The sequence below is a fragment of the Strigops habroptila genome, chromosome Z (assembly GCF_004027225.2).
Source record: "Strigops habroptila isolate Jane chromosome Z, bStrHab1.2.pri, whole genome shotgun sequence".
NCBI classification, from domain to species: Eukaryota; Metazoa; Chordata; class Aves; order Psittaciformes; family Psittacidae; genus Strigops; species Strigops habroptila.
Window position 1 is genome coordinate 23,675,745 of NC_044302.2, and position 63,568 is coordinate 23,739,312.

Here is a 63,568-nt window from a genome sequence, read left to right on the forward strand (position 1 = left end):
CTTTCCACCACTGAAACCGCTCCCAGGAAATACAAGTCACATGTAAAAAGGTTTTCAGGATTAAGGATAAATTAATTATTGTATGGCAAAAGAATACAATTAGCCTTATTCTCCAGTTTAGCTTTGTAGTAAGGCAGATATATTACAGTCATTATATTTTTACCTGCAAAGGTAGGTAAACCAGAATTATGGGCCAAGTTAATTACTTTCTTGCAAGTCACTGCCAGGAGCAGGAACAAAGCCCCACTCCTTTTGTTATTACATACTTGTACAATTCTAGAATCTAACAACTCCCAATCATAAGCCAGTTTTCCTTTACGGTAAGTATCACTGAAAACCTCATCCCAAATTTAGTATTTTGATTTTGTTTGCTTTTGTCATGAAACTAAATTGCCTTTGTTTCTGCTGCTGTCTGAGCCAGAAAACATTTTTTCAGTGGGTCAGGGGCAGAAGGAGAAAGGATGGGAGCTGTGTTTATTTCCTTTGCCATGCACGATGGTCCCTGGGGTGAAACCTGTGTCCCTGTTCAGTCAGCGGCAGCTTTCCCAACAGTTTAAGTGGGATCAGAATTTCAGCCCAAAAGCAAATGATAGCGGTTGGTATATGGCACCTTTTTCCTTCCTTTCTTGTTTTTGAGTGAGGACATGTATTTAATTATTTTTGTTTATACAGCACATTGTAATCAACTGCCTAATGCAGTGGATCACATGGAGTACCTGCTTTTTCCACCAAAATTCATGTCTTCCTTTTGAATGCATGATAGAAATTTAAAGACTGGAAACTAATGTGGAAGGCAAATATTCCAAGTCGTACTTAACTGTTCTGGATGAATGAATGAATAAGCTTTACAGAGCAAATGTAAACCAAAACCAACTGAACATAAATAAGCTGGTTTCAGCAGTCACAGCCTATGTCTAAATTTAAACTTCCCTTCAACGAAGTAGAAAAAACTTCAAGCTCACAATTAAAAGATGATAAAAAAAAAAAAGCATAAAAAGCAAAAAGAAAAAAAAGGAAAAAAAGCTAGCTTAAAATACAATAAAGAAAAAAAAACGACCCCAAAACCCAAACAAACAAACAAAAAAACCAAACACATTTTAAACAGTGCAATGTAAAACAGGAAGGGGTGACTACCTAACAATTACCTGATAGTAACAGCAAAGTTGGGATGCACAATTCTAATTGTCAAAATTACGGTAACTGTAGTATTTTGACAGAGCTGAAGATGTCTGAATGGTGACTGTGACTATTTCTAGCAAATAAGGTAAACAAATCTTGTTACTACAGCAGTTAGGGCTATTTTGTAAAGAAATCCAGTGTTGCATGTCCCTATTTGAAGAGCTGTTACATCTGGGACAATTTTAGTTTTAAGAATGGTGCAGAGAAAGGGAAGAAAAAACCAAATGTCTTGCTGTGTACTAAGTTACATATAAATTACAGATTGCAAGTCTCAAAGAAATTATAGTCAGGAAAAACATGTCTCTAATTGGTTTAATGATTCTCCAGCATAACAGAGGCATGTAAGACATGTATTATATTGCAAAGATGCTGTATTTCTATTTATAGAGTAAAATTACAATAAGAACTAAAACTACAATAAGGACTCAACCATATGTTTTAACAAGGTGCAAGTTCAGCAGCTGAACTCTTCCATAAGAAAGCACATCAAGGGTGGTATGTTTCCAACTATGCAAAAGTAGTGCCGAGTAAAAGAATCCTTCATAATGGTCTATATTTTATTCAAGCAATGAAACAAAAGATACTTGATACACAGTATGATAAAAAGTGATATGAAAAGAAACTTCAAGAAATCTGGAAGCTTTTACTGATTCTATAACCTCAAAATCAAGAGAAAAATATAGAAATCACATGTCATTCTCATAAAGAAAACAGTAAGTAGAACTTAAAGTTCACCATCACAGCCCTATTTTCCCCATTTTGGGAAAATTATGCAATTATAACTTCTTTTCATCTCTAAAAAAAAGCCAAAAAGCAAGGAGAGAAAGCAAAAGTCATGTTTATTTTCTTCTAATAACATTTGCGTTATACTTGGCTATTTACAGAAAGTATAATCACAGAAAGCTCATTCATGAGAGAAACCAAGAATATTACAGATTATTACTCATTTTTAAAACGAATGGAAGTCAAAGTTTCGGTCTGTCCTCTTTGCTGCTTTTCATGAAAAAACAAGACTGCTTCTGATTTAATTTTATGACTATTTTTAAGTCTAGAAATACTAGACAGGATCCAGAGACACTGGTCTGATGACTGGAGCTCTTTCTTCGGAAGACAGGGGATGTGAAGAGGCTGTAGGGTGAACTCTTCTCCATTCCCTGGGACAATATGCAGTGGGTAAACCCATGCCTCCGCAACACGTGTAGCCATGTTGCTGAGTTTGAGCACAAGCTGACCCTACGAACCTGGCCTGGGCCAAGCAGACATACAGCCAAGAAAACACAAATACAGTATTTGCAGCATTCTCACTGCTCAGCCTGGAGCAGTGCTATTCCAGTGCTACCCCTTCCATCTAGTATTAAGCAATAATCTAGTTAAAAGCCTCTAGACAATTTCAGAGCGCAAGCCAGCTTGTGCTAAATAATTTGTATTGTTCATTTCTCCCCATGGAAGTGCCAGGGTGCTGGCATCACCATATGGACACATGGCCAGCAGACACTGCACCACGCTGGCGCTGGCTCTGCACTGGCTGCTGGACACCCGAGACAACTGTCTGACAGAAAGAAAACACAGTTTTCCTGCACGGTTTCCAAATTTGATTTCCCTCAAATCATCACAGTGATTTTATGCTTAGTTTTAGCACATCTCACCAGGGAGACAAAGCAGTTTTGGTCCAGCTGAGGCTTCCTAGGACTGGATGTAGTATTATATGGAGGATGAAATCAGCTGAATTGGTGCAAACCTCTAGGACCAGCATATGCCAGTTTAAATTATATTTATTTCAACAGCAATTAATATACTAAATGAGATGAATTTTCATTGCAAATGCACAAGGTTTCTAAACCACGAAGTGTGGCATATGAGCTCTTCTTCCTATTGCAGCTGTGCCGAGGGAGAGCCACCTCCCAGATGGCCATCTGCTCCCAAGCGATGCTCCAGACCTCCTCAAAGAGCACCATGCACAGAAAGCAAGGAGGGATGCGGAAGACTGACCTCCTTCTCTTTGAGAAACAGGGAAAAATGACCCCAGTCCAGGAAGGCTTGTTTTAAAAATTGAAATCTGGGCAAAACTCATGCTTTCCAGAGAGGAACAAAGGGCCAAAAGACAGTGCTTTGCAACCTGTGGTTAATAAGCCAGGTAAAATTAGGTGTGGCAATACGGCCTGGCAACAGCTTTGGTTTCAGATGCCAGCCTGCTGATGCCGGTGTTACAGCTATGCACAGCCCCTTGTGCCACAGGCAGCTCCCTCTGCTCCTTCAGGAGTGGGAGCTGAAGCAGGGGGTCCCAGATGGGCTCTGCATGGGGACAAGACATTCAGACTACAGCATGAAGAGCCGGGGTCTCCTGTGATAGCATCCAAACATCTGCTGTGGCTTTGGACCATTTCTTTGACCATGAAGAAAAAAACACCCACTAAAATCACCTTAACTGACAGGGGAACAAATTTCATGCCTTGATAATGGATCAAGAAAATTATTCAGATTTGCAAAAAAAACAGCATGTTAACATTACAAACACAGGACTACTTAAACTAAATTCTCATGGCAGAGAGCAAGTACTTGATAGCTCTTCTGCTTTAGACATACATGACTTTAGTTTACTTTTCATCCTGCAACACTTGTGTGCATACTGAACTACCAGCAGAAATTGTCTTTTGGAATATCATGGACTAAAATACATGAACTTATATAAAACAGAGCAGCAACAACAACAACAAAACTTACAAAACTTCTTGTGAACTACTCTGTCATTCTATTCACATCTTTCAAACATTAGTATTAATGTAAAGTCAAATCATACTTTCTTCCTGTCTCAGCCCAGTGTTACCCCTTCTATCTAATAAGCAATAATTTAGTTAAAAAATACTAGATGATTTCAGAGGAGCATACAGACTCATCCTTGTGCATCTGAAGCTACTCTGACAGAAGTACAGCATTTGCTTCAGAAATGCCAGATTGTCATGAAACGATTATGTTTGTGTATAATTGATTACAGAAGTGGATAACGTCCTTTGGCCAGATGAATTACTGATCGGTTCTCCTGCTTCTTTGTCCCAGTCTCGGTTACCTTAGCAACTTCCTGTTACCCAGGGGAATTTAAAAAGCACCGCAGCTATCCAACTTGTGCTAAAACCAATGCAGTGGTGTGCTGTGCTGTATGCAGTGGGTGCTCCCCAACAGCGACCACACCTGCAAGGCATGTCGCCAGTACACAGGCAGTCTATGTTTAACTTAGTCTTTGCCTTACAATATTTTTTTTTATTTTAAGCAGGATAAAGAAAGGATTGCATTTCATGGCAGGAGAGTCAATAATACCTGCAGCAGACACTGTGGAGGAGCATTTGTTTCACAATTCTGCTGAATTTCAGGTGAAAAAGTAATGGTGATGATTAGATTTAAAATATCACAAAACATTTTTCCTTTCCTGTGTACTTTCAACAGCCTTTCTTTAACAGAAATCTTGCCTATGTCTTGTTATATGTGCCACAGAAATAAACACCATATATATATATACACAAACATCCATAGGCACAAGTTTTAGGACTGATGGAAAACAGCCATTAGCTTAAAACTCCATACAGGTTAAATAAAATAATTCTTCTTTCTAAATGCTTCCTGATCTTTCCTGTGCCTCATATGGACAAGGGCCTAATATGGGCCTAAATAAGCTGTTTGGACAACCTGAAAATGATATGACTCTCAGTCTCACACAGCCAGTGAATACAGCCAGTGAATAGTAGCAAAAATAATCTACAAACCAGAAATTATGCAAGCTCAAGCCTGGCAGTATGCAGATGTAGAAGGCAGCTCTACCAAGGACTAGAACTGCAGAGGAACTACGCATCTGACCCTATATGATACCTGTCATGGAGTTCACAAGAAGGGATGGAAGATCTTACTTTTTGCCACAGTGATGAACGATCTCATGTAGAACAAGGATCAGGGATTACAGTGATAGCTATAAAAAGAGAAACAACACATAATTCTGTATCACTTGTATGATGGACAGTATTTCACTAACACTATTTTATGAATGCAGTGAAGAACCATGTAAGCGGTTAAATACATTAAAAAGTCAATACTGCACTGGATTTTAAAGCAACATTTTGACAGTCTTGGAATTAATTTACTGTTGAAGACTACCAAAAACTATGTACAATCATTTCTCAGGTACACTTAAAGATTTTGTTTTAGTTCTCTGTGGAAGTGTATTTTTAAGCTGTATAAGGGGGAAATGGACATTTTTCTTGGCAGACCACAAAATATGCCCACATCATTTACCACGGCTCTTCCAGCAGCATGAATTATCACTGCAGTCTCCCTTGTTCCATGAGCAAAGAGCTTGGAGTGCATTAAAGGAGGAACAAACAATGCATATGGCTGTTTTGCAACAGTAAGTGGCCATTTCTCCACAAATGCTGGCTACTTCATATTTTTTTAAGTACCTTTGTTAGAGAAAGTGCTAGCCATTAAGACCTTGAGGGGTCCTGGTTATTCAAGCTGTCCACATTTCAGTGGTTTCAATGCAGCACCACAATAACAGTGAGCAGGACTGGAGCCATCTGAACTTTGATTGTAGTACCAAGCACAAAAAATAGAAAAACCCCAAATTCCACAGGCTGGGTCATGGCAGCCACCTGTGAGATCTGATCCTACTCAACAGGAGTGGGGGGACATCCTGCCATTGACATTAGCAAGAGGAAGATCACACCAAACCTGAAGTTGTGAAAATCCTTTGCAGGTAGTTGCCTTCATCAGGCACCTACCAGCTCACCCTGCGTTACCAGTACTCCACGCTCTTGTGGTAGCAGCACTTCAGGGGTGCTGAGCTGCCACGTGCTCACCAGCGCAGGGCTCCAGAGAAACCCTTGCCAGAAATGAAGGGTTTCCAAAGCATCGCTATCTCCTTCCTCCCTACCTGAACACAGAGCAGAGCAATGCTGATTTTCAGCTGTGGCGTCATAGAAATGACGCCATTCCTACCACCTGCTAGCTAAACCTTGCACGACAGTAACGTACAAGCCAAAACACCATATGCCTTAAAAAATCGTTGCTAAAGCTTGCTCTTTAATTTCGTGTGTGTGTGCATATAAATGCCCTACAGTGTTGAAAAACTGCAAAGCAATTTTGCTCATTTCAGTATGGAATGAAATACAGGAGAAGCAGAGGAAAGAATGAAAATAGTCTGCTTTTATCTGTCATTTCCCTTTGGCTGTGGTATTTGCTACAAGCCTAATTGCACACCTCTGAATCACATCTGTTTTTTTATATATGCACCCCCTGCCTCCTTTCGCACAAACACTGCTCTGTCACACCTCAATAGCCAAAGGAGGAATGATGCTGTTGCCCAGCTACCGAGCTGCTTCTTTTACAGCTCTTTTCTTCAAGAAGCTCATCTAGGGCAAAGTAGATTATGGAAGAGAAAATAGTATACAAAACTAGCAGTATAGTCAGTTCCTTTCCTTCATAAGCTCTCCTTTTTCACTTCAAACAACTAAAACCTCCCAAACCTTACATAGAGATACTAGCCTCTGCTTTTAGAAAGCAACTATCAGGAAGGAGCAAAAGGTTAAGCTTTTAAAGATGAAATTAGATTTCTGAACTTGACACTTGCAGAATGCTGTTTGAAACCCCTTTCTATGAGAAGATCTAGAAACTGCACAAATGTTAAAACTCATTTGGAATTTGCATTTTAAACAATCGAAGAAAAAAAAACAACCCACAAAACAAAAAGCCTTCTTCCATGCCTATCTGTGTTCATGAAGAAATTATTTCACTTATCACTTGCCATTAAAGCAGTTTGTGTCAATGTTTCTTAACTTACTTTTGCAAGATAAGCTTACACAATTTACTGTGAAAGAGACCTCTGTCAACTAGCCTAAAGGTGTCCACTTCCAAAGCTGCACCAGTTTAAGTAGCTCAGCATGCAATCACACCTTTAGTTATAAAGGTGAAACTTCATACATTGGCAAGACCACAGGCTCCTCTCTATATAAGCAAGCCCTTAAGACTCAAAAATCCACAGCACAGCAGACACATGGCTGTCAGCTCCAGCGGGATGCATACCGGATTTTTTTCTGGGGGCTGTTTGCAAGAAGAAGGCCTACGGAAGTGCTTAGTAAAACCACAGAGCTGTGGTACTGCCATCTACCTGGTAAGTTATTATTTTTCTTGTGAGTCTCATATTGCATCCTTGTTCACTGTGATCCTGATAATAACAGAAGCTGCACCAGATCCTAAATTAACTGCATGACCAGAAATGTTTCATTTCCCACATAACATTATTTGCACTCTGCATGTTCTCACATAGGAAAACTAGCAGCAGAAAGAAAATCTGCAAGCCAGCGAACTGAGCACAAATTAGGCTTTGCTTTTGCCATTGCTGAAGTTGTTTATTTTTCCACTATAAACCTTTGCCTTGTTTTACCAAAGCTCCTGGCTATGTGTCTCACAGATGAGGTTCTCTCTGCCTTTCCTAGGACTGTTGGTGGGGGAGAGGCTTTGCCACCTTCTTCCTGCGGTGATCTGTCTGGGAACTTACTGGAGGGGAAATGGGTGGAAAAGTCCCAAAGTCAAGAGCTAAAGGACACTGCTCTATTCTCAGTTTTTCATTCATCTGATATCTGAAAATACAGAAAAAAATTACGATATACATCGCACACTCCCAAAACAAGCAAATGGAAGCAAAACCCAAAAAACTCTCTAAAGGGCTGAGCAATGGTAGAATGTGTTAAGGGAACAGAGAATGTGCAAGAGAAATGCACAAGCTTACTAAAAGCATCAACTGTCTTCAAAGTGCTCACACAAACATTTTTCCTTCTACTTTCTTGTCCGTATTTTTGTACAGATTCTGCATTACCACTTGCTGCATATATTATGACCTGGTGAAAACTCCAAGACCTACGCAGTGAGGTATTTTGAAGAAGTACTAATGTCTGCTCTCCATACCCTACTGGTTCCCAAGATGTTACTTATATAAGAAAGCAGTCATGTTAAGAAAGATCCACATTCCAGAGAACCAGTCTTGCAAAGAAACAGGCAATCTTGATTGCAACAGAACACTGCATAGGCACACCTACAAGTATAACATTTATAGGTCTTACTTAAGCCATCCCTAAATAAAAAATGACACAGTATGGATAGAATTAAGCATATAATGGTGAAGAGACTGTTATCACAAGCTTCCTTTTTTTTTTAATTATTTTTGATTAGCTTAGCCAAAAAAGTGAAGCTAAACAGGTATACATCAAGAAGTTACCTGAAGAAAGGGAGTTATATGAGGGTGCATATATATTTATCTATGTGTCTATACATATATGCACATAAATGAAGGTGTGTGCATATATATCAGAAAGATAATTTGGTCTAAGGCAGTATAAAAGAAACAGCAACTATTATTGCTTAAACCACGACAGAGGAGGAGAACAAAACTGGCGGAGATGAAAACCTAAACAGTAAATTATAATCTGAGCATGTCAGCCAGGAGACCAGAGCAGGGCAGATATGGATGTGGTCTTGGAGGTAAAGATAAGAGTTTAATTCATTACATGAAAAATGTGCTTTGGATGATAATAGCGAACACATTTTAAACAGTATGCTTTTAAATGCCAACTCTGTGAAGACTGGACATGGGTTTTTTGGTGCCAGTTGACGGAGATGGATTGTAGAGAAGATGGGATAGGGGGAAAATGAAAGTAAAATTATTTTAAACTGCCTGTATTTTCCATGCATGTAAGTAGCTTAAAAGGCAACCCGCAGTCAGCAGGACTGTAATTTTGGTCAAGGGCTAAAGCAATCACTCTTTCATGCCAGCTCCTCCTGCAGAGAACGTGGGAGCCTTTGGATGCTGCTGGCTTGCCTCTTTTTAGGAAACTGTGGGGTGGGAAAGGAGGAAATCTCAGGGCGATTTTGTTATATAGATGAAATGAATGATCACATGCCTTTGCTCAGGTATTGGAACAGGCTGCCCAGCCTGTTCCAAAGCCTGTTCCAAGGCCAGGGACACAGTGTCACTGAAGTGTTCACAAACCGTGTAGCCAACGCCCTTAGTGACATGGTTTAGCTGTAGCCTTGGCAGTGCTGGGGGAACGGTTGGACTTGATGATCTTAAAGATCTTTTCCAACCTGGCTGATTCTGTGCTATCATTCTGAGTTAGGTCCAGCCTACGCTAGAAGGGTACATGTGTGCAGTGCTATGAAACTGCTCCTTTTCCTATGAGACAATGAAACAGCAGTTTCCTACAGAAACACTTGATCCACACTAGAAAGCTGCTTCAAAATGCCCAGTGCACTCACTATTTACAAAATAAAACAATAATTAGCAATAGCAGTGCAGTGGGTGAAGCTGGCAACCCCCGAGGTACCATCATCCCTCTCTACAGGTAGCATGCCTGAAACACGTGGGGCAGTTTCCTGACATTTCATAGAATCGACCAGGTTGGAAAAGATCATCCTTTAAGATCACCCTTTAAGATCATCAAGTCCAACCACTCTCCACCACTGCCAAGGCCACCACCAACCCATGTCACTAAGGCCCTCATCTACACGGTTTGTGAACACTTCCAGGGACAGTGACTCCACCACTGCCCTGGGCAGCCTATTCCAATGCCTGACCGCCTTTTTGGAGACAAAATTTTTCCTTTCGAACCTAAACCTCCCCTGGCACAGCTTGAGGCCATTTCCTCCTGAACTATCCCTTGTTACTTGGGAGAAGAGACCAACTCCCACCTCACTATAACCTCGTTTCAGGTAGTTGTAGAGAGCAAGAAGGTCCTCCCTGAGCCTTCTCTTCTCCAGACTAAACCCCCCCAGGTCCCTTAGCCGTTCCTCATCACGCTTGTGCTCCAGGCCCTTCACCAGCTCCACTGCCCTTCTCTGGACCCACTCCAGCACCTCAATGTCTTCCTTGTAGAGAGCGGCCCAGAACCGGCTCACCTTCCTAAGGCCGGGTTAGCTTGGCCCGGGCGCTCTGTCCTCCACCTCAAGACCCGGCGTGAAGGGCGCTGGTGCCTCCTCAGGCACCGTGCCGAACCCCCACACCTCACCCCGAAGCCGATCCCAATACCACCGCCGCCGCCCTGTGGAAGAACGGCGGCGGCGTGGAACGTCCCCTCAGTGACGCCACGCGCCCGCCCCTTCCTGGCCTTTATAAGGAGGCCCCGCCCTGCCGGGCTGGTGCGCGCTACGCGGCTACGCGCAGAGGGTCCGGTGGCACCGAGATGGACGGTGCGCGCGGTGGCAGCAACAGCAACAGCAGTAGCGGTGGCGGCGGCAGCGGCGGCAGCAGCAGCAGCAGCAGCAGCAGCAGCAGTTGTTGAGGGGCGCGTTAAAGATGGCGGAGCTGCGGGAAGGGGTGAAGTACACCATGTCCCGCGAGCAGAAGGCACCCAATATCTCGGTGCTGCCCATCAAGATGACCGAATGCGCGATGCGGGCGCTGGAGCAGTACCAGAGCGGCAAGGTGAGGGGGTGTGTGCTCGGCGAGTTCGCACCGCGGAGAGAGGTGTCACCTCGGTTTCGATGTGTGCATCCCCTGTCCCGTGGGGTCCCTCCCGCAGGACCCGCGGTGGCGGGCGGGCAGGTGCCGTGCCCCCGCCTCTGGGCAGCGCTCGGTCCCCGCTCTTGCTGCGTGGGCTCCCCCGGACGCAGCGCCCCGGGGGACGGGTCCCAGGCGCCCAGGTGTAAGGCGGCGGTTGTTGCGCTTTCCATGGCATTTGACGAACTTCCAGCCCCACTCCGCCGCGCTTCCCGGCCAAAAATAAGGACTCCATCGTTATGCGGTCCTTGGTACAAGCGCTGCTGCGCTGTCACAGCGGGTTGCTCGCACCTCTCTGGGGCTGCTGCAGGCTCGAAGCCAGCGCCGTGTCCAAAAGTGACTCAGGTACCTGGTTCTTGGAGTCGCCGCCGCGTTCCGTGGTGCCGGCATCCCCACCACTCACCGAAAGCCTTTAATTGAGGACGAGCGAGTTCCGCGCTCCGGAGAGGGGATGCGCGTCCCTGGCGACGGGCGCTGAGCTCCTCGTTTCGGGTGTTTCGGCGCTGTTATGGGGAGAGGTGAATCCTGGAAGGTCGCGCACACCTTATAGATGTCGCGGTTTGACACCGGGCGATTTTGCATGTTCGAACGTGCTCACTGTAAAAAACCTGCTTTTCTCGCGGCAGGTAGATAGATACAGTTTGGAAGATGTTTATTTCTGATTTACGAAAAAAAAATTACCTGTGTTCTTTTCTTTTTCTTTTTTTTTTTTTTTCCCCCTTTATCTAAACCAGGATGAATTTCCCAGTTAAATGTAATTTTCCATGGAAAAAGCATAATACCTGCCCAATTATCTGGATATTGCAAACTGGCTAACAAGCTATTTGTGGTCATTATGATCAAGAAAATAATTTGAGATTCTTTGCCCTGTTTCACTGTTTTTTCTTCTCTCTAACTGTAAATGAGTCTCCCAACTCTTCCTGACAGGTCTGCTTTCCCTAATCTGCTCACGCTGGAGTTTGAATGTGCCATGTGGAAGAATGTGGCAAGTGGAAGAATAATGGAACATAAAAACTTTGAACTTTGTTATTTTAGCCTCCAGAATTTCTGGGTTTAGGAAGGGTGATCTTTAAAACTGTTTATCCAAATCACACATTTCTGACTTTTGCACTGGCAGAAAATCCTTCTATGGCACTACTCAGGAAGTGATCTCAGAGTTATCTTGTTGAAGATTTGCGATTTGTTTTATTAGTATTTGACAATATCAGCATCAGGCAGAAGAATCAGGGAGGGAGAGGAAACTCTTTCTCTCTGTTGCCTCCATTTTGAATAGGTCCAGTTGTGATCTGCTAGCTCACACCTCTGCCTGGTGCAAGAGGAGGACAGGGTTGATGGTCTGTAGCTGGTGATACCTTCCTTCTGTCTAGCTTAATGCTCAGCTACTGGCGCATTTCAGTTCTGACTGTGCAACTGAAAAATTAGCAATGAAGGCTAAAAATCAGCCTTGCTGAGAACTGAGGAATGTGATAAAGGGAATACGGCGAAGGTAGCCGACAGCTCTACTGCTGCCTCTGTCCTGGGCTGGAAGATCTTATTTGTGTAATGTTGGTAATCATATCACAAAAAGCATGTGGGGGTGAGAAATCAGGATAACCCTCCCATGACCTACTTGTCACCATCACCTGTAGAACCTAGGCAGCTTATAATCAGTCTCTGCATACTTAATTGCTTAATGTTCAAATTTGAACAGTCTGCATAAAGAATGAAGCACTCACTCCTTGTTACCCCTGCTCAGGATTTTCTTAGCTGACATGACAGTTAAAGAAAATTTGAAAGACTCTTGAATTCTTACATTAAAAACATCCAGCTTCACCTCCACCTTCACAGATACAGAATAGAGGTCATATCTCTTGGGCAGGCCTGATCTCTGCAGCTTTGCATAGGTGAGGAGAAATTCTGATCCCCTACTCCCTTTATGCGCTCCATCATCATAGCCTGGGGCTGACTGGATTCAGGTGATGGAGAACATTTCTTGCCTAGATTTCCTTTGGCTGTATTGAGCAGCATGCTTTAAGATCCTTGCACATCATCTGTGGCAGTATTAATTTAAAGCATGGCTAATCTTCTTTTTATGTTCCATGTAGTAGGGAGTAATACTTTGGCTTTAGTTTGGTTAAGTGCCGTGTGTTGCCCTTGAAGGGCAGAGTTGCAGCCACACCTCTGGAGAGAGCGGCGACAAGTGTGGGATGACTTACCCTTGTGCAGCATCTGTGTCCTGCAGGCAGGATGTCCGGGGTCCTGCTCTAAAACCAAGGCCAAGCAGTCCGTGCCCACCTTGGGGTAAGTGCTGGCGGGAATGGGTAGAGAAAGGAGCCAGACTTAAGTCTTTCAAGCACCGTGGGCTGTTAAGCAGTTGATGGCCAGGCAACAAGAATACAACTTCATTTTCCAGTACAGCTACGTAGTTCTGCTTGTCAGCTTCCTTAGGAAGGGCAGTCCCATCTTCTGAGCCAGCACACCACCTCTTTCCCTCTCCCAGGACTGATCCTGTCTGGCCCCAGAGCTGCAACATCAGTACTGTGGCTCCAGGAGATGGGGTGAGCAGCTGAGATGTGCCAGGGAAGCTTATTGTGCTCTGCATCTGCATGCTGCTTCTGCTTATGTTGTGCCAGTGCTGTCAGTCTGGTTTTGGTGGTCGAGTGCTCTCTTTGGCAGCATCCCTTGTGTAGACTGCCACTGCTGTGCACTAGTCATGGGTACAGTGAAGATAACCAGGAGCTACAGGTAAGCATATTGGGTGCCAAAGAGTCTCAGTGAAAATCATAACTTGGCTTTTTCACATCTGACACCTAGAACTGCCAGGTAATGCAAATCGTTATCATCTCTTGCTGCTTGTAAAATGGTACTTAAGCCTGCTTATGGTGAATAGGATAAACGCACTGCTTTTTGTGAAGTGCTGCTAAGGTCTTTTCAATGTTTTGGGTTTTCCTGCTTACTGAGTACTGTGCAGAAGGCATTGCATGTTTAAAAAAAAAAAGGCCACAAAACAAAAAAAATAAAACCAACAAAACACTGAACTCCAACACTCAAAAAATCAGAATGGATACACCAAAGGAGGCTAAATTCCTGTTGCACCTCTGTATCCATGTGTTGAAATGGCTCTGCCACCCCACAGCATGGTTTTTTCAATGTATTACACATTGGGAAGTCAGAGTTAGCTATCGGAACTTCAGTAAGTGCAGCTTGGCTCATTGCTTTGGTACCTCAGTCTTTGCAGCCATTGGGAAGCATGATGCAACAGATGCACTTGCTGGAGTGTGTACATAAGGAGAGATGCTCTGTGGAAGCGATACACTCTGTAGTAATTTAATGGATTTTTGTCAGTGCAGGTAGTCTTTCCATCCAAATGCTTTTTAATTCTCCTTGCGAGACCTCTGTAATAAATTGTGTAGATACACAGCATGCTCTGAATTGATTAATAACATTTTTTGGCTCACTGGGCAGCTGTAAACCCTGGAAGGGAAGAGGAGCTGCTGAAAGAAGGAGGAGGGAAAGTGGGGAAATCCTTAGGATGGCATTCCGGTATCTTGTTCTAGCCTCCTCCTGCATAATACATGGCTCTTTAAAAATTAAAAAAGCATATGAAGAGTTTTATTATACATCACAATCTTTAATGTGCTGATACAAAGACATCTTCTGCTCACTCTGAGTCAACATGCCTGAAAAACAGTAGGTAGTTAGCTTCGTGTACAAGGGTGTTGCCTTATAAATATCTGAGTTATTTACAGTGTGCCATGTGTGTGCACAGATCTCAAGTCCTGCAAGCAGATGCAGTCCCTGCACAGAGACTTAAGCAAAACACTGGGCCTGGAGAAGCTCTTGAGTTTTTGGCCCCCGAATTAAGGGGAGATATAAGACCTGACTGTTGCACCTCTAGCTAATATTTTTAACCAGGCCTGTGTAGGAGAACTTATTCCTTATCCAAAGAAAGAGTAATTATGTAAGGGTGATGGACAGGGTCACTTTGGTGCTCTGCAAAGCTGTTGGGTACCCACATTTTGAGTCCCCTGTGCAATATGAGTTTGTGAGGGATGCGAGGAAGGAGAACTGTCCTCAGCTTGCTCTTTTCAGCTGTAGCAGCTGCCTTGCAAGGAGAGACCACGGAGGCTGAGGTGTGAAGGATATGGGACTGTGGCTCAGGGAATTGTAGGTGAGGTGATGGTAGAAACTGATACTGCCCACATCTTCAGTATTGGAGTGAGAGGGCAGCTAGTGAAGCTGGTAGAAAAAAGTAAAGCAAGTGGGTCTGTTCACCTGTTGGATGGTGGACTAGTGCACCTTGCTGTCATAGGAGGCCGGGAGTGGGCTGTATCAGAAGGTCTGAACAGGGACTTGACTAATTAGTGGACAGCTAGTGTATAAATGGATGCAGTACAGGACTAATGAGGCTTGCACCCTCTAAAACACCTAACGAGGGTGGATGGTAAGGAAGTACGAGGGGAATGGGCATGGGAAAGTGGTGGGACTTCTGGTCTCTAGTTTCTCCAAAATTTCATACTCTTCACTGTGAGAAAACAAACGCAGAAAACCTGGGTGATCTTGGGAGCAGAGGGAATGGGGGTTTGGAGAAGCGCTTCCTGCGTCTGTGCTGAAACCTGAGATCCACCTCCTCAGGTCCACAACCTGTGGTGGTTGTCAGCTTGTCAGACACAGAGGTGACAGAAGGTTTGGCTGCCCCACTCCCTGCCACAGCAGCCTGCTGCTCCAGGTCACCTCCCAGTGCATAAGTGAGACCTTTCTGCTTGATGCCCTGCTAAATTCAGATTATTTTTAATGGCATTTTCTCACACTGAAGCAGGGGAAGTGGCTGGTTACACCAGCATGGTTACTCCGGCTCAAAAACCAGTTTGTGTCAAATTCTGTGAGTCACGGCTTCGGTGGTGGCTGCTGCGTGGTCCTACGCTATCATTGCACTGTCTGGCTTGGTGTTCTGTGAATTGCCTTCATAGGTTAATTTATGTGTGGAGCATTAAACTTCATTCTGGAAAATGTCAGACAAGGGTTAGGATTCATAGCTGTGAGCCAGACTTTGGTATGTAACACTAATTTTTAAAATTAGTTTACTTGGATGTGCTGGTTAAGCAGACATGTACATTAGTAGTCTCAAACTCATCTCACTTCTAAAACTTTCTGCCTTTAAGTTGGAAGGTTTGTGGAGCAGATAAATTTTCAGCAAGCCATTTTGGTGTTTAAGGTTGTACTTGTTGGCTGCTGTGTATCTTGAGATAATGTATAAGCCTCCAATTGTGGAAAAACAAGCGTAGTCATTTTTAAAGACCCTACCACCAATTCATGTGGGAACTCCAGCTCTCCAGTGGTATTACTTCTGCCTGAGCCCCTCTCCGGGGTTTTGTGGCACTAGGTGATGCTCATAGGCAGTGTTGAGACTTGGCTTAGTCGTACATTCCTGCTGCCTGCCCTCCACCGGCTCCAGCACTCACTGGCACCTGTGTGAGCAGCATCAGCTCATTGCCAAGATCAGTGTGGGGAGTTTTCTGCTGGATGAGTGAGACAGATTTTATTGCAAAAGGGTGAGAGAAGTGCAAGTGAAGGAGGAATCTGTGGATGGAGGGAAGAGAGGACAAGGGTTGCATCTAACTTGACTTTCCAGTCCTGAATGTTTCTGAATGGCCCCGAAATTTTAAATCCATAAACACTTGCTTTTGCTGGAGTAAAGTCTTTATTCATTAAGGTTTCATCCTTTGGTGCAACTTGTTTACGTTAAGTGTTTGCAGTGGGTTGGCAAACTCCCTGTAACATGCTGTGGACAAAGCCTAGCAAATTGAGCTTGTCAGCATAGCTGACCTATGGTTTTGTGTCTAGCAGCATAATTTCAGGATTCAGTAGTGCTGAGCAAAGTCAGCATTGCTGCTAGAACGGGATATTCTTATCAGCGGGTTCCTGCTGGCACTGGTGGTGTTGCTGTTTGGGCTGTGTCAAGGAGCAGACCTGATCAGAAGCTAGCTTGTGATAGAGAAAAGCAATTTCCAACTAGCAAGCTCCTTGATTTTTTTTTTTTTGTTTTTCCTTTAACATTTGCACATCTTCACAGACAGTGGTGTCAGCACAGTAGTAGTACAGGACACTTCCATCTTTGCAGGTCAGGAGCAGGCTGAGAGACATCATAGAGGCAAAGTGCAACTGTATTTTGTTATTTTTGGCCATGTATATTTCACTTGACACATAGGCAGCTGAAGAAGTGAGGATTGTTTGGGTGAGCTCAGGATTTTTTGGGAGCCACTTTGATTTTTTGACTTAAAGACATGTGCTTGTTGGGGTTAATCAGCAAGTTAAGAGTGTGAGGGAGAAGAGGCTACTCCTTGCCTTCCTGAGGACAGCTGGGCTGACTGCACTGCTGGGAGATGGTAGGGTGCTTGGTTTCTAGCGTTGCAAGTGCTCCTGGCATTACTGGTCTATGCTTGGGCATCTGGGCAAAGAGCAGATCATCCGTGACAGTGGGAAGCGACGGGGCCCTGAGCATTGTCCTGACAAGGAAAGCTATTGTTATCAAGACCTTTTGAGTAGACAGGTTGCCTGTGTAATCTGAGCTGATACCTAGAACTCAAGTACATGTGAAAATGGTGTCATCGAATAGTCTCTTCAGAAATTAAGCCATCCCAGTCCATAAGCAACTGGAACAGCAGGGCAGGGTTTGAGAGTGGGGGGAAAGCACATAATTTTGGACTCCCACATTAGTGGTACTTCAGGCAGAGGGGGGGGTGTTTTTCGCTTCAGTGCTAGCGGATACCATTGTACAGCATTTTCTTGGACTCCCCATGGTGCTCCAGTGATGATAAAGTACCAGCTCTTGTGCTCCTCCGTGCCAAATGAAGGAAGCCCTGCATGCTGTGAGGAGCCTGGAGCCGCTGCTGCAGCCCTGGCCCCTGGGGTCTGCATCATGGTATGAGCATGAGGAGTCTGCTACAGGCGCATCCACCTTCTCTCTCTCTAGGCAAAGTACCTTCTGCTGGAGTGTGGAGGTTTGTCAGTTTGCTTACATTCTACTTATTTTTCCTCTCGTAGGATGGTGTTTCTTCTCAGCCTTCAATTCAGTTTCAAGGATCCCAAGGGGTAAGTATTTTGTACTCTTATTGTACTGGAAAATAAATGCACTATAGATTAACCACTTCCACTTTTTTTTTAATAATCTACATTTGTAAAATCTGCTTAATGCCTGATGTTTTTCATCGTATATTTACTTTGGAGTTGTAGTTGAAAGAGAATCGTGTTTTAGATATGCTTCTTTTTTATCTTGCTTTTGTCACTTTTTAGCCTAAATTTGAAAGCAACGGGAGTACCTTGTAAGTCATCAACTAAGCAGTGCAAACTTAATATTTTAAAATCGACTTTCAGTGGTTGGTTTCAAGGTGTAAAGCAGAACTGCAGTTCTGAGGGGTGGTTTGTATACCACACACTACCAATTGTTCTTGGCCCTATCCTGAAACTCTAATAAAACAGTATTTCAAGCCTGTTGAAAAGTTGAAGGAAAACATGAGGAAATGGGGCCTCCTAAAGGCCGCAGGTCCTGTTAGACAATCAGTTTTGCAGTGGTGCAAGTTGGAGAACTGGAGCGGAAGGTAAAATTAAATAGAGACTGCTTTCCAAGTAGAATGATTTAAGATTTTGGGGTTAATGTTTAAATTTTAAGGGATGGTCAAAGACTCATTTCTAAAGACTGCCCACAGATGTGAAACTACAGCCCTAGTCCAGCTCAATCTGGCTGAAGGGTACTCAGATATTGGGAGAATTGTATCTATAACAAAGCTACTTGTGCAGACAAAAGTCTCTTAAGACTGCACTTGTAAGAAGATCCTTTCTCATTGTAGCTTATTTGCAATTTAAATTATACTGGCAAATATTTATACTAGTAAAAGAATTTCTTTGCTAGACTGGATAATCATCTTAGTTAAGAGAATCAGCCAAAATAGCAGTACCAGCAGAGAGTGGATGGGAGCACAGATCAATCTGAATTCATGCTGCCATCAAGAGGAAAGCTGTGTTGTACTTGCTAATTTGGCTGGGAAGTAATCCAGTGAAATGGACTGTCTGGCTCTGCTGATCAGCTTCCTGACCCGCTGCCTGTGGCAGCAGGTTCCTGAGGGCTGCAAGGGATAGAGCAGGAGATGAGTCCAAAATAAGCTCTCAGAGTAGAAATAATTAACCTATCTGTTAGCCTGATGTCCTGCAAGTGAAGGAAAAATTACCAGTATGCTTTATCTGCCCTGCACCCACTCCTTCTATGCAAAAGTTCATGTGCTGCTTTCTTCTATGGTCTCTGGTAGCAGCTTCAAGGCAGTAGTATGTGAAGTTTGAGATGTTACTAGGCTGGGGGAGGCTTTGTTTCTCAGCTGTAAAAATCTTGGCTTTTTATCAAAAAATGTCAAAATCTGAGGGCCACAAGACTGCTGAAGAGCCAACTGTTAACTTACAGTGGTGTCACCCTTGTTTCTACTAAAAAGTTAATCCAGGTCTGTGCTATTTCATCATGTAACTCAGCAGTAAGGTTTGCTCTGTTGCTCTTTAAGGGGGAAACATCTGCAGGGACTTTGCTGCTTGCTGCAGAAGTAATAAGCTCTTATAGAATCATAGAATAGTTAGGGTTAGAAAGGACCTTAAGATCATCTAGTTCCAACCCCTCTGCCTTGAGCAGGGATACCTCACGCTAGACCAAAAGTACCTTTCAAATCTATCTATATTTAAAGAAATGCAAACTAGCGAAGTTATTGCAGGCGATTCCTAGAGTCTAAGACTCAGCAATAAGGAGAGAAATTTAAGGATATTAGGGCAGATGGTAAGTTAAAACAGGACATTTACTACTGTACTTACAGCAGGAGGGAAATGGTTAGCTCATCTCCGTGTATTGTGCAGCCATGTCCTTAGTATTTCCAGAGTACACAAGTTGCATGACAGAGGACTGACCTGGCCCTTTGACTGGGGCCAGGACTGGTTTCCATTTGCAGGTTTCCAGAGTGAAGAGTGTTCAAGGTGCATTCATGCCAAGGTGTTGCAGGTCACCTATGATGGCAAAGAGTTTCCCTAAATGCTACTAAAAACAGACAGTGATTTTTGCCTCTTGAGAGTATTTCCTCTGCAATTCATGCAACTGTCTTAACTTCCAGATGAGGAGAAAATACTAATATTAAAAAAGACTTTTTTTTTCTTTTTTTTTCTTTTTTTTTTTTTTAAATATTCCATCTCTAGTTACACATATTCTAGTGCCAGTCCTCCGTGGATGATGGTAAAGGCTGGAGTGGAGAAATACAGGTGCCTTCTGGCTTGGGGTGGTCTAGAGTTGCGTTAGATGTGGGAATTGAGGAAAGGAGGCTTACGTGAGAAGAGGCAAGGGAGGAGCTTTTATTTCATGTTTAACAAGAAGCCAATATTCATGTCAGAGGTTCTGCAGTCATGTTGCCAGGAAGAAAAAAAACCCAAAAAAACCCCCAGCAAGCTTAATTTTTTTCTGTTGCATGGTAGAGTTGCTCTGAAGGGATCTGGAGCTTAGTTGAAGTATGTAGATGGTCTCTGAAGGCACAATAGCAAATCTGCTAATGCAGTAAGATGGTTTGCATTCTTTAGGATAATAAATCAATTGTCTGTAGTGCATAGATAGCCTCTAGATGCTCTTCAGTTCAAGAACCACTGAAACCGTCCATTTCAGTGGACCGAACAGTTTGCACAAAACATAGATAAGAACCCTGTGATTTGTGAATTACTAAAATAGCTGGTGATTGTTAAAATAAACTTTTGCACCAGATCACAGGTCAGTACTTGGGAGGCAGAACTTTTCCTTTGTGTGGGAACATCTCACTCCTAAACAGTCTGGATGACAATGTCTGCTGATAGCTGAAATAGCTGAAGGACACAGAGGGACTGAGAGAAATGGATCATTGCATTGTAATTTTTAAGAAATACCTTGTAATTAAAGATTTTGGAGTACATACACCTAAGCTGCCTGGAGAACATAGCAGCTATGCTGTGCTAGATAAAATAGCCCTGGGGAATGTGAATACTGGCAATTAACTTTTAATGCAGTAGGGATACATTTAAATTTAAAAAAAAAAATTCTGTTTATAGTCCCATGTACTTCTGCAGTGATAATATTTCAGACACTGCTGTTTCCCTGATGCAGCTTCCCTCCTTTATTTTTAACTTTGTCTGCTATGTCCTGCAACTTCCAAATAAATTTATTAGACAATTTACAAAGCATGCACCTTACCTGCAACTGATGATGTCCTTGATCTCCTGCAGCAATGCACATCCCTAACTTGGAGAGCCCTGCAAATAGTAATTTTTACCTCCTTTAACCCTGTGTAGAGGCTTACAGCATGCAGTGGGTGCTGATGTGGGTGTGGTTTGTGAGCTCCCATATCTTATCCTTAAAAGGTGAGATGGTAAGGTTGGAATGATTCTGAGGCAAAGAAGAGAGAGATTGGGAGAGAGAGAGAGAGGACTTGAACACATATGCTGAACAGAGGCACCTGAAAATACGGTGCTCATGTCAACCTGATAAGATGATGCAGTACCATGGGAGAACAAGAGGAGAGAGTAGGTAGGTATGTGCCGAAAGAGATCAGGTGACTCTACTCTGTTCTTGTGAGACCCCACTTGGAGCACTGTGTGCAGTTCTGGTGTCCTCAACATAAGGACATGGAGCTGTTGGAGCAAGTCCAGAGGAGGCCACTAGGGGGCTGGAGCACCTCCCATACGAAGACAGGCTGAGAAAGTTGGGGCTGCTCACCCTGGAGAAGAGAAGGCTGCGTGGAGACCTCAGAGCAGCCTTCCAGTATCTGAAGGGGGCCTATAAGGATGCTGGGGAGGGACTCTTCATCAAGGACTGTAGTGATAGGACAAGGGTTAATGGGTTCAAATTTAAACAAGGGAAGTTCAGGTTGGATATAAGGAAGAAGTTCTTTACTGTGAAGGTGGTGAGGCACTGGAACAGACTGCCCAAAGAAGTGGTAAATGCCCCATCCCTGGCAGTGTTCAAGGCCAGGCTGGATGGGACCTTGGGCAACATGGTTGAGTGTGAGGTGTCCCTGCCCATGATAGGGGGTTGGAACTGGATGATCTTAAGGTTCTTTCCAAGCCGAACCATTCTGTGATTGTATCACTCGGGCTTGCTTCAAGCAAAATACATCTGGCCTGAATTGAGGATTCTGTAACAGCATGCAGTACCAGCAGGAATGACAGAAAAGAGGAGGACAGAAGTGACAAAAAGCTAAGAGCCAGAGAAACTGGAGTGATTCTGCACAGGAGCTTTCGGAGAAAATGATTAAAACTGTTCTTACATTAGAAAGTCAAACAAGGATGGTATGTCAGAGTGAGATAGCGTAGTATGATAGATCCAGAAATCAATTACTAAGAGGAAGGGATTAAAGTCAAGGGTCTGAATTGTTCTAGAGGATATTCTCTATTACTGAATCCATTAGATGGTAAGAAATTGCAAGCCAGTTTGAGTGCACAGAATTTAAATTAGCATTTTAAAGTAGACAGCAGAGCTTCAAGTTGCTCGATACTTGTTCTGAAGTGCTCCAGCCTGGCCAAATGTGACACTGGGGCCAGGTCAGGGCACAGCATGCCTTTCCCTGTGCGCATCAGGCCGATAATGCTGAAGTGTCTGCAGCATTGGGTTTTGCTGGGAAAACTCCCCCTGCCATGGGGTGAAAGGCGGGAGGCAGAAATGGGGTACCCCTGTGTGCCACAAACAATGCTTTTGGCAATGCCCTCATCTGCCAGGCTTTCCCGAAGTGGTACAGATGCTTGACTGGAGCTTGCCAGAGTTCATCTGTGTTTGTTTTAAGTCTTGAAAAAAAAATTTTTTTTGGTGTCAGTTAAAAGGGCACCATTCTGTGATTCTATGATTCTGAAATAGGCTTGGTGTCCTACTGTCCTGTGTGAGTTACTTTCATTCGGGAAGGTTTAGAAGTGCTCTCTGCATTCTTTTGTTTCCAAACAGCTTGAAATAAGAAGAATTTACCATTTTATCCTAAAGTCTCAAATTTTCAAAACAAAAACTTTAAGACTTAACCCCTACAGAATGTCTGTTCTTTCACTTATTGTTTTATGTATCCTATGCTAAGATTTTTTTCTTTCCTTTTTTTTTTTTTTTTTTGAAAAGAATGCTGTACTATCTTAGTCCTTCCTTATGGGATTTCCTTTAGAAAAGGCCTGAGCAATGGTCATCTAGTTCTTACAAAGTCTGAAAAAAAAAATATCCTAAAAATTTGAGAATTAAAGTAAATTTCTAGACCTTTTCTTTGCTTCTGCAAAGACAGCTGTCACAATGGTTGTAGTAGCTGGCTCCCTGATCATCTTCAGCCTCTGTGTGAGGGAATCTTTAAAACATTCAGTGTTTCCATTTGAGTTTGCTCCTGGGAGGTCGTTGTTGGTGATAAGCTTCATAGGCATCTGCCAGTTAGGAGGCAGACTTGTTTTTCTCATACTTTATCAATGTCTTTTTCAGTATCTGGGAGAAGTAAGACCTCACTGAAGACAGTGGAACAGCAACAAACATGTTTTTAAATGTGCTCCGAGGCCTGCCTCTGCCTTCACATTATTGCTTCAAAACACACTGAGGCACTCTGAGGTTTAATACCCACAGCAACCTTCTAGCATTTCAAATATAAATATGAGGGTACAGAAATGCCTGATGTATATGCACTATGATTCTGTGCGTACGCATTCTGTAGGCTAATCAATGGAAAATAAAAATTTACTCAAAATTTTGAGAATGAAGTCCCAGCATACATAGCAACAGTTGCCTGCTTCTGTCTGCTCGGCTGTATTTTTTGAGGGCCAGCCTTGGCTTGATCATAGTAGATAGTTGTTGTTTTTCCAGAAAGTATATCAGGCTAAAAAATATTACCTCTGCTACAGTGGGTTGATTTCAAATTGTCAAATTCATACATACATACATACCTGCAGTATTTACGGTAAAACCACTATGCTGAAACATTCAATCAGTAGTAGTAAATTTTGTAGAAAGTAGACGAATTTTAGTGTCATTTGGTCCCGGATGGTCATCTTAGGTTAAGAGTTACTATGTAGTAACCTTCATAATCATTAAAAGGTAAAGCTGCACATGTAATCCAAGTTTATGTGTTTGGTAACTCTCCCAATTTATTTCCATTCTCATATAAAATGCATGTATTGAACTTTTAAGCACACTAGTACTTAAAGCTTAAGTAAAAGAATATGGTGTTCAGGTGACTTGCTTCTCTTTCATGTCCAGTCACTGTCCCAAGCCGTTGCAAGCTCTGCCAGTACTAATGATTAAAATATAAATGGTAATGGAATTGTGTTGTAGTAGGACTTTGTGCAAATTACATTGAAGTTTATGAAGCCAGTCTCACAGGCAAAATATTGAAAGATTTCTGAAAGACTGTTAAATACTGCTTTTATATATCTTTGTCCATCTTATTTAATATTCCATTAAAAATTCAAGCAAATTTCAGAAGACTAGCTTTTTTTAGATTTATTGCCAGCTAGTTTTACCTTTAGAATAAAGTAGTTGGATGGCAGTAGGTTTTTTGTGTATGGCAGCAGATTAAAAAATGTGCTCATGCCAATTATCAATTTAATAATTTCTCATATTTACATTTTTAAGTTCCAGCCGAATGCAGGATATTCTGTACTAAGTCATTAGTTCAGCCAAGGAAATCCAGTGTTACTACATCTGACTAAACTTACAAAAATATTTACAATTTACATTAATGCAAATAATTTCATCTAGAGCTGAGTAGAAGAAAAAGGCTTTAACGCCTGTTGAAGTTGAAATTTATCCTTTATACTTTTAAGAAGTTTTACTCTTGTAATTTGGGTATTGCTGGGGCTTTTTTCTCTTCTTGGAGCTAATTCCCACATCTGCTTCATTGAGACCAGATAAACCACGAAATTGGGGCAGTGTCTGATATGGTTTGTGTGAATGGCACTCGTGTGTTCCGTTAACTGAGCTTCAGTCCATTTGATTGTACTTGGGTGCTTGCATTTAAAGTTAAGCATGTGTGTATTGATTGTACTAAATGGGGAAGGGTGGCTTGCTACTTGATCGCTTTGCGGAGTTGAGAGGCTGAGCGATGGTACCTTTTCCAGTGCAGTTACTGCTGTGACAGGCGCATAGCCAGCGCTGGTTCCAGAGGGAGAATTGTGCCAAAGCAGCCTTTTTAGTGATGTGACTGAAATCGTGAGAAAAGTTTTGAATCACAATTTCTTATTTAAAATTATGGTCCCAATTAATCGCAAGCAAAGGAGTGTAGACTGAAGTTTTTACATAAACTTTTTTTTTTCCTTTTAGCTTATTAAAATTCCCAAAGTTGATCAGCCAAATGAAGTGAATACATTTAACTTCTTAGTGTCAAATATTGGCAAAGATAATCCTCAGGGAAGCTTTGACCTGTTCCAGCAAAAGGACTCAGGGTAAGTTTTACTTAATGGTTTCTTTCATGGCAAATTTAAGTAGATTCTTAGGCTTTGAGCATATAGCAAAAACCTTTAACAGAAGCATGCTCTGCTGATGAGCTGCAGTAGAAAATTAATTCCCAGCAATAGCATGATTTCTTGCTAATTATAAATACTTGCTTTTATGTAGAATTCTTTTTGGTTTTGCTCTTTAAAAAGTAACTTTTTGAGTACTTTCTCACCTCCTAGTGCTGTTTTTTGAAAGCATTTGGAGCTCAGCATCATCTAGGCTAGACCAAATCCATTCTACAACCATATGTAAATACGATTATGGCTGGCAGCATGCTAGCATGCTGGCCACCATGGATAGTTGTCTTATTTTAAAAACCACATAAGTCAGTGACCTTACCCATAACTGTATGACCATGGTGTTTCAGAACCCAAATGTAATACACCAGTGCCTTGTCCTGGTCCTTTGAGTCAAAGTGAACAGTGTTAACATCTACTAAAAAGGCAAGAAAATACCATTTGCTTCAGCTTCTAGAATACTATGTTTAGTGTAGTAATGCTGGCACTGAATAACTGTTTGTTCCATTTGATTCATTAGCACATTGCAGGCAGAGTTCATGTATTGATTTGGGAAGCTGATAGCAAACAGGCTCATTAAAAGAGGTCTCCAAAAGGTGCTGCTCAGGTTCTTGGTCACAGGAGAGCTTCTGGCCTTGATTTCAAAGCAGAGATTTGTATAGATAGCAGGTTTTGGGAGCAATAAGAAAATGAGCTGATGTAATAGCTCTTTGCCTAACAGGAGATCTCTCAGCATCCTCATCCTCCTTTTTTTTCCCTTTGCTTTAGGTCTGTTCTACTACAGTACAGTCTTTCAGTGAACTCACTTAACTGATGGGATTGGCAAAAAGCCAAATGGTTTAGTGGCAGACCTGGGGGAGCTTGGGCAATGTGGGGTTTTTTTTGGGATTTTCTTTTGGGCTTTTACTCTATCTGAAAGGAGCCAGACAGCTTCCAAGGCTGGCACAGAGTGGTAGAAGTGCATGGCAGGGGTGAGAGGTCTTGCCTACTCTCCCAAGCATCCCTGAGGGCACCTTCTTCTTTGGGAAGGAGCACCTTCAGTTGAATTACATTGTATTTTTTAAAATAAATTTAAGCTGCTTTAGTTCTAAATAATTCTGAGTAGCATGTCTAGGTAGTTTTGTGGTTTGATTCTAGTAGTTTGTGGTAGTCAAACATGGTTTGACTACAAGGTCCTTTGTAGCCAGCTCTCAGTTTGTGCAAAGTGACTGCAAAGTTAATGCAAAACTTGAGTAGTGTTACATGCAGAGTCGTTTTACAAAAAAAACCCAAAAAAAAAACCAAAAAAAAAGAAAACCAAAACAGAAAGGTCCTCTGCAGGGTGTGTAGTCTAATTTTGTGTTCAGGGCAGCTCTATCTTCAACACTGGCTTGGATTTTGAAAATGCCCAGCCCAAGAAAAGGGTTGCATGTCTCAGTCCATGCTCAGCCATTCTGGCTGTAAAAAAGAGTAGGAAAGTCAGGGATGTTCAAGGAAGTGGGCAACGGGTAAAAGCTGTGCTTCATATAGCAGGAAGGACCTTTTTTATTGTTCATGTGGTGATTTCGGAGCAAGGAATACATAGCTCTAGGCTATGGACAAAACTAGCTGAAATACTGGCCACTGGCTTGGTCCAGCTGTGTGACTTTTAGAAATTATGTAAGTTAAGACATGAGATTCTTGACCCTTCTTGAAGTCTTGGTGGGGAGTTTCAGGGTGGTTAAAGTGTTCTGGATTAGCTAAAGCTAAGTCCTTTCCTTTGTCAGAGCTGTTCAGTAGCAGGTGCTGCACAGCGTCCTTGTATGAGCGGTGGTAATTAGGCCAGTTTAAAGAAAGCTGCGGGTGTGCGCTTGGACTGATCACGGTGGTCCGGGCTCCTCCAGAAACACCTCCTGGAGCCCAGCACCTGCCCTGAAGCCATCGAGGAGACATCGCCGTCCTTCCCCTCATTACAGGGTTTGCTCTCAGTGCCTCTTCTCAAATGAATGCTCAGAGGAGCGGGTGGGCGGAGCACAGGCACACCTCAGCACTGTCAAACGCACAGAGTGGGCGATGAAGAGGGCAGACATCTTTGTCAGCAAAATGAGGGGAGACATGGGCACAGGCAGTGTGCAGGTCTCAAGGGCAGGCCAGCTTGCCCTCCCTGGGCCTTGCAGGGCCCGGGGCCATCACCACCACCTTCAGTGGAGGAAAGGAGATGTATGTTGGGCTGAGAGCCACGCAGCCGGTGGAGAGGCTCCGGGGCAGAGCCTGCCTGCCATTAGGGTGCTGGTGTGACTGCCTGAGCTGTCCCTGCCATTGTCATGGCAGGCATTACCAGTACAGCCACCAGCACGGCCCTGAGGCTGCCCAAGTACATTTATGTAAGGAGATTGTAGTTACGCTGACAGTTAAACAGTTTGGGTGTGTAGAGACAATTTGAAATATATTTACACCCTAGCTACCTGTCAGAACTGGAAAACGTTTTTCTTCACCCGTCAAGACAGGTTTTAAAGTTCCTGATACAACCACACTTCTAAATCTGAGCTAGTGCTTGGGCTCAACCTTTTTCAATGTTTTTGTAGTTCTGGAGTCTCGCAACTCAGTTGCCTGGGAATTATACAGAATAAAATTACAGTATGTGCAACAAGTGATTCCCATCTGAAGACCAGAGAGCGCATGGCCCAGGCGGAAGAGGAGGCGCGCAGTCGAAGTGCAAAGTTTATTAAACCTGGTGGACCATTTTTAGGTATGATTGTAGTCCATTTTTTACTAGATATCTGTAAGTTTTCAAACTCAGTAATTTATATTTTCAGTGTATTCTTGGGAAAGATGGTGTGTTTAGAGATCTCACATGTAGGTAGCTTGTCCTCATGTTGCAGACTTGCAGTGTCCAATTGCTACATTCAGACATCAGCCTTTATTCTTTTCCCTCAGAAGGCCTGCCAGTCCTTCCTTGCCCCCATATTGCTTGACTGGTTGAAATTTTGACCATGGAGGTGAGGGTTTTTCACTATCCAATGCACTTAAATTCTCTGGTTTAGTAGCCACTGTTTTGTTTTTGTAACAGCACTTGTGAGTACCTAAGTATTGTGCTAAACCATTAAGCTTAATTTGTAATCTAAAAAAAAACCAAACCACTAACATTCCGGAAGTCTCATACAAATTCAGAAGTTTAATATGAAAAACTTTGCTTTTCACACTTTCTAATGCTGATTCAGTTTTATTTATGTCTTGGTGATTAATAAGCAACTGTTACCACAAGAACATGACTTTGGTGGTTGTTTTGTTTGGTTGTTGTTTTTGTTTGCTTTTTGTTGTTGTTGTTGAAGAAGTTAAAGTAAGGTAAAGTTGGCATTGTCCCAGGGATTTAATCGTTTTCCACAAAACATTTCCCTGAGGAGCCTGCAGATAGACAAAAGGTAAGCATCCGTCTTACAGGCACTCAGTGGTACAGGTAGCAGCGATCCTGCCTGCAGCAGCAAGCTGAACCACATCTGTCTTCATTAAGTAACACGGGCTCTCCATGGCTGTGTCTGCGGTCCTCTGCCAGCACAGACATCAGTGACAAGTGGTGGTGCAATGCTTGCTCTGCCTCAGCGTACTGCAGAGCTTTTTTAGCCAGCATTGTCATGGCTTTTTGGAGATACAAAACTAAATGTGTGTGTCCTTGACACCCAGGGAGCTCAGCATGGGCTGATACCAGGATGTGGAGTTGGGACTGCTTCCACTGTGTTGTCTAAACTGCTCTTTAATGGCAACGTGAGAGGTGCCACTTCCATGTATTTCAAAATGTCTCACTGGGGAAGCTCTAGTTGACATTTGAATCATCTGCATGATTCTTGTTGGTGGCTTAAATAGATCTTAAGTGAATATTTAACATTAGATAAATTGGGTCTGAAGAGTGGCAATAGGACAGTTACAGTATTTAGGGTACTTTTGTTTCAGACTGGCATTGAGGAAGCTCAGGTAGGACAGGTCTAGTTGCTGATAGGTCACAAGGATGACTTTGCAACATGCTTCATGCAGGACAAATTAGGAACTGGGGTTGTTAATCGTTTTAATGCTTGGTTATGTTTTCAGTTGGGTTTTTTGTTGGTTGGTTTTTTTTTAAGTGAATCAGAGACATGACTTTAGGAGGTGTTTTGTTTGCATGCTGCTTACACTATTGTCTGTGCCAGGGTTTTGTGTACCTGTATTGAATTTAACTTGTCAAAACATTTGTAATGCATTCAATAAACAGCTAGCAAGTTCATATTGTTCTAAAAAATGTAACCATGTGTGTTTGCATGATGAGGTTTGTTCCTGAAAACCAGAAGGGCAGAGTCCAGGGAGCATGCAGGGTGGAAAGGATATAAAGGTTTGGCCTCCACTGCAAAAATGGAAAAAAATTTTTGCTATTCCTAGGGGCTCGTAGTAAGTACATAAGCACAGCTCAGTATCTGTGTGTCTGATAGAAAAGAGCAAGCTCCAGATTTTCTCACCAATACTCAACAAGTCTCCCTCATGTACCAAACATGAGTTGTTGGTTTCAGAAAAACACCTGGTTTGTGTTAAATCCTCTGTTGGATTAGAAACAATAGTATTCAGTAGTATTCTGATAAACCTTTTTTTGTCTAATAGCAAATGCTATTTAAAAACACAGAGTAGAGAAGTTTGTGTCTTTTTCTGGAAAACTGAGATTCAGATTGGCTGGCATTATTTTTAGATTCTGGATGCATCACTTGCAAGTACTTGAATTGTGCCGCCTCTTGAGAAACATGTCTTTTTGTAGAGTTTGATCCAAAGCACTGTGCAGGCCATGTTGTAAAACTTCACTGGCCCTGGGCCCAAGAACTGTTAAATTTTTGCTGTGTTGTTCCCGACAAACCTGAGCTTATTTAATAATAGGGAAACATTTCAGCTTAAAATGTGGTGTAACTTACGGTAACTCAAGTGATTAACACCACGCATCGTTAGTTTCTTTAAGCAGTGATGCAATTAATTCTGTAGACATGGTCTCCCTAGGCATTCATAGGAAATCTTTTTAATTATATGGAGGACCTTTGCATCATACTTTAGAGTACTCATCTAAAAAGAATGCCTGGTTTTGGGTGTTCAGTGCTTAAGCTTATAAACTGGAAAAATAATAAAAGCTCCATCCATATAAATAATCAGTAGTCTTCCTACGGGTACAAATCAATTGCTCATTTGTCAGCTTTTTTTAATATTGAATATTTCTTTGTTAATGCCTAGCTCGATGCATCTTTACTGCCTGTATTCTAATAGATATTGAAATGCTAACTAAATACAATTTTCAGAGTTTATCTGGTAAATATCAACTTCCTTGTCTTGGTTTTTTTGGTTTTCTTCTTTTTTTTTTTTCCCCCTTGCTGTAGGAAGAAGACTACCAGTTAAAAGAGGACCAGAAGGCATTCCAGATGTTGTGCCTGTCAGGAAGAGATCCACTCCCATGAACCCTGCAAACACAATACGGAAAACTCACACAGTAACTGCTGTTTCTCAGCGACCATACAGGGACAGGGTGATTCACTTACTGGCACTGAAGAATTACAAGAAACCAGAGTTAGTTGCTCGCTTGCAGAAAGATGGTGTCAACCAAAAGGACAAGAATTCCCTTGGAATTATCCTGCAGCAGGTGAGACCATGGAGTTTGTGCTGGTAATTTTTCCTTCCTGCTATTCTTATAATTGTAATTTTGAGCTGTGTAATTCCAGTGTTTAAATTAGAAAATAATAAACAATGTACATAATGCTCCTTGTTTTATACAGATGCCCCAAACTGCATGTCCACGTGAGGAAAGGCAAGAAAGAATGAAAAGTTTTGGGGGAGTGATTTTATTTTGCTAGAATGGCAGGCAATAATTAGCTATTTCTAGCTTTGTTGCTCCTAATGTCTTACTTTGTTCTCTTTTACTTGCACTGCTTAGCTGCTTAACTGAGGGAAACTGACCATAGATTCTCTCAACTGTGTGAAATAGTTTTTCATTCACGTTTCTCTTAGCTTCATAATGAGGTTTTTTGTATAAATTTAAAAGCAGCAGCCTGAACTTGCTGAGATTGAGTATGCACAGATTTGCTGCTTTTAGAATACACCTTCAGTTCTGTTTTTTAAGAAGTGAATTACTGTTTCAGGGTATCTTTGTTACTTTTAATGGTTTTTTAAGCTGGTGACAGACACATATGCACACAGACATGAATTATTAGTATTTGTCTGTCATGTTTTTTAGGGAAAAAATAAGCAAAGCCGTGACAAGTGGTAGTGGTAGTGTGTTGATATGTTATTCTGCATTTTATATGAGGCAAATAGATAGACTGTTTTTCTTTGAGGTTTTCTTCAAAACTCCGAACAGGTATTGGGTGTAGAAGTCTAAACCAGCACTTTAGGTGTAAATGGTCTCAAGGTTTTACTAGCTCATTTTAACTTCTTGAGTTACTTTTTATTTGAAGATATAAACCCATTTTATTTTCAAAGGTATACAGCAAGGTATACGCATGACCTTTTCATGACCGTACTTTGCTGTAATGAAGCCTGTGTCTCCAAAACAGAAGAGTGCATTTGGGCCTGTACACCTCTCCTTAAACATTTTAGCACTAAATCTCATTGTCAAAATACAACTTGTTAGATATGAGTACAGTTACTTTTTCCCAGTCAGGAAAACTTCGATATGACTTGAAACCGATGGGATAAATGAAGAAGCTTAGTGCTAGTTACTACATAGAACTGTTCAGGAGAAGGCTATAGTTTCTTGTGGCTCAGGCATTTGAGAAAAGAGATGCAGTTCTGTTTATCAAGACATATGATGATATACTGTGGTCAGTAATGGAATGATGGAAAACACGCATTGTTCCAGGTAGTCTGTGCTCTGCCATCACCATATAGCTGTGTAGAATGAGGGAGCAGCAGGTGTCCTGCTGAAGTTGAAGAAACCTGAATTTGTATGTGAAGATAGTGTACTTCAGATCTTAAAAAAGAAAAAAGGAAATAAAAAACTTGTCCTATTGATGTATTTCATGCAGTGAATATTTAAAGTTTTGACATAGTTTGCCTGGGTTCTTAATGCTGTATTAAAGATAAAAAAACAGATATATGGTGCAGAGAGGGATTTTCCTAGAATGCATTTCATACATGCTTGCAGCAGTTTGGCATTTTCTGACATCCAAATTTCTACATACCAAAGTGACCACATTTTTTAAAATTGGCGCTCATTATCTGAGAGCTGCTTTGATTATCACATCTGAAAGAAAAACAAAACTGGTGTGTGATTTCGTTTTGAGCTTTGATCAAGCTTTGCAGTACCAATCTTATTTCTGTAGTTTGCATTTAGGTATAATGAACATTTATTTTCTTAAATGTCTGCCTGTAGGTAGCCAACCTGAACCCAAAGGATAATTCTTTCTCTCTGAAGGATTATTTATTTAAAGAAATTCAGAAAGATTGGCCTGGATACAGTGAAATAGATAAACAGTCATTGGAGTTAATACTTTCTAGGTAAGTTCAGTCTCTAGGGGAAAGAAAATAGCCATTTAAAAAACTGGGAAATGAATGTCTGTCCTCCCTGTAATGAAAGAACATAGATATTTTTTGCCTTGTAACCTGAAATGTTGGGTTGTCATTGCAGAAAATTAAATTCATCTGAGAATGCCACCAGCACCAGCTGTTCAGAATCTTCTGTAACTTCTAACACATGTGCTCCATCAACTTCTCAGGTACTTTGTGTTTGTTGGTTTTGTTTTGGTTTTTTAACATTATTTACAATGTATTAAGAATTATCACACTTTATATTAGTGTAAAAGCTGTGATGTGAAGTACTGATATTGTTTTTAACTCATGAAAAACTGGAACATTTATTTCTAATTGGATTATTATATTTTTTTAAAGATGGTCGTACTGTCAAAGGCTGCAAAAAACTTATGGTCACATAGCCTAAGGGCTGCTATATTTAGTGTTCTCTGTTTCAGAATGCTTATTAGCTTAAATGTATATTTAGAAAAATAAACAATTCCTGTCTGCACAGTATTTTGTAAACACACCTTGATCTCTGACACCAACTACCCCAGTGCTAATGTAGGCTACTGTATCCTTATGCTACTATTTAAATATACAGCTTAAGAAAGTCTAGAGTAAGGACAAATTACAGTAGTGATCCACTTGGAGAATTTTTTTTTTTCTCCCTATAAGCATGATTTAAGTACCTAATTTTGATTCAGAGTATGCTAGGTATGAAAAGGCAGATCTGAATCAGCAGGCACTACCTCCGCCTTCCCCCAGCCTTTTTAGACTTAAAATGTGTATGTCCTGTTTTCCTGTCAATACCAGAGTACAATGCAAACCCTTTCAGAAGAAGCTTGCAAAACTCTGCATAAAAAGCATTACTTTAAGGAAAAGTTTGATGCTTTCTGTGATTAAAACTGTGTTTCAGTGCTTGCAGCGTACAGCAATAAGCTGGGAAGTATGGAAAGTTTTTTACCACTGAGATGATTACATTTAAATAGAAAAAGGAGGGCAGACCTCTCTTCCGACACCCTCCCACCCCCCCCCAAATTTCTTCTAGTCAGGGCATGAAATGGTGCAGGTCCCAACAACCTCTTTACACCTGCCTCTATACACACAGATTCTGGATTTATTTCAACCGGCTGGCACTCCTGGTCCGAGCTGCCCCTTGTAGATGAACATCAGCAGTGTATGCTTGCTAGAGAAAAGCATGTTTCAGCTGGAGAACCAGCTGGAATGACAGCTGTAGCAAAACTCAGGGGTTTACCTATTCTTACCAGCTTTGCACCTCACACTGATGCATGCTTCTTGGGGTTGATTTAGTAAATAATATGGGTGTGTGACAGCAAAAGCTGACTCTTAACCTGGTATGTGCAAATGGAAATTGGTACCTAAACAAACCAATCCGACCTCCTGCTCTTGGTGAAGCCTTTGATACAACTGCTGAAGAGAGCATCTTTCTCCCAAACCCTTTTAGCTGTAGATTTGAAGAACAGCTTGCTAAATTAGAAACTTAAGAATGAAATAAACTGTGTAATGAGGTGCAGTAATTCCTTGTTTGATAGCTATTTATAGATAAGAAAGATGTGTTTTCAATAACTGCTTGTTCAATAATACTTTTTTTTCAGAATGGGAGCAAAACCTAATTCTGATAATGTTTTTAATATTTTTTTATATTATCACAGAAATCACTTTTGAGTTACAAATTTTTCGATCCTCTGATGAACAAGAAGCAGAGGGTATCTCACTTGAACAGTCAAGTCCAGCCAGCATTCAGTGGCCACTTGCAGGCCTCCAACGAGAAGGCCACTGCTGCCCGTCCACTGCCTGCACCCTTTGCAGCCACCACTACTCCCCCTCCTCAGCTACTGCCTCCTAAACTCCCTTCAACTTACAACCCTCCTCAGAGCTTTTTCTCCACCTCCCCCAGCACCTCTGATGGGCGGGGGACACAAAACTTGCTGGTGGACAGCTTCAGCCAAAGTAACAGTAGCATCTATGAGAACCAGCAACAAAAGTACACCTCTCAGGCTCCTTTGGGCACCCAAGCACCAGCTGTGGTGCGGGTGAAGTCTCCCAAGTCCACAAGAGAGAAGTATGCGCTGTGGTACCAAAATCCTGAAAAGATAAAAAAACATGAGGAGAAGGACAAAAGCAAAATGCAGGACACTAAGAGTGTGAGCAAGGAGGAGAAAGACGTTAGAAAAGAAAAAACTGCCAAGCTGGAAGAATCCTTCTGTTTGGATTCAGGTGAAGGTAGGTATTAATACACTGCTTTTCCTAACTACTAAATAGGTAGCCCTGGTGAAAAGGGACCAGTAAATCCAGGGACTGGAAACACGAGTGGTCATTTTTTCACTTGCTATGCCATTACCCCAACTTTATGGTCATGAAGATTCTCGCTGAAAATTAAGGTCATTTTTAAGAATTCTCACTGTGTAGTACAAAAACCATTAAATCAAAGAAATCTTAAATGGATTGCTGTTGGGCAGAAACTGGTTAAAGGGAAGACCTAGATACTAGAAAAACACTGATAGTTCGCTCAAACTTATTCTTTTTCCATCAGCAGGTTTTAAAGTCTGCACGCTGAAAGTAAAAACATGTCACGTTTATTGCATACTAGTTTACTGAAACACATAGATCGGACATAAATGTCTTTCATTATGTATCATATTCATTAAACTCTGCTATTTCATGCGAAGTCTAAAACCTGTGTAAACTGGCATGCAGTTTTACTAGAGTTTTGGTTTGAATTGTGCTGTAAGCTCTCCACCTTGGCTGCAGAATTTATGACTTCAAAAGATGTAGAAATGGTGCACATTTAAAATGGCATTGAAAAGTTAAACAGAAACACACAAAGACTACATGATCTATTAACACATAAGCACACAGAGAATAGGGCAGAGTTCAGTTCCTTTGTTAAATGGGTGTTTAATTTCAGAGGTTTAAGTTACAAATTAGAAGTCAGGTTTAGCCCTTTCCTATCACAGCTAGAAGGCATCTTTTGAGTATTCAGGGTGCCTCTTTGAAGTGTTTGTTCCACTCCTAGATAAGGGTGCCTTTAAGATGGTCTTTTCACATCAACCCTGGTCATACTACACAGTGCCCACACAGCTTGAGGTTGCTTTGAAAATATTCATGCTTGAATTCATAAATGTGTGAGCATCTTTCTCCAGAAGCTAGTAACAAAACTCTGAACAGCTAAGTAAGGAAAAGCCTGTACTATGTTTCAAGTTGGTGCTTACAGCGAAGCTTTGAAACAGACCGAGCCGTATTAAGAAATGCACTTGAATTTTTTGAAATTAAATGCTTGCAGCAAACTTGTCCACATAAGTTGTGTTGTACATACTGTGACTATTAATATTACTGTTGGCGTTTCCCTCAAAATTTGTTGCCACTTTTACACTTCTTTTTATACTACCGCTATACCATGTAATTTTAATATTAAAAGCAAAAGAATCGAGTGGAATGTTGCATGATAGCTCTTTTTTCTCCCCATAACTTACAGCTCAGGTAGCTTAGAGATTGTCAAGAATGGTTGAGCTTTAGCAGAAACACTGTGTTTACACAGTGTCAGTGCAAGTTAATAATGAATACAAAGGATTGTGTGGTTTTTAAGATTGACAGAAAACCCCACATGAAAAGCAGCGAGATATTACCAAGGTACTGAGTGTTCCTTCCTGTTCCTGCTAACTTTTCATTACGGCAGCTTTTTTTCTTATTTATCAAAAAGATAGGATACTCGTGAAATACTTCTTTAAAAAGAGGGATTAGAGATTAAGTATATCATGCTTTCATAATGCCATTTAAAAGAGCAAAAGAGCAGTTTACAAGTGCAAATAAATAACTTTGAAACACAGCATTGCTGTTAATGAGGAGAAAGTCTTTGTTACAGGTTATTGAAGCCTGAATGCCAGCAACCCTTATACAATGCTACTGACTTTCGTGCTTAGAGGAGTGTTGAAATTAAATCTAGTTTTGGGAATATGTAATTGGCAGGGAGGAAGGGATAAAAACATGGCATGAAAAGATTGTATTTCTTGCTGGAACCTGGATGTTGAGATAGATATATATATATAGATACATGTATATTTACGTACCATGCTGTCGTCTTCTGAGCAGGTACATCTGTTGCTGCATAACTTGAATTGCTGCGCAGATGCCACATCATGTCTTCAAATAAGAAAAGCTGACCTCGGGTTAATATTGCAGTAGCACAAAACCTGTAGAATAAAGTAGCTGTGCCCTTTTCTAAACTCTGGTACTGCCTGCTGTGGAGAAGGTTGTGTGAGCTCTATTATTAACTTATAGAGCTTATTCCAAGTAATTCGCTGTGGGAATAAAACTGTAAAGGGTTTTTTCAAGCCTATCAGGTTGGTACTGTTTGGCTGTATTAAAAATCTGCTTACCACAAGTGTCATATTCTGCTTTTCTCTAGGAGTTCTAGAAACTTACCCTGCCTCCACAGATCCTCCTTCACCAACAACTGAACAACCAGACTACTTAATGTGAGTAAAATCATAATTAACTCTCTTGCCACTCATGGGAGCAGTTGAAAAATCACCTATAAAACCTCTCATTTAGCTACAAAATTGAAAATTTACCAAAATGTAATTTTAGAATAATAACAAGTTCCTTTAAGTGACCCTACTACTTTGTTTGAGTACCTGCGAGTTTTAAGGTCTGAGGTTATCATCCCTGAATTACTGGGGGGGAATAGAAGTGCTAAAAAGAGTTTTAAACTTATTTTAGAAGAAGACTTAAACCATTTAATTTAATTCTTCTTCAAGAACACAATAAAAAAGGAATATGAACCTGCACTGTTTTCTTTTTAGAAGTGAGGCAATACGGAAGGAAAGCTGAATACTAAAATACTCAATACATATATTTGAACATCTTTTCTGTGTTTTCACTGCTTAGTGCGTCTAAGCTGGACAGGTTGGGAGGAAGATGGCAAACTTTAAAGTCCAGCGTGAAAAGCCTGTATATGAGCTAAAAAGAGTTAACCATTAAAGGTTTTTCTAAAGCTTTAATGTAAAATGGCCAACTAACTTGAAGCTACAGCAAAATATCCAATTTCACCACAGAATTGCAGACCAAAAAGCTAAAGAAAAATAAAAAAAACCCCTCTATTCAGATTTTAAATTTCAGCTGCTTAATTTTTACTACAAAGCAAGATAAAAGTTCATTAAACTTGATCGTGGAATGTTATGTATCTACAATAACTAGCGTATTGCAGTCTATAAAGTTATAGAAGGACTTTTCAGTAAGTTCAATTTTAGCTCCTTAACAAGTTGTCACACATCAGATTAACATTCCCGAAAGTTAAAATTTATCTCCTATGTAAAAAAGATTTTTATCCATGACAAGTATTAAAGAACTTTCTTTAAATGAAATAGCTCTAATAACAGAATCAATTGATTGCCTAAATACTTTCTTAGAATGTTAAAACTTCCCTGTCAGGAGGCTTCTTCTTTACTGTTGTAAAACAGAGAAATAACTTTTGCAAATGCCCAATGTCTGAGCTTTTTCCCTACTGTTTTATTGGTGGCCATTTTTAAAAAAGTGTGAAAGTTGAAGGAGGCTGCAATGGAATAACTTGGTCAGTGCAACCTGAATTTTTATGAAATGTTTTTTTTTTTGGCGGGGGGAGGGAGGAGGGAGAGTTGGCACAGTGGGGTTCAATCTAAAGCTCTTTTCTCCATTGGAAAGCTGAGTTTGAGGTTTTGACAGGCCTTCAATGCTCAGAGCTGAAATGAGCGCTATGATAGGTAAAGCCAGGATGAGCCTGATACTTCCCAGCAGTGCAATTGCGTAGCGTGGGCCTCAGCAGGAGCATTGAGTCCGCTTGTTGTATTTACAGTACAGAAGAGGGAGGATAATTTTGTCTGTCTCTTAAAACACTCTGAATTGCCAGGTTCACCAGCTTCTCTCAGAGGAATAATATCACATCAGCAAGGGAGGTGAGGCCTCTCTGTAGAACTTGAACTTTTGTATATTTTCTGTCTGCTTTAAGGTAGACAGCGTGGTAGCATTCTGCTTCATACTTAATACAGTTAGTGGTGCTCCTTGGAAAGATTGAAAGCGAGTCTGGCCCTGCAGGGAAGCAGTTTAGTACTTCACGTTTTAGGCTGAGAACTCAAACTTAAATTTAATTCCCAGCCTCTGCTGGGTGAAAGTGAACAGATTCAGCTCTTTGCTGTCTGCTTCTCAATCAGTGGAAGGCAGTGATACTGAGGAGTAAGAGATACGGTTATTTGATATAATTTAAGATTAAAGATGGATTGTAGAATCATAGAATAGTTTGAGTTGGAAGGGAACCTAAAGACCATCCACTTCAAACTCCAGCCATGAGCAGGAGTTCCATTCCTTCTGCTAGAATGGAAGCCAATAGCCATTTCTAAATTAAAAAAAAAACCCAAATAACCAACAACACACACCCACAAAAACCTGCAAACACAAAAAAAGAAAAAGGCAAAAAACCAAAAACAAACAAAAAAAAAAAAGGAAAAAGAAAAACAAAACAAAACCCCAACCAACTAACTAAAACCAAAACAAAATTAAAAGAAAAAAAGCCTTCATGCAAGATTTCATCAAGTTTTCATTGAGATTTCACTAAATGTCTTAGTTAAATGGACAGCAATGGAACTGGTGTTCAATAAAATAATCAAATTTTATCATTAACTGTGCTTCGATGTTACTTATAGGCACAAATGTAGACAAAAATCTAAGTGCATCCAACTCCATAAATGCAATCCCTTCCAAAAATGAAAAATGTAATTAAATGAATTTTCAAAAGTAAATATAACTTAATTAACCTTCACAGAAAGAGATTATAATCTTGCAGTTTCTCATATTTCACTGAAGCTGATGCATTTATTAGTCATTCTATATTTGAATGATTGCTAATGTTTTCTAAGTGTGCTACACTTTCTTTTTGTGCAGCTTCTGAATAAAGACCCTCAAAAGTAAAATATTAGCAAATAACTGTCACAAAAATATGATAGATTTCTACAGTTACCTAAATAAATTATCTTGGAGGATGCGTGCTTCCATGTAGAAGCAGTCAGATAACTGACTTCAAGCTTGGGTATCTATGCTTGATATTCACTATGTCCTTGGAGGAAAATTGTGTATGTGCTTGTTTTTCCATTAGAAAATACACAGATATCGTCTCAAAAGAGCAACGCGAGAGTTACAAGGGAGACTTCTATGCAGAGTATGGTGAATACAGGACTTTACATGCTTGGATAGAGAGTATCACCAAAAGATTCATGAAGTTTGATGCACGACGGAAACGTCTTTCTCCAGAGTCCAAAGAATATCAGGTAAAGAAGGATGAAAGCGTGAATATTATGTTTCATCTCCCTCTTACCTCTTCCAAAAGTCCACATTTTCAGCACAGGCAGACTCCTCAGTATATTTATCTGTTAAGTTATATAGATGTGGTTTGAAAAGACTTGCCAGGTTCAGTGTCTGAGACTGAGTAACTGGTCACAGAGCTGGAACTACCAGACTGGCTCAGACTTTGCCGACCACCTCAGCATCCAGGCGAGGCAAGGGAGCGCTGTTAGACAGATGGGGAAGAAGACTGGAAGCATCCGTAATCCCAAAGTTTTCCCTGACCCTCTCTTTCCCATGATTTTAGACATTTAACTAAATCTGTAGCCACAACTTACCCATCTTCCAGGATCCTAGCTATGATTTTAGCAGAGAAGGGGGTTAAAAATCGGATATTCTGGATCTCCAGCCTGGACTGCTCTGGTTTGGATATACAAATTCCACATGTTTAATATGAGAGTTCTTTAATTCTGTGTGCACTGAGGATTTTGATTGGCTTTTATTTGTTGGCCAGATTGCAAGTGTATTTTTGAGTATTTTAAAAACCCTGGTACTGCGCAATCAGGCAAAGGGAAAACTTGCAGAATTTGCATACATGCTCTGACCCTGCGTGAGTTAGCTCTGGTTTTTGAAGCTTGAGAAAACTCTGCAAAAAGCTGTTCAGCTTTCAAACTCTACCTCTTTGAGCTGTATGTGAACACACAGCAGTGTGAGCAACTTCTGAAAGGGCATCTTCAAACACATGCTCCTTTTGTTGCCTATTTACAGCTTTAATTTTAGATCTTGGGTGATACGGGGGGCTGTGGGTTTATTTTTTGCAATGCAGGAGAGTGATGGTTCACAACGAAGAAAATATCTTGAGTGAAACTCAGTATATTTTTAGTATTTTACATAAATTTACATTTTTCTGGTAGTAGTGAAATGTTGTTCATGTTCTTTATATTTGAAGGTACTTCATGAAGAAGTCATAGAAGAGTACCAAACATTAGTACAGGTATGTGTAACAGCAGTCTTGTGGGATGTGGTAGTCACTGAGGCTGGCCCAAGTCTATTTTTAAGCAAGGACATGAAATACTGAACTCTTCTGCAGAAATGTTTGCATGTCCTAATTTTCTTTTTTTCTTTACAGTCTAGTCCCAGCTATCATGAACAGAAGAGCAGATGCGAGTATCTCCACAGCAAGCTGTCTCACATCAAGAGACTGGTTGTGGAATTTGACGAACGCAAGCAGGATTATGACACTAGTCTTCTGCTTTGATCAGGACATGAATGAACCGAAGGTTATTTATGTAAAACCTAAGATTAGTTGCTCTAAGATTCTAAAAAATAGTCTCAAACTTCTGCATTAAGCAAGTCTCAGTATTAGCGGACTGAACTACTCTTGGCTTTATTTGTCGTTGCTATATGCGTATTTGAAGCTGCTGTATCTGGTCCCTTCTTTTCTTCAAGATTTATGTTTGTTTATTTTAAATAATTTTATCAGTAGATGCTGGGGAACCAGTACCTCTGCTATGAAGTTCTGCACATTTTAAGAAAATATTGTAGCAAATTGAATAGTTTTGGGGCAAATATAAGACTGGTTTCTGACCTTTTTTGTTAATGCAAATCTTTGCCTTAAATGGTAGAAGGTTTAGAAATTTGCACAGAATACTTCTAAAAAAAGAAATCACATTGTTTTGGAGGGTTAAAGAGGCATGTATATGTGCTGTATATGGCCCATTTTGTAACAACAGAAATTCACACCTGCAACTTAAACCCCCCTTTGCAGTGATTGCCTTAAGGTATTTGATTGGGTATACTTAGTATAGCTAAATTATTAGCTACACTGCTTTCCACTTTGCTGAAGCACCTGGGAAGCACTACATGGCCTACGTACGCTATTAGTGTCTGGAAGTGTGTGCTTGTACTCTGTGTGTGCAAGAACGTGTGAGCGTGAGCATGTGTGATGGGGGAAGAAAAAAGCTGCTACTCTAAGTAGGCCAAATGCTCAGGTTAAAAAAACTGACAAGTGTTGCTGTAGGTTTTTCCTGTAAGATTGCCACTTCTGTCATGGAAGATGAGAGCATTCCATTTCAATAGTTTGTCAGCTTTAATAATATTGGGGAAGTTCATACTTTACAAAAATGAAACGTATATAGTTTTTGGGCAAGATTATAAAATTAAACATGTAGGTTACCTATTTATATACTATTATTTGGGGATAATAATTATAATTGAATAATCATTATTATTCAGAAAGAGTATTTTTGAAGAGAGATATGCAAAGAAGCTATTGCCTGCATAAAGTATATATTTAAAGATTTTAGTCCTGGGTACCAGGAATATAACAAAGAATGGATGTATTTAACTATGAAATACTGTGACCACCAAATAGCACAAACTTTCATTTCATGCAGTTTTTTGGTTTATTTTGATGTAAACCATTGCTTACCTTATGTTAAATCACAAGTTATTTGGTCAAAATTGAGCAAAATCTTGTGTCTTACTGTGTTTGTCTTTTCAAAATGATGCCAATGGAAAAGCAAAGCATTACATTTACAAATCTGATTTTGGACTTTCACCAAAATTTTGGAAGTATCACTAACAGACTTTATCTCCAACAGACTTTATCTCCAGCATTTAAAAAAAAAAAAAAAAAAAAAAAAGGAAAAAAGCTGTTATGTATCGCTGTAAACAAGAAAATGTTTGATTGCCAGAAAACATGTATTCAGGTAAATGGAAGCAATGGAATTTTTGCCTTAAACTGTGAGTTCAAAGATGTTACAAATAGCAAGCAAGGTGTCTTGCCAGTGGTTTTTGTTACTTTCTTGAGACCATGTTGACTTTGGGGATACTTGTATTAGTACAGTTGTTTTCAACTTCACATTTCAAATAACAAAAGAGAAGACTTCTTGGTTCCCGTCGAGAGCTGCATCCACCTGGATTTAACGACTGGATGTTGTCCTGAGCATGCGCACACAGTCACACCCAGGAGCTGTTAAATTCATGGCAGTTCTGCTGCAGCTTCACTGGGTGGTTGTAAACCACCTAGAAACCACCTTCATTTCAACCAAGAAATGAAGTGGCTGTTCAGACTAAAATGACGCGCAGTTCCTGATACTGGGACACATTTTTGCAGTTTTGTACTCTTTATCTAAACTGTGTGCCTGGATCTGATATTATCGGCTGTTACAGGACACGACAATACTGCTACAGTTGTTTCGATGTGTTGTGATCACTGCTACTACTGTCACTCTATAACTGAGACCCAGTGCAGTTAATTGATTGTATTTCCCCCATACCATTTGCCATGGACCAGCATTCACATGCATCTTGTGGTTTATAGGCTGCGTATGTGTTACAGCTGGAGGTTAGTGCTGCTTCAGAGGTCTGGCACTGCATATCATCACCAGACCTGCAAGCTACTGTAAAGGTCTTAATTGAAGGTTTTGCTCATTTGCACTGGGCATTTCTGAAACATTGCAACTACACCCCGCAGCATGTGTATTGCAAAACAGTGCTGTAAATCTGTGTATCATTGAGTTCAGTGAATGCTGGGACCCTACAGAAGCAGGGCCTCTGACTGTACAACTGCCTTTCCTGCAAAACTGGCCTGCTTACTCAGAGAAACAACATTGCCTGTGGTGGCATCTTAGCTGGGGTAACACTACTACGAACCCGAAGCAAATGATTGATGTAGAGGAGAGTCAACTGTCCACATCTCCTGTGTGAAAACAGTGAATTTCACTACATTTTATATAAAAAATGATGGTTGGAAGGGAGGCAATAGCCCTTTCCTTTTGGCTGAAAAAACACAGCTTAGGAGGGTTGGTTTCCAGTCTTGCTGGGATTTGAGGGAGAAGAACTGCACCAAAAGGAATTTTTCTTTTAAATTTTAGATATGCTCCGTGCTGTCACTTGGAACAGCTCACTTCACTGCTTTTAAGTCTACACTCTGCCTTGCTATTTATCAGACAAAAAAAAGGTGATATTCAGCCAATTTGGAAGTGTAAAACATATAGGCAAGTGGTGGAGGCAGCTTACTTCAATAGGTTTTAAACAGAAATCGGGTTAGTGTGTTGATATTGTAACTTTGCTTGTTTATTATGTTTTTAAAAATAGTAATGTTACATCAGTTGTTCTAGATAGTAACTGTTGATTCATGCAAAGATGTATGGCTACTTTAAAGTATAGTTCTCTTTGTAAGTTTACTGTCGTTTGTTTCTGTACCTGATGGGGGATGGATGTGGCCAGCAATTCCATAACCTTCTTTTGAGAAGGGATATGAAATTGGTCAAGGGAGAACAACACCTGGGAACATGAAGGCTTAAAACAAGGCTGTGAGTCCCCCTTTCTGACTTTGAGAGTATTTTACAACTTTTCCAATTGTTTCCTTATAAACTGTATTAAGATTCTGTATGTGAAATATCTTGGGGTGTTTTGTTAATGAATACTTGAGCCGTTGTTGCCTATTTGTTCTATATCAATTAAAGTTCAGTAAAATGTTAACTTTCCTGTTTGTTCTATATCAATTAAAGTTCAGTAAAGTGTTAGCTTTCCGATTTGTTCTATATCAATTAAAGGTCAGTGAAATGTTAACTTTCCTATTTGTTCTATATCAAATAAAGTTCAGTAAAATGTTAACTCTGCAATCCTGAGACTTCACTTTTTCCTTATCTGAGGGGGTTAGCGCAGCACCTTCAGCAATGCGGCAGTGCCACAAGCACTGCCATGGGAACTGCTGCTTTACCCCTGGAGCACCTGTGGTCCATCAGCTTGCCCTTAAGATCCTGCTGTTCATTTACGAAGCGCACAAGGTAGTGCTCTGGAGTGTAAATAGAGAAATGAGAAAGACAGTCTGGAGACTGGATGGAGCAGCCCTGAGGAGAAGAACTTGGGGGTGTTGGGTGACGAGATGCTTCCCATGACCCAGCTTCAGTGTGTGCTTGAGCCCAGAACCCCACCGTGTGCTGGGCTGCATCCCCAGAGCGTGAGCAGCAGGTCAGGGAGGGGATTCTCCCCCTCTGCTGTGCTCTGGGGAGACGCCCCCTGCAGTCCTGATCCAGCTCTGGGGCAACAACTCAAGAGGGTTGTGGAGCTGCTGGAGTGAGTCCGGAGGAGGCCATGGAGATGCTGTGAGGGCTGGAGCAGCTCTGCTCTGGAGACAGGCTGAGAGAGCTGGGCTGGTTCAGCCTGGAGAAGAGAAGGCTCCTTAAGGGGAGACCTTAGAGCAGCTCCCAGTGCCTAAAGGGGATACTAGAAACCTGGAGAGGGGCTTTGGACAAGGGCCTGTAGGGACAGGACGAGGGGCAATGGCTTAAAATCTGAAAGAGGGGAGATTTAGATCAGATGCAGCTGTTGTGGTCCAGGCTTGTCCAGCTATTTTTTCATGCTAATGGAGTACGGCTGGATGTTTATAAGCATTAATGTAGTAGTTGATTGTGCGCTTACTGCCCATAGCCAGCCCCCAAAACTTTTGTAGTTGGCGGGGAGAGGTGCTTCTTAACCGTGTGATCCAGATTTTCCATGTGATCTGGAGATTTACATGAGAGCTTGGAAGTGGAGGTGCACACATGAAGTTCTCGCTATCCTTTGCTCTTTTGTCTTTCCTGACTCAGAAGTTTTGTTAGTGTCCCAAATCACCATCGTGGTAGGACCCAGGTGGCCTGTTGCTCATGTCTCAAACTTGTGAATGCCATGCCACCTCATCCAGCTAAGGAGCAGGTTACTGCAGGCACCTGCTCTCATTGTACATGAAATGTTCATTTGCTCACAGCAATAACTTGGCTGAGGCTATAGCCACACTCCTGTTGGAATTGCAAAATTCCTCAAAGTCTGCAGAAACAGAAGGATGAGACCAATATCATGTAGTCACAGGTCACCCAACAGGATGCTCAGCATCCATGCCAGAGATCAGAGCTGAAGGATCGTGGGAATTTTAATGTTGTGAAAAAACAGGAAACACATGAGCTATTGATTTGCAGAAAGAGCAAATTGTAGAAGCTGACCTCCAAAGCACTGAGGTCCTTGGGAAGACAGCACTCCACAAAGCATTTCAGAAGCATCCCTAACTCATTGCACCAGGAAGTCACACAGAGGACTGACTGTGTGGTGGCTCCAGCCAAAATCGTCGTAAGTAGGAGAGGGCAAAGAAGAGACACTGAGGCTTGGATGTCTGAGAAGGTGGTTATGGGATGCCGCTGACCACAGCCTCTTGGGCACTGCCTGTCATCTCTTGTCCTGAAAATCCTGTCCTTAGATGGAAAGGACAAGACCATCTCATCCTATTCTTGTAAACTGTGCACAGAACATCCAACACACTGACAATGATGGGCCACAATGCTGAAAAATACTCAAGTATTTTATACCTGAAAATACTCAGGCAAAGCAGAGCAGCTACCTGTGGTGTTAGGCAGCTGGGATGACAGCAGGGAAGAGGATGGCTCAGAGTGATCCACCACTGCCTCAGCTGAGCTCTTCATGCAGCAAATCTCAGTGATGGGGCCAGAAACCAAACAGACATCTTTTCATCTTTTATCTACATCTTTCTAAAATGGTAGGTGTTGTATTCGTAAACACGGTGAGGAAGCATACCAGTTACTAAATAGGAGATTCCTATCCTCAAGGACTATCAGTCAGCATCTTGCATAAACAGATGCTTCAGACTGACTATCAAAAAAGATGCTTAATCTTTCATAGAATTTTAGAATCATGGAATTATAGAATTATTTAGTATGGAAAAGACCCTTAAGATCATAAAGTTCAACCATTAACCCGTCACTGCCAAGGTCACCACTAACCATGTCCCTTAGTGCCACAACTACACACCTGTTAAATACCTCTAGGGCTGGTGACTCCACCACTGCCCTGGGCAGTCTGTTCCAGTAAGTCAACAACACTTTTGGTGAAGAAATTTTTCCTAATATCACATCTAAACCTTCCCTGGTGCAACTTGAGGCCATTTCGTCTTGTCCTATCACCTGCTACTTGGTAGGAGGGACTGACCCCACCTCACTACAACCTCCTTTCAGGTAGTTGAAGAGAGCAACAATGTCCCCCCTGAGCCTTTGCTTCTTCAGTCTAAACTCCCCTGGTCCCACAGCCATTCCTCGTGAGACTCGTGCTCCAGGCTCTTCACCAGCCCTTCTCTGGACCTGCTCCAGCACCTCAACGTCTCTCTTGAAGTGAGGGGCCCAGAACTGAACACAGGATTCGAGGTGCAGCCTCACCAGTGCCCAGAATAGGAGGACGATCACTGCTGGCCACACTGGTGCTGATATAGGCCAGGATGCTGGTGGCCTTCTCGGCTGCCTGGGCACAAGCTGGCTCAAGTTCAGCTCCATCAATTAACACCCCCAGGTCCTTTTCCATGAGCAGCTTTCCTTCCACTGTTCCCCAAGCCTAGAGTATTGCATGGGGTTGTTGTGGCCCAAGTGCAAGATCCAGTAGTTTGCCTTGTTGAACCTCATACCATTGGCCACAGTCCATGGATCCAGACTGCCCAGATCCCTCTGCAGAGAATTTCTATCCTTCAGCTGATCAACACTCCCACCCAACTTGGTGTCATCAGCAAATTTACTGTGGGTGCACTTGATCCCCCTGTCCAGATTATTGACAAAGAGATTAAACAGAACTGGCCCCAGTCCCCTGGGGAACATCACTTGTACCTAACACCCAGCATCTGATTTGGTGATGTTTTTCTAAGCAAATGCAGATACATTCATGTCCCCGTCATGAACTCGGCAGTTCAGGGAAGGACTTGAGCAGGTTACATTCACACCTTTTCTGATAGTCACTGTTGCTGTGATTCCCTCCCGGTCTTACATGGGGCATTGCTATGAGAAAATGAAGAATTGTGAGATAGCATGTGGTGGTAAGAGGCAGACCTGACTAGATATGTGATTTTATTTAAACTTAATTCCCCTCAAACCCCAACTAATTATGCAATTGTTTTTTCCTTCATTAGCATTTCAGTGAAAATGTGCTGGCTTTGTTTCTAAAAATAAACTATAATATGTTTCAGGGTTTTTTCTTATAGGACTTTTTGATTAATTCAGTTAAACCCCACCGTAGTGCTAAAAGCAAAGCTATCAATGAGGTTTTAGCCATATTAGATTAGGGGTCTTGTGTGAGTGCATAACCAAGGGAAGGAAGGGATCACTCAGAAATGACAGAAAGTGGAAGCCTTTGATAAGCAAATATTGACCACTATGGAGGTCAATTGATGCAAAGCAAACACTGGGTGCAGCAGGGGCCAATGTCTCAGCTGGAGCTAGGTAATAATCTCACCTCTACCTGGCATCTTTGCCTCGGCAGGGTGACACTCGAGCTGATGTGCAGCAAAACCCCTTTCCAAAGGCCAGGCTGTCCTGGAACAGCTCCAACTGGCTCAATTCCACCTGTATCTAAAGGGCATCTCTTTCATATAAATTGATGTCCAACTCCCTGAACACGTGCCTGTGGCATCTTCTTCATCCCCTCCCCAGAGCTACACTGTAACAGTGTCTTTTAGAAGCAGTCATAGAATCACAGAATCAACCAGGTTGGAAAAGACCTTTAAGATCATCAAGCTCATCCATTACTCCACCACTGCCAAGGCCACCACTAACCCATGTAACTAAGGGCCTCATCTACACGGTTTGTTGAACACTTCCAGGGACGGTGACTCCACCACTGCCCTGGGCAGCCTGTTCCAATGCCTGACCGCCCTCTCTGTGAAGAAATTGTCCCTATAAACCTCCCCTAGTGGAGCTTGAGGCCATTTCCACTTGTCCTGTCACTTGTTACATGGGAGAAGAGAGCAACCCTTACCTCACTACAACACTATAACCTCCTTTCAGGTAGCTGTAGAGAGCGATAAGGTTCCCCCTGGGCCTTCTCTTCTCCAGACGAAACACCCCCAGTTCCCCCAGCCGTTCCTCATCACACTTGTGCTCCAGGCCCTTCACCAGCTCCATTGCCCTTCTCTGGACCAGAACTTTAATATCTCTCTTGCAGTGAGGGGCCCAGAACTGAACACAGGATTCGAGATGTGGCATCACCAGTGCCCAGTACAGGGGGATGATCACTGCCCTGGCCCTGCTGGCCACACTGGTGCTGATTAGGCTGTACTTCAAGAGCATCTGGAAGGAGCATGGTAACATTCAGGATTTCTCTGTTACACTCAAGAAATAACCCACGCAGCTGCAAAAGATAATCAGGTTTGTCTCACACAGCATAGCTTACGAACACAGAATGTTAATTCAGTTTAAAATGAGCCCCCACTGGGGAGGGTTGAGCTCAAAGTCCCATCAAAAGCTGACATTCCTTCTTGGACTGGCAAACCTATGAGGGTCACCTCCTCCACAGCCAGCAAATCTGACATCAGTGCTGTCAGCCCCCAGGGGGTATGTGGGATTATGAGACCCACTTTTCCCAAAAAAGTCATCAGGGCCAGCGAGTTTTCTTCCACCAAAGCCATGCAAGGCTGTCAGCCCTCTTCCTGTAACCACCATCAGAGTTTTAAAACTTATTTTCCCAGAAATATAGTGTGACGATTGTCTAGATGTGGGAAATAACCAGTAAATGTTGTGTTCCTGCCAGGTTTAGGCAAGCCGTTCACCACCCCTTGTGTGGTCAGGGGTATCGTCAGGCCACACTGGCATGGGTGACCAAGGGCAAAGCACAGGGGGACCTCAGGGATGCTATGAGCGTCTTACAGCATTTGTTGACCGCCTTGACTCTGTGACACTCTTTGTACCTGTTTCTAGTTACCTGGTTGGGATGGGCAGTTTAACTCCTGTCGGTAGCGATGAATGTGGTTTTAGGCTGGTGCAAGCCATGGACAGTTGGATCCCGTGGGACGTGGTTGCAAGAGAGGACGGTGTCAGGAAGTTATTGCATGGCCTTGAACCATGCTACTCAACTCTGTACCAGGCAGGAGCCCTGGTCAGGCACTTTGGGTCTCAGCGGTTTGTGCATGAGAAGGATGCAAAGGAAACCACTTGGCCAGAGTGTTTCAGTGCCCTCTCCTGCCCCCAGCTCCCACTGGAAAGTCAAATCAAACCCAAACATTGTTTGTTAATCTTCGTGATTCATTATCTCAGCCCTCCACACCTCTGCTGCCTCCATGGCCTTGGCATGAGCCCCCTGCTCAGCATGGGGCAAGGCACCGTCACCCTCTACTCTCCTCCCCAAAAGGGCTGGACGGGGAACGGGAAGGTGGAGGGTAGGGATGCGCGACCCCCGGGCTGCAGCGCTGCGCGCAACCTCCACCGGGCGGCAGCATTGCCCATGCGTCCCCCGCTCATCTCCCAGCGCATTCCCTGCGCAACCCCCCGCGCATCCCCCCGCGCATCCCCATGTGCGTCCCCTTGTACGTTCCCTGCATATCCACAGCGCGTGCCCCTGTGCAATGCCCCACACAGGCAAATGGCTTCAGTGGCCGGTACAAGGCATGGTTCCCGTTTCGGGTTTCTACTTCTGGGAAAAGCATCTGGCCTCAGGAATCTTCTGTTTTCCCATAAATAAGCGGAAGAAAAATCATACTGAAAGTTGGCAATGAGGAGAAGTTATGCTGCCCAGGACTGTCACGGCCAAGGCCGGGCAGAAGCTGTGGCTGTGCTGCTGCACAAGGAGCTGCTGCACAAGGAGCTGCCTAAACCCAGCTGCCTCCATTTTACATTCTGAGGACTGCAAAGGAGTGTGTTGAGGTCAAAATGTGTATTTGTGCACAAAGGAGCAAGTTTCCTTCTACAACGCTGATGCTGCAGAAAACTAAGTTTGGGAAGCCCTGCTTGGGGAAGGGGCTCCTGAGCCTGCCTGTCACATGCAGCATTGATTAGCTGAAAAACAGACAGCCTGGGCCCTGCTGCTGGTTTTCCCCCTTCAGGCTCATGAAAATAAGAAGTTGACGTCCTTTATTGTCCTTCTGTATCAAGCCTTCTTATTTTAAACAGCTAAAATGTGAGCAGGTTGCTTATTTGACGAGCGGCCCACGATACTTGTGGGGATTTCTCACCTGTGTTAGACTAGTCCCGTGCTCCCCAGTACGAGGCTGGAGAAGAGGATGCTTGGGGTGGGGGTCTTGCCCAAGTGCATGAATACCTAGTGGAGGAAGAAGGAGGATGGAGCCAGGATCTTCCGAGCAGAGCCCAGTGCCAGGACCAGAGGCAACAGGGAGAAATTAAAATGCAGAAGGGTCTGTCTAAGCATCAGGAAAATATTTTATTCGGTTTTGGCTGCATCCTTGGAGACATTCCAGCCCTGAGGGGGCACAGCACAGAGTAACCAGGTCAAGGTGACCCTGCCCTGAGCAGCGGCTAGGGCTGGGTGATGTCCAGAGGTCTCTGTTGTCCTGTGCAAATTAAACATGTGGAAAATGCTGGGAACTGCCAGGCAATAAACCGACCGAGTTCAAGCGAAAGCAGAGCAGGGAGAGGAGCTTAGCAGAAGATGAACTAAACATTAGACTAAGTCTGCCCAGCAACAGTGTAATACATTGCACATGGTGATTGCCCCTTGTGGAGTAAAGCGGGGGTGTTGGTGGGTGTGTGTTCGTGAGTGGAGACAGGCTCTGCCTGAGCAGTGATGCTGCAGTGCTGGCGATGGCCGTGGTCCCACCGAGCTTTTCACTTGCGGGTGCAATCTCACCGCCGCAGCTCGACATCCAATATGTGGGCCCAATTTAGCCCTACAGGGCTTGCTGCCCAACTGTCTCTTTTACAGCTTCAACTCTAGGAAGGACTGCAGCCTTAAGGTTTTTTCTTCTGTTGAGTTTACACAATTGTACATAATTGTGTCTTACAATACGTGTGTTGAATCCCTTTGATTCCATTTATCTGCTCCCTAAATACATTTTCAACATAGGTCTGCAAAAGAAACAGTTTGGATTTTTTTTTTTTCAATTCTGGAATTCATTCTTTGAATTCTTTTGGTTCTTACTTGCTCTCTGGGGAAAAAGAAAAAAAAAAAGTATTGCTGCTTTAACCACTATGTTTTGGTGAACTGATGACATGCTCCTGGGGAGGAGTTTCCAGGAGGAAGGAGCTGTGCAGCTCATAAGTGTCTCAGGCTGGGATTGCTACTGTCTTCTCTGCCTGTGAACGTCCTGGTGAAGGGCAGCATTCCTGCTCATCTTGAAGCAGCAGCATGCCTGATCAGCTTGTGGAGAACAAGATCAGATGTGACAAAGTAACCCTCTTTATAGAAAGAGGCTGCCATTACTGCAGGAATGCTGAGGAGATGCTCAAGAAGTACAACTTCGTGCCTGGAAGTCTGGAAGTCGTTGATATCACTCAGCGCAAGGATGTCCAGGATTACTTGCAGCAAAGAACAGGGCAAAGAACCGTAAGTTCTTGCAGTTGTTCCTCAGCACTTGCTGATCCTATGTCCCAGCGTGCCCATAACCTGGCCAGCTGCTGCAGAGGTGGAGGTGAGGGCTCTTTCCCCATGGCTTTTCATGCAGGATGACAGGGAGAAGCTGTAGCCTGCCCCGTTGGGAAGGACGTTCCTTGCTTTGCCTGCCCTGTGCATCCCGTTGCTGCAGCTGCTGCAGGGCGAGCACTTGGTGCCGAGGCAAGCTCCTGCTCCCCAACGCAGCACCTGCGGGTGCGGAGCTTCGCCCGCCCAAGCCCTTCCGTGCCCTCACATGCAGGGCAGGAGCCACTCCTCAGTGGTACTCAGACCTCTGTGTGACAAACACACCTTTACTTTGCCTCCCCAATCCACCCCAGTGAGAACAACATCCAATGATGCCCATGGGGCGAAGCAGAAGGGACATGCTGGCAACCTGCCTTGCCACCGGGGCTTCAGGGGATTTTTCCTGCACGGGATGTGCCTCCAGACATGTGGCTGGTCTCAGACCAGGGAAAACCCAGAACTGGACGGCTGCTTTCAGCGCAGCAGGACTGCTGCTGGCCCTGACAGAGGTGCTCCTTTGTCTGTCCCGCCTGAAGGACAGCAAAAGTGCCAGCGTACCTCCTGTAGAGCGCTCGCTCTTGGAGTCAAGCCTCTGTCCTGCTTGTCCCTGATCCTGCCAGCTCAGTTTTAGCGTCTTAGGGGTGCCAGAGGGGACCATAGCTCTTGCGCGATGCCGTGGCCCTGTCCTGAGCCTGGGCACGGGGCAGCAGCATGTGGGCATGTCTGGATTCACCCCTGCCAGGGCAGGACTATGGGCAGCCATCAACCCCTCCAACACAAGGAAAGGCTTTCTGAGCTGCCATTTTCCAGTGGCCCCTTTTCCCCTTACTATTTTATGCCTGTTCCTGCCCATGTCTTTTGTCTTCACTCCTTGAGCTACTACTGTCTCAATAATTCTACTCCTGCCTGTGTTTTCATTTCTTTTTATCTTCCCTGGCCGGCAGCTGTGGCTGTGGTGGTGTCAGCAGTGATTCACTTCCCTCTGCGGCAAAGCTTTGCCTTCAGGAAGCCTCAGATCTGGGGATTTGAAATGGCTCCTGGCCTTCAGGAGAGGCTGGAGTTTAATTTGTTTTTCACATTTGTTTCTGCAGTGATTGCTGTCATCTTGCTGCCAGGCAACCGTCATGAGGTGGGCAGGAAAAGGGACAAGCACAGGCAGGAAAACAGCAGAGGGTCAGGGCTGTGAGGTAGGAGGAGAGCAAAAGGCCAGAGAAGGGTATGTGGAGAAGTGGCTGAGCCAGAAAGGTGAGTTTGCAGGGCCAAGGGACTTTGATGGTGATGGTGGCCATTAGGGAGACAGCACACGCCACCCAGCACCTTCACGTGCTGGGAAGCACTCAGGAGCACGCTGGTATTCCTCGGCACTTGGAGAACCTGCCGTGGGCAGATGCATGGTCCATACACGCTGCAGGTCTCAGCACTCGGAGCTGCTTGCTCGCTTCTCTGGGATCATGTGCTTCAAGCGTCTCCAGCACTACCCCACAGTGTGTTTCTGTCTTTCTGCAGTCTCTCTGAAATGCAGAGGCTTCCCCTGCCCCTTCCTGTCTCGCAGTGGATTTCAGAGAGATAGGGTCCAGGAACGGGAACAGGAGAATTTTGTAAATGATGGTCTCCCTGGTGCGCAGTCTGCCTCCAAGACAAATCCTTTCCCCACACTCTGCCTCCAGCAACCAGCTCTTCTGATTAATCTGTGGCATTGTTTTGTGCTCAGCTGCCTGTTGTCTTCATTGGGAGATGCTGCATCGGGGGATTGTCTGACCTGCAAAATGTGGACTGCAAGCTCCCCAGAATACTGCAGCAGATCGGTGCCCTGCGGTAGCGTAAGGGTGAGTCCGAGGATCATCTCTGACAGCAGCAATGCTGGCAGGACTTAGGATAGGTGTCATGTACATCATGTGTGTGCATATACACAAAAACTCTGGGCATATATGCAGACACACGCATATGTCTGTAAACGGGTGAAATACATAGCTATGTACACACATGGAAAAGCACTGTTTAGTGGCGTTTTCTTGATCTAGTAGTTCCAAGCAGCTGTGACCTCTACCCTTTTTGTCTGCTGTTTCTACTTTCAGGAGAGAGATGACCATGAGCTGCATCCACATTCTGACACAGGGGCTTCCTGAAGCAAATTCCTGGCAACTTCCTCCTGCGGGATCAGATGCATCCTCCAGGCTGATGCAGCTTCTTTCCCTGTCAGTGCACAGTGGTTCAAGATGTGGACATCTCTCCATCCTTTCTGCAGCTCCAGAACATGATCTGCTTCAGCCCAATAAAATACACTTGCTCTAAGCGGCTGTGTTCACCGTTGTGTCTCTTTTTCGTACAGACCCATCCATGCGCTCATCCGCAACACCTCTCTGCCCTCTGCAATCCCTTTCCCACCTGCCTCTCCCTAGTGACCTCCTCAAACTTCTCCGTGTTTCCGACATCGAGCACAAACGTCATGACAGTGGTCCGATCGGGGGGGATGCATAGACTGCTGTACTGTTGGTGCCGGGCGGTGCAGTGCTGAGGGCTGCAGCCTGTACACGCTGCAGCAGCCTGTACACGCATCCCCAGCCCTGAGGACGCATCTTCTCCTGGCTGAAGTCTCATGGAAAGGTCACAACAAGGCCTCAGAGCAGCGCTCTTTTGGCAAGGGTTTTGTTATGGCACAGCTGCCGGCAGGACACGATGGGGGGTTCTCATTTATACTGCAGTGTGCCAAGTGACGAGCAGCTCGAGACCGAACACGCCAGGGCCTCCTGCTGAGGAGGGTGCTGACTGCAGAACAACCACTGAGACAGCTCAGGCCAGAGGGAGACCTGAGGTGAACTGTGCTGTGTCTGGAAAGAGTTACGGTAAAAGCACAGCACAGCTACTGCCAAGCCAAACTGGGGCAGAGATGCTTTAAGCACTGGCACTAAAATAACACTGTCTCCAAACAGAGCTTTAAAGCTGTTTCAACTTGATGAGGAGGCAAAAACCCCAAAGTAGAAACCCTTCTGAATTCTCCCTGCTTTCATTCCTCTCATCCTTCTTTCTTTTTAACTAAACCAATAGAAACTTGCCTGCCCTTTTTTTTTTTTTTTCCCACAAGCTCATTTAGAACCTGTGGAATTACAGATTCTGCTCTCTAGAGCCTGCAACTTCTTTGATTGTTGATCAGCAGTTTAACCTCTAGGATGCGCTGAGCAGACCAGGCCAAGCGGGAGAACCCAGCACTGACTGAGGGCTACGGTGCCAGCACGGCCCTTGGCAGCTTGTCCTTGACAAAGCCCCTCCTTGAGCACGGTCCCTTCTGCTGTGGCAGGGCCGGGATGAGGCAGCACGAGCCTCTCCCCACCGCCAGAGCTCGCCGAGAAGCCTAAAATTTCCCCGTGGGGGCAGCGGGGGCTGCAGGTCACCACAGCCTCCTCAGAAGGGGAAGAGCAGAAACCACAGGCATTCTCCCATGCTTGGAAAGGAACGGGAAATCCAAATGCTTTGTTCCTGGCAAGTTCAAAGTCCTTTAGTTCTTGGCAGAATAATGAGCTCATAATTCAACGACTCCTCAAGAGCTTAAACAAACTTGTGCAACTTCTGCAGGCTCCTGTTGTTTTCAGCGGCTCTTAACCCTCTCCCAGGCAAAGGGACGTCCTGAAATGTGAGAAGTTCAATGCAGATGTCTCATCTGCAAGGCGCGCTCTTTGCAACCGTCCTCAAGCAGACCTCGCTGCTTCCTCATAGCAACTTTTAAACCTGTTAGTTACCCTCCACAAACAGGTGCTTTATGTAGCTTTTCTTTTAGTGATGCAGCAAAGAGCAGCTAAGCTGTGTCTCCTTGGCTCCTGACAACGCTTGTTACTCAGAGACAGTGAGGTGAGATGAAGCTGAGCATTTAGACAGGACTTCTCTGCCCAATGTCTTTTACAAGAAGCAGGAGGCCTTTGGTATTTAACCCCATAGGAACAGCTGTGCTGTTTCGCTGTGGTGGGGTCATCCAGGTTCTGGGGAGATGTGAATTTTTGGGGTTGCTCTCTACAGGCTGGGCAGTGGGACAGGGTCAGGAGCTGCTGGACAGGAGAGGTGCAGTGTGAAAAGAGGAGGAGCAAGGAGGGAACGTGACCGGGATGTGTTTATTGAATGTTAGCCTCTGCTGCTGGCGGGGGGATTTGAAAGAGAACTGGGAATTGATTTGGCTCACCAGAAACAAGAGGGAGCATGGAAAGAAAATACAGAAGCAAAAACTAGGGGAGATTTCTTTCTCTAGAATTGGGAAAGAATGCAAAAAGCCTCCAGTAGCCTAAGAAAAAGGAAGAGCGACTGGTTCATCTGAGGACTGAAGGAGAGAGCAAAGAAGCAGAGCAGGGGATGAAGCAGTTGTGGCGCACAGTGTCTTCAATCTCAAGTTATAGAGGAACAGTGATTGCAGAAGGGTTGCTATGAGATTTTAGTCTTTTCTCCAGTGGCAATTCTGGTTGCATAGAAAGACAGGAAGGAGCAGGGTCTCCTTGAGGACAGTTGAAAAGAGCACGCCTTGCAGATGAGACATCTGCATTGAACTTCTCACATTTCAGGACGTCCCTTTGCCTGGGAGAGGGTTAAGAGCCGCTGAAAACAACAGGAGCCTGCAGAAGTTGCACAAGTTTGTTTAAGCTCTTGAGGAGTCGTTGAATTATGAGCTCATTATTCTGCCAAGAACTAAAGGACTTTGAACTTGCCAGGAACAAAGCATTTGGATTTCCCGTTCCTTTCCAAGCATGGGAGAATGCCTGTGGTTTCTGCTCTTCCCCTTCTGAGGAGGCTGTGGTGACCTGCAGCCCCTGCTGCCCCCACGGGGAAATTTTAGGCTTCTCGGCGAGCTCTGGCGGTGGGGAGAGGCTCGTGCTGCCTCATCCCGGCCCTGCCACAGCAGAAGGGACCGTGCTCAAGGAGGGGCTTTGTCAAGGACAAGCTGCCAAGGGCCGTGCTGGCACCGTAGCCCCCAGTCAGTGCTGGGTTCTCCCGCTTGGCCTGGTCTGCTCAGCGCATCCTAGAGGTTAAACTGCTGATCAACAATCAAAGAAGTTGCAGGCTCTAGAGAGCAGAATCTGTAATTCCACAGGTTCTAAATGAGCTTGTGGGAAAAAAAAAAAAAAAAGGGCAGGCAAGTTTCTATTGGTTTAGTTAAAAAGAAAGAAGGATGAGAGGAATGAAAGCAGGGAGAATTCAGAAGGGTTTCTACTTTGGGGTTTTTGCCTCCTCATCAAGTTGAAACAGCTTTAAAGCTCTGTTTGGAGACAGTGTTATTTTAGTGCCAGTGCTTAAAGCATCTCTGCCCCAGTTTGGCTTGGCAGTAGCTGTGCTGTGCTTTTACCGTAACTCTTTCCAGACACAGCACAGTTCACCTCAGGTCTCCATCATGCCCAAGCTATTGTTAAAAAATTAAAAACTTTTCTTGTAAAGGCTCATGTTAGACACAACAATGAAGCAGCTATTTCATTAAACATTTTTTCAAAAGCGGGTGTTCTGATAAGTAGGCACACGCTGGTTACAGGTCTTTGCCTTTTTATTCCCTATTCCCGACCACAGTGTCCCTCCCTTGTTTCCCTATTGGCTAGGTACTCCAAGGTTTACAGTCTATCCAAGGCACCTAAACATCCCGTGTGAAGTCCACCCCTGTTTACACCTCCCACTATTCTGAAAGCCTGCTCCCCTTTTTGCTAATCTCCTTTTATTGTATGATTTCTGCACATTGGTGAACTACTAACCCAGTTCCTGCCTTAGCCACTGTCTTGTTATCTCATTCTGGCAGTTCTGACAGTTAAGTTCATTTAATGGCCGACTGCAAAAACAATATCTTAATACTTTCAACAATTCCCCCTTTTTGTTCGAATATTTGCTCTTTGCATAAATTTTAAGGTACTGTTCTACATAATGCTTTCGATCTGGATAATCTATTTTCACATTCTCTTTCTTGAGAGAGATTATTGTTAACTTCTTGTTCTTTGAGAAGCAGCATATTACATTATGGTGGTGATTTTAGTGGCATTTGCTTAGAGATTGCTGTTTCCATTAGTCTCTGCATTAACCATCTTACACATGGAATTATACAGTATCCTATGGCTGTTAATACTCCTGCAACTACTATTAAAGATATAAAAATAGATATTACCATTCCCTTCCATCTTCCAAACTAGGATTCCAGCCGTCCTGTAAGGGAGCTATCTATCCCCAAATTTTCTGCTAACTCTTCCACTAAAGTAGTAAGGCCATGTAGTGCTTTTGTGATAGTTCCGTCAGGAGCTGTATTATTTGGAATAAATTTACAGCATTTATTTCCTAGTATTACATACACACACTCCTCCGTTTTCTGCTAACATCATATCTAAAACCATTCTATTTTCCCATGCCATCGTGCTGGTAGCATCTAGTTGTTCCACAATTCCCTTTACTGCATCCCTTGTATAGTTTGTAATGTTTGTTGATTATAATGGATATAATTTATCCAATCTACATTCTTATTGATTGTTACCCACCAAAACAAAAAGGACTCAAAAAGCCTGCTGCTATTTGGTTGCTGGCCTTATGCTCATCAGGAAGTCCTCTGGGGACTCCAACAGAATCAATACAAATTGTCTCATCAAAGGAGATTCCCAAGGTACTTCTTCTTACCCTATTGTCATGGTTTAAACCCAGCCTATAACTCAGAACCACGCAGCCACTCACTCACTCCCCGCCCCACTTCTTTCCCCTCCACTCCTGGAGGGATGGGGAGGAGAATCAAAAGAATGTAAATCCCGCAGGTTGAGATAAGAACAGTCCAGTAACTAAGGTATAATATGAAACTACTACTGCTACTACCAATAATAATAATGATAAGGGAAAGAACAAGGGGAGAGAACATAAAACTAAAAGGGACAAAAGAAAAGAAAACAATAAACACAAGTGATGCACAATGCCATTGCTCACCACCCGCTGGCCAATACCCAGTCTGACTCGAGCAGTGATCTGGCCTTCTGGGTAACTCCCCCCAGTTTATATACTGGGCATGACATGCTGTGGTACGGAATACCCCTTTGGCTACTTTGGGTCAAGTGTCCTGTCTCTGTTTCCACTTGGCTTCCTGTGCCCCTCCTCACTGGCAGAGCATGAGACTGAAAAGTCCTTGATCAGAGTAAGCATTACTTAGCAACAACTAAACCATCAGTGTGTTATCAGCATTGTTCTCAGACTAAAGTTGAAAACATAGCACTGCACCAGCTACTAAGATGGAGAAAAATAACTGTTACAGCTGAACCCAGGACACCTATGTCCCTGAGTTACTGTTCCCTTTTCAAATGTCAAGGTAAATGGAATGGCCAATTGGACAATTGCACATGTGCCTTTCCAATTTGGAGGAAGTGTGGGTCTCAAGATTTTCGCTTCACCGTACCACCACAGGTCCACTTTGGGGATACTCAAAGCTGAGTAATTAGCTGTTTCATCCTCAGTCACGTTTAGCAATTCGGTGCACTTCTCCAGTTCTCCAAGACCTTTGGTACCACTCACACCCTGCTGTAAGAGACAAGCTGTATGGTTACCAGCTGCCGAAGGTGGGAGTTACTACTGTTCCGATAGTACAGGGAACAGCAGTGAAAGGGACTTACAGGTTTCATTTCCCCATGCAGTCCTTTCCTGGTACAATGCAATCATATGCCTCATTCTTTTTGCATCGTGAGTCCACCCTAAAGGAAAAGGGACTACCTGTCACATGTATGTCAAAGCACATGCATAGCAATTCCTTCTATTTAAACTTTCTGCTGTATATTTGACCCATTCTACCCAGGCATTTGTATGTCCATATCCTGTTTCTATTTCAAATGTCTGCTTCAAATCTTTAACTTCAATTACCTTTACTACCTTAGGATTTTTTCATGGAGTCCATGCTTCTACTGATGGAGGAATGGTAGTGTATATAGTTTGGTTATATTCATTTTTCTTTGGTTCCCAAACTACTATTCTAAATCTAGCAATTGCATCTCTTCCTGTCACATCTGCCCATCGGCCATAAATTTGGCTTACATCCTCATCAGCATTTGAAATAGTAAGTATTACGGGACTGTATTCTAAATACTTACAGTCAGGTTCTACATGACCTTTAAGCATCATAATTTTACTTTTCAGAAATTTTCCCTGAGCATTGAGTGAGATCCACCCATTAAAGGCAGTTGTAAACCAAACATCACTCCCCAGGACAAGGCAGTCCCCAGTATGGTTGGAGATAATACTCTGGGCATAAGTATTTATCGTAACTGCTTAACTTCCTTTGCTCTTTTAGATCTCCACACTCAGGTACTTGACAAGCATCAAATTGGATATTTTGTGGATTTTGTTCCTTAGTAATATTTATCCACAATTCGACTGGGTATCCTAGCATTCCTCTCATTTGGTCAAGATAGGCTTCTTGTTACAAGTTTTTGCCTTGAACTCCTAATAGATAAAAGTTCATTATCGCTATGATCTTCCACACTTTCTTTTTTTTCCTTTCGTGCTAATCAGCCTGCTCCTTTCAATTTAATCCCCAAAACCTATGTTTTCAGCACAGCAATACAGCAGATACAAAATAATCCTATAAAGGATTTTGCAAAGTTTTGGAAGCATATGTGTATACTTATTGTGTCTTTATCTTAATACACAGGGGGTTCTCAGTTGGTTGTACATACCACTGCCCATCTTCAGATGGAAGTTCCACTGGTCCTTTGATCCTGATATAGTGTGTCCAACCTTTTTCGGCAGTCCTCACAGCAGTTTCAGTGGTCAACAGTATTTGAAACAGGCTGTCCCGTTCAAGCTGTAGCTTAAAGTCCTTCCCTGACTTGATCAGTATCCAGTCCCCTGGTTGAATGGTGTGGACTGCAAATTCTAAGGGTAGTGTTTGAGCGAGGAATCCTTGTGGCGTATGTAAGGCACGGACTCAGAGCATCTTCATGCAGCGAATCACTTTATTGCCTATTGCTCTAGTTTTCATACCATTCTAGCGGAACTAGCCTATTGCTCTAACTCTTACACCAAACTATTTTATCACATCATGTTTAGTTCCTGGTTTACAGTTTTGTTTTTTTCAACATTCTTCATCGTTTCACAAACAGTCCCAGAATAACCAGTTCCTTGTCTTTCTGTTCTCCTACTGCTGTCCAGCTGGGTTGCTCTGCTTAATCACACAGTGTACTTTGCTGCTTCTTTAACTCTTTCTTCTCCAGCTAAGCAGCTACCTCTCTTTGGCAATAATGAAATTGTTTCCATCCTCTCCTACAAGTCCTTTGTTTCTGAGAAAAGACAAGGAAGAAGACAGCCCCAATATACAGTTTTTTAGGAAGATATCTTTAGTTTCAAACTGCAGGATCTCACCTACCTTACCCATATAAGGTAGACCAAATAACACTTCATAGTGAGGTACCCCTAAATCTTTTCTGAGTGTGATTCGGAATGTGCCCTGTCTCAGCAGGGTGTTGGGCAAACTTTTAGTCCAAGGTAGTTTAGTTTCTAAGATTAATTTTGACAGTTGTCTTTTTAATGTTTGGTTCAGTCTTTCAACTCTGCCAGAAGAGGGTAGATGCCAAGGAGTACGGAAGTCCCAGGATATTCCTAATCCTTCCATAATTCCTCAGAGCTCCTTGGAAGTAAAATCACTTCCTTGTTCTGACTCTGTATTCTCCATTATTCCATACCTAAGGATAATTTGTTCCAGAATAATCTTGGCTACACCTGCAGCAGTGGCAGTAGCCATTGGGTAAGCTTCTACCCATCCTGTGAGATGTTCCACCAATACTAACATATATTTTAATCTGCCTATTGATGTCAATTCTGTAAAATCAACTTGCACACTTTGAAAAGGTCTTCGGTTAGGTTCTTTTCCTCCCTGGGGTTGCTTTTTAAGGATCTTCTTATTTATCTTCTTGCAGACTACACATCTCTCAGAAATTTGTTTGGCTTCTGTGTAGATTCCCATGCACCCACTTTTCCTTAAAACTAAGTCACGTGTTGCTTGTGTTCCCCAGTGGCTTCCCTGATGCAGAATAGCCATTATTTCTCTCATAAGTTGCTTGTTCAGCATTTCCCTCTCGTCTGGGAGAATCCGTTTTCCCTTCCCTCTTTCAGCCTCCCCTGATTTTCTGAATTCTTCTTTCTCTTTTTCAGAAAAACATGGGATTGCCTTTGGTGCAGGTATGCTTGGGATGAGATTATATATTTTTATGATTTCAGGTCCTAATGCAGCCTCTTTAGCTATTTCATCTGCTAGCCGATTTCCCCTGGCTTCTAAAGAATTCCCTTTTCGGTATCTATGTACGTGGGCTACTGCTATCTCCCTTGGGAGGAGTAGATTTTCCTAGACTTGTCTGACTAATTCTTCATGTGCTAACTCTTCTCCCTTGCTATTAATTAATCCTCTCTCATCCTGTATTTTGCCAAATGTTTGTGCTACTCCAAAGGCATACTTTGAACCAGTATATATAGTCCCCTCTATTTCTTCTAATAATTTTAAAGCCTGGTTCAAAGCGTGTAATTCACAAGTTTGGGCGGACCAAGTGTTAGTCATCCTGCTTCTAGCACAACCTACTTTTCCCCATCTACTACCACATAGGCACTGTGCTTGTTTCCTTTTGTGAGCCGAGAGGAGCCATCGATAAATAAATGGAGGCCAGCATGTAGTGGTGTATCCGTTAAATCAAGGCACACATTTGTTTGGTATTTGATTATGTCTAGACAATTCTGTTCTATGTCCTGACAACCTGTTTTCCTTGTCCACAGAAAGGTGGCGGGATTGAAGCATGAAGCAATAGTTAGGATCAGGTCATCTTTTTCCCTCAGAATCGCCTCATATTTTAAGATTCTAGAATCTGTTAGCCATCTTCCTGCCTTTTGAGTTAAAAGAGGTCTCATTTGATGTGGGGTGCTTGCTATCAGTGTTCCTCCAAAAGTTAACTTTCTGCCTTCTTCTACCAGGAAGGCAGTAGCTGTGATGACCTGCACACATTCCGGCCATCCTCATGATACTGGGTCTAACAATCCAAAAGGATAAGCACCTGTTGACGCTTGCCTCCCCAAGTCTGAGTTAAAACTCCCTAAGCCATTCCTTTACTCACTGTAGCAAACAGGTGGAAGGGCTTATCTAGGGAATGTAGAGCCAACACAGGAGCGGTTATCAAACTTTGTTTCAATTCTTTCACTAATTCTTTTTCTTCCTCAGTCAATTGTAAGATATCAGGTTCCTCTTCC

The 63,568-nt window shown here is 42.9% G+C and overlaps 2 protein-coding genes and 1 long non-coding RNA gene across 8 annotated transcripts; 2 read left to right on the forward strand and 1 right to left on the reverse strand.

Annotated features, from left to right (window-relative positions):
- Positions 1-2,008: 2,008 nt before the first annotated feature.
- LOC115600752 lies at positions 2,009-10,265 on the reverse strand. The gene is made up of 3 exons (XR_003989136.1): positions 10,111-10,265; positions 5,076-5,134; positions 2,009-2,333 (listed from the first exon to the last, which is right to left on the reverse strand). It is a non-coding gene; the product is annotated as an uncharacterized LOC115600752 (long non-coding RNA).
- A 30-nt stretch (positions 10,266-10,295) lies between these two features.
- ELL2 (elongation factor for RNA polymerase II 2) lies at positions 10,296-44,520 on the forward strand. Of its 3 annotated transcripts, XM_030470339.1 has the most exons (12): positions 10,296-10,636; positions 17,735-17,782; positions 25,005-25,126; positions 27,739-27,902; positions 30,532-30,791; positions 32,520-32,644; positions 32,775-32,862; positions 34,333-34,903; positions 37,086-37,155; positions 39,804-39,975; positions 40,938-40,982; positions 41,118-44,520. In XM_030470339.1, the coding sequence occupies exons 1-12, from the start codon at positions 10,508-10,510 to the stop codon at positions 41,244-41,246; spliced, it is 1,923 nt and encodes a 640-aa protein (XP_030326199.1). In that variant the 5' UTR covers positions 10,296-10,507; the 3' UTR covers positions 41,247-44,520. The 3 variants fall into 3 exon arrangements, with proteins under 3 accessions (XP_030326199.1, XP_030326201.1, XP_030326200.1); XM_030470341.1 differs by lacking the exons at positions 25,005-25,126; positions 27,739-27,902 and having other exon boundaries at positions 10,516-10,636; XM_030470340.1 differs by lacking the exons at positions 10,296-10,636; positions 25,005-25,126; positions 27,739-27,902 and having other exon boundaries at positions 12,214-17,782.
- Positions 44,521-51,935: 7,415 nt separating this feature from the next.
- Positions 51,936-54,659, forward strand: LOC115600586 (glutaredoxin-1-like). Of its 4 annotated transcripts, none has more exons than XM_030469738.1 (3): positions 51,936-52,294; positions 54,078-54,192; positions 54,442-54,659. In XM_030469738.1, exons 1-3 carry the CDS (start codon positions 52,179-52,181, stop codon positions 54,490-54,492), a joined length of 282 nt encoding a protein of 93 aa, XP_030325598.1. In that variant the 5' UTR covers positions 51,936-52,178; the 3' UTR covers positions 54,493-54,659. The 4 variants fall into 4 exon arrangements, with proteins under 4 accessions (XP_030325598.1, XP_030325596.1, XP_030325597.1 ...); XM_030469735.1 differs by having other exon boundaries at positions 52,008-52,294; positions 54,034-54,192; XM_030469736.1 differs by lacking the exon at positions 54,442-54,659 and having other exon boundaries at positions 51,972-52,294; positions 54,078-54,197.
- Positions 54,660-63,568: the final 8,909 nt, after the last annotated feature.

What these genes read in the sequence shown, in the direction of transcription:
- ELL2 (XM_030470339.1), top strand. Translation starts at nt 10,508, where the DNA reads ATGGCGGAGCTGCGGGAAGGGGTGAAGTACACCATGTCCCGCGAGCAG. An exon ending in AGTTTCAAGGATCCCAAGGG is followed by an intron (nt 17,783 to 25,004) that starts GTAAGTATTTTG and finishes TTTTCCTTTTAG; the next exon opens with CTTATTAAAATTCCCAAAGT. An exon ending in CTGTTTGGATTCAGGTGAAG is followed by an intron (nt 34,904 to 37,085) that starts GTAGGTATTAAT and finishes GCTTTTCTCTAG; the next exon opens with GAGTTCTAGAAACTTACCCT.
- LOC115600586 (XM_030469735.1), top strand. Translation starts at nt 52,097, where the DNA reads ATGCCTGATCAGCTTGTGGAGAACAAGATCAGATGTGACAAAGTAACC. An exon ending in AAAGAACAGGGCAAAGAACC is followed by an intron (nt 52,295 to 54,033) that starts GTAAGTTCTTGC and finishes CTCTGCCTCCAG; the next exon opens with CAACCAGCTCTTCTGATTAA. An exon ending in TGCCCTGCGGTAGCGTAAGG is followed by an intron (nt 54,193 to 54,441) that starts GTGAGTCCGAGG and finishes TTCTACTTTCAG; the next exon opens with GAGAGAGATGACCATGAGCT.